Source organism: Papaver somniferum, unplaced genomic scaffold (genome assembly GCF_003573695.1).
Source record: "Papaver somniferum cultivar HN1 unplaced genomic scaffold, ASM357369v1 unplaced-scaffold_133, whole genome shotgun sequence".
Classification (NCBI taxonomy): Eukaryota; Viridiplantae; Streptophyta; class Magnoliopsida; order Ranunculales; family Papaveraceae; genus Papaver; species Papaver somniferum.
In genome coordinates this window covers 12,838,683-12,910,771 of record NW_020622492.1, presented here as the reverse complement: position 1 = coordinate 12,910,771, position 72,089 = coordinate 12,838,683, and positions in this window count along the sequence as shown.

The following is a 72,089-nucleotide window of genomic DNA, read 5'->3' as shown; positions in this document are numbered from 1 at the left end:
TTGGTCACGAAGCTCATATCAAATCCTAGGGAATACACTATTCAACATGTTTTAAAGGCCCATAATAGAAAAATTAGGTCGGAGATGATGTGTAGTAGATAGAATAATTCAGAGATGCACAACCGTATAGGTTTAGCACAGCACGGGGAAACAACAATCTCAACTGACCAACACAAATGTCACATGATCATGCTTATGGGAATCAACAGCTGGTTCTCGGAATTGTGTACACAAATTCAAAATGCAATCCTGCTTAGACAAGTAGCAATGCGCAGATCATGCAAGGACTTATTTGAACGGGTATCTAGATTATGCAAGCCTACACTGTTGTCAAGAGTTGAAAGATTGACTGTTGAATAGTAAAGATATGATTTCAACAAGCAAAAATTTCAAGCAGATACCACAGAATCATGCTTATGGATACCGGGGTCTGATAATTATTAATGAGCACTTAAAGCATGGTATACCATTCATACATTCATCAAAAACAACAAAGGTTGAGAGACAATACCACCGGTATAAAACCGAGTTTAGGCACTACAACAAAATGTCTTGTTACTCTTTCCCTTCTTTTCCATGGTTTGTTTCTCAGCTTCACAAGTACCTGTTTCTTCAAAAGAGATTGTCAGGATCTTGGATTGTACAGGTGAGGCAAGGATACAAAAATATTAATACTGAAAATTTCAATATGTAGTGCAGGGATGCTTGGACTGGTAACAGTGTTGTGGATTTGTTTCTGAAGATGCTTGTCCTGCAGATGCAGTATCGCAGGTACCTGGTCCATAATGAAGAATTTTAGTACTCTGAAATGTAAATACACATGTAGGATGAACTGTTGGTACAGGATGTGCTTGAAATGTTTTGTTGCAGGGCGACAAAAAGGGGGAATGCACAATGAAACCAACAAGCATTACATTGATGGACAGGGATGGGGTGTAAGAATGCTTGCACTTGTACCAGGTGTTGACAAACTGTAAACTCTTAGCTAGCAGTACCACACTTGGTGCTAAAATTGTACCTACAGATGATTGACCTATATCCACAGATCATATTAGAAAATAGTGCAATATCAGGTATGATGCAGCTGAAATGGAAACAAGTCAGCTCTGCAGGATTGGTTAGCACAACCAAAGGTCAGAAAACTCAAGGTGGATGTCACAAGTCAGTAAGCACTAGTTCACCAGACAGTCATGGTATATCAGCCACACATTCAGTAAATATATAAAGGTTAGAGAATGATACTGACGGAAAAAACCGGATTTAGGAATGACAACCACGTGTTGCTGCTCCTCTTTCTGCTTTTCCTTAGCTTGTGTTTCAGTTTCGTAGGCACCTCCAGCACGACACGGGATAAGGCCAACAAACTGGTTATGTAGCTCATTTTCTTCATTTCCTTGTTTTGCTGAGAGGTGTCCAGGTACCTGTGAGCTCGAAGGAGGGTTTTAGTTCTAAAAAATGTGCATGTGAAGCAAAGAATTTCAGAGCTAATAGTTAACAGCTATAATTGCAGGACAAAAGATGGGAACTGTACTGATGGATTGATTGAGAACTAAACCGTGTTCAGCTGAAAGCTTTGATCACAACAGAATGGAGAATAAATACGGCAAGCTTCGAATGGAAAACGGAAATTGATGAATGCAAGATGCAGGATGCTTACGGTATATTACAGGGTGATAATGCAAAGTAAACTAACTAACAAAAAGACTAAGAGACGGCAGATTGAGTTATAGGATATTACAAGCTATAAATAAAATTGACTGAAATTAGACCCAGTCTACAGAAACAGTTAAAAAGAATGATGTTGCGACTATGACAGAGATACTGATGCAACTAAGTGAATAACGATGGAATGGTTAGAACTACAAACTACAACAAATGCTAACACCAAGATGCAGATTAAAACTACAGAATACAACAGACTCAAAATGGTTTTGACTTCCAGATTCCAAATAGCTACAAGATGTGATTAATTACAGATGAGATTGAGTACCTAAGTTATACTAATGACTGAAATCTAAACAAGTATGTACACATAACTTGACTATAGCGATAACTAAATGAAACTGAACATGGAATGGTTGAAATTTTAAGAACTACGGCTACTACTACTGAGCTAAGATGCTACTAAATTAAAGCTACATATTTTCTAATAGGTTGTGCTACAACAGTTTACAACAGCTAAAGTTACAGCATGTAAAAAAGATTGAAAGCTTGAGATGAAAAGAGGTACACTAAGTTATACTAATGATGCAGGATATATAACATATGGTTTAACTATTAAGTTACACTATAACACCACAGAAAAATACAACAGAAGACAGATAGACTACACTAACAACATGAAAACAGGAAAATCTAAACACATATATACAAGGTTATACTAAAAATCAGTAAAGTAGGCAACAAATACCACTACACCGCTACCGAGTCCCCGGCAGCGACGCCAAAAACTTGGTAGGACTAAAAACCTACAATATTATTAAACCGCAAGTGCACAATACAAACAATGTAAACAGGGCAAATACGGGTCGAACCCACAGAGACTTGGTGGGTGTAGAGTTGAAGCTAAAGTATTACCAAAACTGATTCAAATTGAAAGTAACCAAAATGGGTGTTTGTTGTGTCGATACGACAAGATGTTTGATAAAGATTAAAGTATTAATGCAGAATGTAAGTAAAAGGTGCAATAAGCTAATTGTAAACAATTAGACAAGAGAACTTGGGCAGTTGAATCCACCACATACCCTACACTTGAGAATTCAGCCAATGAAACTATTCTTGTTCCTTATAAGGGATAGCGGTGAAGATTCAAGTCTGCCGCATATCCAAGGTAATCTCAGATGGATAATTTAATCACAACTAAGGTATCAGTCCCTAGAATTAGTTGTCTTATTACAGCACAACTAATCACAGATTAACAATAATCAATTAAGCATGAGTTGATGCAACAACAAATAAGTACTCTAACAACCTAGGATGCATGACATATAAGGTGAAAGTTATGTATTGTAGCACAAAAATTAAATATATCCTCAATCAATTCAGCACACAAGAACAATAACAGTAGCATAAATCAACCAGCAGTAGATTAAGGGTTTCATCTCAACCCTAATAAGAGAGGCTTAAAACATAATAAGAACTGAAATTAAAACCTAAATATCACTACTACTTTCTTGCACCGGCTATTCCGGGATTTTCTTCCCCTTTTTACATCACAACCCCCTCCTCTATTTATACAATAGTTCTCCCAATTTTCAATCCCATTTTCAATAAAGTACAATCATAAATTTAGGGATTTGATATGTTAAACTCACCACTGACCAGCCACCCCAATGTCTTCATTTGTCTGCTGATGTACATGATGTTTTAGAGATTTCAGATCTTTAATTCCACAAACCCACCGCCTGACTATGTCCTCATGTCTTCAACATCAAATCAGTCTTCATGCCGTGCTTCTAACAATAGGGTAGATGTGAAATGGTCAAGACCTATGAAGATATTGATTTGATATGAACTGGTACTGGGTTGATAGACATGAGAATGAAATAGGGATAGAGGGGGATGGGGATGACAGAGCTAGGGTTGCTTGGTTCTCAGATGGCAGACAGGGTATTGTCGGCGAGTAAGAGAGAAGATATAGTTGTTTCTGATCCAGACTTGAAGTGAAAATGAAAGACGGGTTTAGGGTCCATTTGGGTGTTATACACGGAAACCAGGCTTAGGTGCATAAGAGTCTTGGTTTGCTTTACCCTTTATGACAAGCAATATGAGTTTGAACTTTGACCCACCATCACGGCTTGACTGATTTCTTTCCTTTGTTGTTCCACCGGCTCCTCTCTAATCACTTTCTTTGCATCAACTCACTGCTCTCTTGTTCATGATTTACCCAACCTCCTACATCACGATACAAAATTATATTATTCCGACAAAATTACCCGTTAATAGACAATTGTGCAAAATACAAGAAAATAGAACAATGAAGCACTAGGAATGTGATAAATGACTATAAAATAGTCTAGAAATATGCATTATTAGGCGCCGATCACACCCCAAAACCTGAACTTTGCTCGTCCACGAGTAAACAAAAGCAAAGAAAAGTTCTAGGACAAAATATAAGCTCAGATTCCATGAAAGTGATACCTGCATTCAGTTTTAGATCACAACAATTGGATATGTCAATCTAGCTTTCAAAGGCACAATTCTAGCACTGAAACAACTAAGGACATGTGATAAGATTGTAAAGTGTATCTCCCTGGGACATGCATAGAGAATGATTTACTCTAGGAAGTTATGACTGCCAATCACTAAGAGATAGTTTTTAGGATAAGAACTGAATTCAAAGCCAAGCTAGCCGTCCAGCTTTACGAGAATTGTGAATGTTCACCTAAGAGTTGGTGATATTTTATTCTACCCGCGTTGTACATCGATGGCTACACCCTCCTTGCATATTACAATACCATTTACAACACATAACAACAAAGAACATTTACTGTAATATTTACATTGACTACTCTCATTTTGAGGCAAGAGAGACACTTTGACATTAACAATTGAAACATAACAAAATGTTTTCATCTATTTTTATTTATTTTCATAATCTTTTCTTTTCTGATTTTTTATTTCCTTTTTCTGAAAGTTTACATCTTTTTTTTCCTTTTTTTTTTTTATAATAAATACTTCAGGAGAACAAGAACAATACAATAATAAGATAACACTGTTGACTTGTGAACAAAAAGAAAAATTACATGACACTTGGCAAGAGGTACCCTTTTCGATGTACCCGGTCAAATTCAATGGTTGCTTTTCTTAATATATCCTCCAACTTCTATCCCATCCAACCAAAGAACAAGCTAGTCAAGTCTCATTCAGTATTCTAGATGATTGGCACCCTACTTAACCTATGAAACACCGACGCTATACACGCTTGGTTGATCATGCATGTGTAAATTTCTAAATCACATGTGAATTGTGTTAGAAGCAGGGGTGCCTCATCATCTAGACTAAGAACCCTTACATATCATACATGCACAGGTATCATAATTCAAGGTAAATGAGCTCATTTTTTTCATTTTTTTTTTCATTTTTTTTTTATATTACAGAGTTTAGTTTAAAAATATAGCACAGTGACAGTCACATGATATTTACTCTTCACCCCCAAACCTAAACTAAACATTGTCCTCAATGGTTCCAAAGATAAATAGAATTATAACAACATACCATGAGTAACATGCTGAGTTGGAGAAAAGGAAAGAGATTACCAGATTTCAATGACCGTTCCAAGAGAGAACTCTTTTATTCAAGGATAGAATCCAATATTTTTCAGCTGAGATCACGTTGGATTAGCACAATATATACGGAAGGAACAAAAGATTCGACTGAAACATTACCTACTGGATTATATACAAGAAAACTTCACCATACACATACAACCTAAAGAGTTGAGGATCAACCCAAAATAAGACATGCAAAGACATCAACAGCCTAACACATACATAACATGAGAGTGCAAGTAAGGCTGCAGATTTAGACGAGCTACCCCAAAACTAGAACTTTTGAACAGAAGTGTTTTTGAACACAAGATCTTGCAATTTTAGAGGTGTTGCGTGCAAAAGATCTAATTCAAAGTGGACTTGTTCAGGGATGGGAAGTGTCACATATTCCAACTGTGGCTCCTTAAAGATATTATATTTAGCCGCAAAATAGTCCAAGAGGACTTGGGAGGCACACAGTTCCAATCCTAGATTGGGAACTCTCAGAAAAGTTGGTTTTACAGTTTTGTTAGAAACCAAATCTAGATTGTGAGGAAGAGTCTCAGTTATTGACTTAGGCAGGAAATTCGGCAAATCCATGTTGCTCACAAGGATGAAATCAAAGGTACTATTATTACCAGTCACATCAACATCCCCTAAGTCATCTACAAGTGTTGTAGCATGCTTATATTCATTGAACAATTCCACAAACCCCATTTCAGAATCATGATTATCTAAAGTCTCCATCTCATGCATAAGAAAATCAGAAGACACAACATATTTTGACCTAAGCAGGGATTTAGACACATCAAAGGTACTTTCATGCATAATAACATTAGTGTCAACAGACAATTCAACTTTCCCTAAGTCAGACACAAGTTGTGTATCATGCTCATGTTCATTGAACAAATTAACAAGATCAAAATCAGATTCATGATTATCCAAAGCACCCAAATTAAAATCAGAAGAAGCAGCATATGTGACTTAGGAAGGGAACTAGACATATCAAAGTTATTTTCATGCATATGATTGTTGATGTCAGCAGAAAATTCGACCTTCGCTAAGTCAGATACAAGTTGTGTTTTATGCTTTCCTTCACAGAACAATTTCACTAGCCCCAAATCAGCACCAAAATCATCCAGATTGCGATGAATATCAACATTAGAAGAATCATTATCAATATAGGTCTTTACACTATGGTCTAGCATTTCAGAGTCACACGACTCCAAAATTGAATCTTCAAGAAGAACTCGCTCTTCTAACATCGTATCACCATCAGAGTAACATGCATACTCTTCCCTATTAACATATTTTGGGTCCTCGGTCCACTCGTTTACCTCTAGATTAGGTTTATGTTCAATATCAGTTACATGAGTAGGACAAGACACACTGTTCTCAAAATTTAATTCATTATCAGTATCACTGTAACAGGGATATATATTGCAAGTCTACGAGTAGGGATGATTCTTTTGCATTCGATAGAAGCCAGCAGTATGATGTGTTCTAGACTGCCTAAAGTCATGCAAAACAGAGCAGTTTTCAACAGGATGGCCTAAGCTATCACACAAGGTACAAGCATGGATTTCAGTTGGGGTGCATGAGTTAGAGACAACAACATTTTCATTTACGCTTCTTCCTAGAGTTTCGACTCTCTTAATCATACATTTAATGTTTGTATCAGAGTCAAAATCAGACTCTAACTCATAGAGGTTACCTGTATCACGTGACACTGTCCTAGCTTCTCCTATAGATTCCCACTGATGGGTTTTCTCTGCAAGTTCAGCTAGAAATGACCATGCATCGTCCATAATTTTATCAATGAACTCACCATTACACATAGACTCAACCAAGACTCGAGAATTAAAGTATAATCCTTCATAAAGAATTGCGACCAGTCTCCACTTCTCAAAGCCATGGTGAGGACACTCAAACAACAAATCATTAAACCGTTCAAAATAATGAAAAAAAAGTCTCTCCATGTAACTGGACAAAATAATTAATACTTTGACGAATGTTGATGGTCCTATGATATGGAAAGAACTTTCTGAAAAATATTGTTGTGAGTTGGTCCCCAAGTGGTGATTGACTGTGGTCTCAGATTGTAAAACCATGATTTAGCCCTTTCTTTTAAAGAAAACGTAAACAAACGCAACTTTAGAGATTCCTCGGACATATTTTCAAATTGCATTACCTGACAAATTTATTCAAACTCCCTTACGTGATGATATGGGTTTTCAGATTCAACCCGTCGATATATTGGAAGCATTTGTATCATATTTGCACTCAATTCAAATGGTCCGTCAGTCAGGGGTAACACAATGCATGAGAACTGACTTGTTCTTGTCGGATACATGTACTCATGGAGAGACATGGGAGGAAAATTCATAGCTTCACCCATTGTTTCAAGTTGGACAGGTGAGTCAACAACAGGAAAGGGGATTTCAGATAGGCAGTGATGATGAGGCCTAGCTAGACAATCAATTTGGTCACAAAGCTCATATCAAAGCCTAGGGCAAGGCCCATAATCGAAAAATTAGGTCGGAGATGATGCGTAGTAGACAGAATGATTCAGAGATGCACAACCGTATAGGTTTAGAACAACACAGGGTAACAAAAATCTCAGCTGACCAACACAAATGTCACAGGATCATGCTTATGGGAATCAACAGCTGGTTCTCGGAATTGTGCACACAAATTCAAAATGCTATACTGCTTAGACAAGTAGCAATTCGCAGATCATGCAATGACTTATTTGAACGGGTATCTAGATTATGCAAGCCTACAGAGTTGTCAAGAGTTCAAAGATTGACTATTGAATAGTAAAGATATAATTTCAACAATTAAAAAGTTCAAGCAGATACCACAGAATCATGCTTATGGATACCGGGGTCTGATAATTATTAATGAGCACTTAAAGCATGGTATACCATTCATACATTCATCAAAAACAACAAGGGTTGAGAGACAATACCGTCGATATAAAACCGGGTTTAGGCACTACAACAAAATGTCCTGCTACTCTTTTCCTTCTTTTCCTTGGTTTGTTTCTCAGCTTGACAAGTACGTGTTTCTAAGTTAATATTGAGGCCTTAGGAGAGTCACTGGAATCAGTTGGCATGGAAACTTTTAGATAAATTAGGGTTTGCGCATCGCAACTCTATTTAGCACGTGCGTCCTGACTGCGGCATAGCGTCGTGGCCAAAGTTAGGACTTGGCAACGTGGCCAACGATAGGATTTGGCGTCGTGGCCAAAGTTAGGGATTGGCGGCGTGGCCAAGGCTAGGATTTGGCTCCCTGGCCAAAGTTAGGGCTTGGCGGCGTGGTCAAGGCTAGGAGTTGGCGTCGTGGCCAAAGTTAGGGCTTGGAGGCGTGGCCAAGGCTAGGATTTGGCGTCGTGGCCAAAGTTAGGGCTTGGCGGCGTGGCCAAGGATAGAATTTGGCATCGTGGCCAAAGTTAGGGCTTGGCGGCGTGGCCAAGGCTAGGACTTGGCATCGTGGCCAAAGTTAAGGCTTAGCGGCATGGCCAAGGCTAGGATTTGGTGTCGTGGCCAAAGTTAGGGCTTGGAGGCGTGTCCAAGGCTACGATTTGGCGTCGTGGCCAAAGTTAGGGCTTGACAGCGTGGCCAAGGCTAAATTGTCTCGTGGCATGTTGTGGACTATGACCAAAATTAGGGTTTCGGCACTGAAGCAAAAGTCTTGTTTTGATCATGAAATCCTAATTGAAGTCTGTTATGGCATTGGCCACGAACAGAAAGTGGATTAGCACGTATCGGCGTCATTTGTGGAACATTGGCATGTTACTGCGGCAGAGTGGCATATTGTCATGTTACTGCGGCAAGGTGGCATGTTGGCATGCCAATGTTGTTGTGGCAGAGCGTGTTTGGGTTGCCAGTTAGTATGGTGGCGCGGCAGGGCGCGTTTGGCCTTTAATGTATAGTGGAGAGTTTAGAGCGACTTGATTGGTCAAGAAAAGGGGCCGGCCAAACATAAGGCACAACTACACCTCTAGTGCTCGTGGCGCATTTTAAAGTGACCTGATTGGTCAGTAGGAAGGAGAGGGGACGGCCAATCATGGGCGTGGCCACACTTCTGGTGTGAGTGTGGCGGCTTTGGAGCAACCTGATTGGTCGATGGGAAGTGGGGCCGGCAAGTAAGGGCCCAGCCACAACTTATGTACGCGTGGCTAGTTTGAGGCGACCTGATTGGTCAAGGGAAATAAGTACGGTTTAGGATGGGGCGTGGCCAATGGCAAGTGGCGCCAGTTGGCCCAAGGCATGGCCACGCCTCACTTTGATGTTGCGGCTCCCTGTTTTCTGATTCTGGGCAAGATTTTGCACCTAGCGGATTAATTACCTAGTTTGCCTATGCTTAGTTTCGACAAGCAAGGTCTGGTATATTGCCGCAGGGCGCAAAAGCAATTGATTGAATTCCATTTGTTGACACGGAGTTCTTTAAGTTCATTGACAGAGAGCAACATGCTTTCTGATTGAATACTTTATGCAAAGACCTTATCCTTGATATTTGGAAATTCGTGCTACTTTGCTGTGAGTGAACACAAATTGTCATGTCATATCAATATTAAGGGTTCAACCGAGGAACATAGCATAGAAAGCATTCAAAGAAACTTATATTAAGTGAATATAGGCAAGGCGCCGAAATTTACAGAACATCTGGGATGGTTGCTACATGCACCAGTCTAGATAAATTTCATGTAAGTATATTGAACGGATCAATAAGTATTCCAATGGAGAAGTTGACACTCATGGATCTGTTTCCTTACAGAGTGACGTCACATCATATGTAAGGTTTTACAGTTTTAACCCTAAGCTAAAAACCACCATCAACATTAAGTCCCCTGCTTAGCTCAGAACAGTGGCATCGTTGCGGGGTAAGCATGAGATAGTGACAGACAAGGATAAAATTGAAACGGAAAGTCATGAAGAGATTGTCAGGAAGATTTGGCTAACCTTTGTCAGGAGGCCTGAAGAATCTGTGACCCTTGCATTAATGGCTTTGCATAAATTCGGCTTGGCCATGGGGTGTTGGCATCAGCGCTGCAACTTTTTCTACTGATAGACAGAGGTGGCATTGTAACTTGGTCCGTGGAAAGGTGAATGGCGCCGTCTAGTTAGGTTACTGAAGTGCAGATATGGCGCTGCTTTGAACGGATAAGATGGCGCTGCTTTGGCTGGCTAGGTCAATGGCGCCGGAAGGGTGGATGGCGTTGCTTTGGCTGGCTGTGGAGCGGAAAAGATGGCGCTGGCTGGTTAGGTCACGGAACATGCGGATATGGCACTTGGCTTCAGTCCGTGGAATGGTGGAAACTGGCTTCAGTCCGCGGAATGGTGGAAACTGGCTTCAGTCCACGGAATGGTGGAAATTGGCTTCAGTCCCCGGAATGGTGAAAATGGCACTTAGAAGGCTTGCTAGCTGGATCAAGGAATGCTGGAGCGTTGGCGCTAACTTAACCACAGAGTGCTGGAGCCATGGAGAGTTTTTTTGACCACGGAGTGCTGAAGCCATGGAGAGTTGGGTTGACCACGGAGTGCTGGAGGCATGGAGCGTTGCAGGTTGAGTGACTGGTGTTCCTCGTTGTGGCGCACTGCTGGTTCGGTCATGGAGCGAAGGTATTGGCACACTACTTGTTCGGCTATGGAGCATGAGTGTGCTGCGCCCAGTCATCTATTCCCGTTCATGGAGCAATAAAGAATCCTTATTCTATTCAAACTCTAGAAACTGCGTTCGTATGAAAAGGGGTATTGACCCTCTTCTATCTTTTGTTGTTCATCCGGCTCCGTGCTTTGATCTGCAGTATCTGGATCCTCTTCGTTATTTATTAGCGGTGGTAGAACGAGCATTAATGGCAACAAATCAACCTCCAATACTTATAATCAGTAGCAAGGAGATCCAGGAGAACTCAAAGTAGGTGCTCTCGCATGTATCCACCCAACAGTACCATCGATCTTCTCCAGAATGTGTAATAAGGTTATGACTCCAGAAGAATGAGTATCTGACCTCTCCAATGGATTTCAAATTTACCAAACCCCATTGCACTCTTGGGATGGATGGATGAAATAATGTCAGGTCTAATCTTGGAGATTGTGGTTTTGCGTTGTTGGTTCATCCTTGACTTTAGGCTATTTGGTACCTAGACTTTCTGATTGCGATGATGATATGTTGTGGATGCTTGTATGGTCGAAATCTTCCGGAGCCATTGGGTGAAATAGATGAGTTAAGAGACGCTCTGTTGTCGATGTGTTGCTATCAAGACTTCAAGAACTTCGTTCCAAACAACATCCTTTGAACCATCGTTTGAATCTTGGGCTATTGCATGGAATGGGATGTGGTGAGCAGTCCCCAGTTATACTTCTGTTAGATCCGATGGCGTGGCCGGGTATGTGAATGTATCTCTGTGGCGTGCTTTCGAAGTCTTTGATGCACGTGTACGGATTCATGTTGAGAAATTCTTGCGGCTCGTAAAACATCGACAGTGATGATGTTGAAATCGGGAATAACCTGGTTGAGGGAAGTGAAGGCATCCCATTCTGGTAGTCCCCATGTGTAATTATCCTGAGCCTATTTTCTCGTGGAAGCTGTGCTTCTGCTGCATTCACTGGTAAGGTGGTGACTGCATTTAAGCTTCTAAACATGAAGGAGGCTTCAGTCCCCAAGTGTAGCCTACTTTAATTGCATTGACTTGAATCCACTCCTACGGTATTTGGTACAATCTTATCATACTCTCCTGGATGTGATTTTGGGATGCTTGGAATATCACATGGACGAAATATTCTGGATAACGAAGAGGTAGAAGTGAGAGAGTTATGTCGTTAATCGTGGCTCGCTCTGTCTCTTCAAGAAAAATGTTTCCGCCGCGTCTCTGGAGTTGACTCATGAATGCTTGATTGTTGTTGGGGATGGACCGTGATGAGCAGTCCCCAGTCACACTTCTCTTTGGTTACTGAAGTTGTTTTCTCTGAGTAGGCTTGGGATCCATCGCGGCCTCGTAAAGTGCTGCAGGCGCCTTCTAGACAGAGAGGTGATGATATTCTTACGCTACACCTTTGAAGGGTTGATGACCTTGTCGTGGCTATGACTTTTTGGTTGACCGTGTCTTCTGAGCTTTGACAGTGAAGGGATCCCGTGTAGAGCCTCGGTCCCCAAGTGTGGTTTACATGTTTCTAACTTGTATGGTCGGTGAATTGACCACGATAAAGACATCATCTTGCATCCGTACTAGTGACTCTATTACTTCTTCCACGTGAAACTTTGTAGTGGTTGTTGCTATGGTAAATCTCTGGCTGGTATCGACAAACGAGCAGCAGCAGTTCTTGGCAGCAGATGTGATCAAAAGAGATTACATCCTCGTAGGAACCAAAATAGGTTGGCTGGAATTGCATGGGCGTCCATGGAAGCAAATGGATCGACTGGATGCGTAAGCGAGTAAATTATCCACGACCACGAGGTTTGGAAAGATGGATCAAAAGTGGCCACAACCGCGATCCTTGGCTGGGTGTTATTACGATCCTTTACAGGGAGGAGTTTGGTGGCTAAGGGCACGAACCTTGGAAGGAAGGAGTGGCGGCTACGGCATGATACTTGGCAGGAAGGAGGCATTGAAACGACTTCGGCTCTTGGAGAGGACGTTGAAGCTTATGGAGCAAAACGCTAAAGCTTCGGCTTCGGATCCTGGAGCAGCTTATGGAGAGAATACTGAAGCGGAGAGACTGCTGGAGCGAACATTAAAACGGAGCCGCTGCTGGAATATGGGAAGACGTCACAAATAGTGTTGGTCGGCAAGTCGTGTTTTTCTCCTCATGGGAAAGAATACGCTTCTTCTATTTGATTTTCCCTTGCAACCCTCAGAGCCTTGATGGTTACAATGTTGAAGTCGGAGGCAGCGTCAATCAGCGTGCGACATCCTTCAAGTAAGAAGTGGTTATGAGTTACCAGTTCCATCTATCAATCGTTCTTTCCAGGAGAGGTTGGGGTTTGAGAACGGCTTCCCTGGCTGGAAACAACTGCTTTCCTGATGCAGTGCGGTTGAGGGCTACAAATATGTCTTGACGCTGCGCCTTGGAGAAATACAGAATCTCACATAAATGTTTCATCATAGACTGCATGGTTTTGTGGGCGAAGTCCCTAGAAATCATGCAGCTCCTGACGGGAAGAGGGTCTCTGTGAACTCAGGAGGGTTGCTGATTTTCTCTGCCTCGATTTTGGAGAAGTCGTTCCTGATCTTCACATGTGATGAAATTGGATTGTTGATTCCTTTATATTGTGATGAAGCAAAAGTCTTGTTTTGATCATGAAATCCTAATTGGAGTTCGTTATGGCATTGGCCACGAACAGAAAGTAGAATAGCACGTCGCGGCGTCATTTGTGGCACATTGGCATGTTACTGCGATAGAGTGGCATGTTATCATGTTACTGCGGCAAGGTGGCATGTTGTCATGTTACTGCGGCAGGGTGGCATGTTGGCATGCCAATGTTATTGTGGCAGAGCGCGTTTGGGTTGCCAGTTAGTATGGTAGAACGGCAGGGCGCGTTTGGCCTTTAATGTATAGTGGCGAGTTTAGAGCGACTTGATTGGTCAAGAAAAGGATCCGGCCAAACATAAGGCGCGGCTACACTTCTAGTGCTCGTGGCGCATTTTAAAGTGACCTGATTGGTCAGTAGGAAGGAGAGGGGCCGGCCAAGCATGGGCGTGGCCACACTTATGGTGTGAGTGTGGCGTGTTTAGAGCAACCTGATTGGTCGATGGAAAGTGGGGCCGGCAAGTAAGGGCCCCGCCACAACTTATGTGCGCGTGGCTAGTTTGAGGAGAACTGATGGGTCGAGGGAAATAGGGCCGGTTTAGGATGGGGAATGGCCAATGGAAAGTGGCGCCAGTTTGCCTAAAGCATGGCCACGCCTCCCTTTGGTGCTGCGGTTTCCTGTTTTATGATTCTGGGCAAGATTTTGCACCTACTAATACATGGCGGATTAATTACCTAGTTTTCCTAGGCTTACTTTCGACAAGCAAGGTCTGGTATACTACAAAAGGCGCAAAAGCAATTGATTGAATTCCATTTGTTGACACAGAGTTCTTTAAGTTCATTTCCAGAGAGAAGCATGCTTTCTGATTGAATACTTTATGCAAAGACCTTATCCTTGATATTTGAAAATTCATGCTACTCTGCTGCGAGTGAACACAAATTGTCATGCCATATCAACATTAAGGGTTCAGCCGAGGAACATAGAATAAAAAGCATTCAAAGAAACTTATATTAAGTGAACATAGGCAAGGCGGAGAAATTTACAAAGCATCTGGGATGGTTGCTACATGCGCCAGTCTGGATAAATTTCATGTAAGTATATTGAACGGCTCAATAAGTATGCCAGTGGAGAGGTTGACACTCATGGCTCTGTTTTCTTACAGAGTGACGTCACATCAGATGCAAGGTTTTACAGTTTTAACCCTAAGCTAAAAACCACCATAAACAACCATGTTGGTTCACAAATAGTTAACCGAGGTTAGCCATATGATTACTCTCATATCAACCTTATTCATCTTAGCCATAACTAGTTCAAATGACTCAAATGAAACTAGTTAAAGAGATGTTCATTTGCTATATTCTCATAGAATTATACAAGAACACAATTGAAGCAAAATTGGTTTGATTCACTCGAATCAATCATGAACGTTATAGCCACGGCTTGCAAAGATTGCATCTCCTTATTATATAAATGTTTATGTTCATGTTCATAACCGATTTTAGAATTTTAACCTTCAAGTATGCAAACGGGTACTCATACTTGAAAACCCGGACTAAGATTGGGTTTCGCCAGTACGCAAACGGGTACGCGAACTTTCAATCCTAGTAGAAATTCTCGGACATGAATCCGTACGCCAGTACGCAAACGTGGATGCATACTGAGGTAACCGGACATGGATTACATATCACTACACCAAATCAGGAATTTTGTCACAGGCTATAAGTGTTACTTATTAAATTTGTAATGGTTATAGCCGTAGCAAATAGGCCGTTATTGATAATTGTGATGGCATTTTAACGGTTTTATCTGTGACAATAGCCAGATACATCACACATAAAAAACGTTACAATTATTACTAGCCACAGTTGACCTAATTTTATGATTGTGACGCGTGTCATATTTATCACATTTAACGGTTTTAACTGTTACTCCTTATTTATAACAATTCAGAATGTGACACGTGTCTGAAAGAGCCACACATGCAACAACGCTATAACTTTTACTGAATCCTTGCAACGACTGCTTCGTCGACACTTGTCTTTTTTGTCACTAGAAAAGTAACATATATCAACGTTGCCATAGTTTTATAACAATACTCATAGGACACATGTCATCTTCTTGTCATGGATTTTGTAACGATTAAACTGTTACTCTCATTTGTAACAACAGTAAGATGATGACGTCTTGCTTTTTACTTCACAATTCTTGTCACAGTTTTCTCCGTGACAATTCTTTCAGTTACAATAAAAAGAAATGGGTAGCCCAGATCATTTTCATGGACCTGGGATTCCAGTTTACAGGCCTGTAATACTACTAAATTATAGGCTGAGAAAAAGAACCTCCCCTATCACCGACGACTCCTGGTCTCAAGGGCTGACGGATCTGCTGTTAGGAAAAACAGACAAAAAAATGCTTCAGAATAAGGACAACTATACTGAAAAAGACATGGTTTGGAAGTTTATAAGAGAACATTGACCAAGTTGAAACTAAAGAAACATATATATATATATATATATATATATATATAAAGACACTGGTTATACAGCAGTATTTAAAGACAGCTTAGAACCACAGCCACGTAAGTAGTGAAGAATAACCAGGCCGACAGATTTTGGTATTGGACATACAAATCAACAGGAAAAAACTAAAGCAACAAAAGTCGTCGTTGTCTTTTAATAAATGGACCTACATCAACATGTCATGGAGACGCACAAAGAAGCCCTTATATACTTGCATGACCCAAACAAGTCTACAAGGATATTTAGTTTCGGCACTTACTGTACAATAGAGAACCAAACATAGGGTTTACACAGAGGATGTGGACTCTTTTCACACATTTTCATCAACCACAAACATACATGCGCATGTCCAAAAAATTGTCAATGCCGTGTATTAAATTATTATCACTCATTATATGTAGCATTCATAAGTCTAGTAGTATACACACAAATAGGATGTGGGCTCAAAGTTCTTCCAACATTTTACCTCCTTTGTATACCATTTTTATAAACCATAAACATGCATTTTAAATAAACTGTCTGTGCTACGTATTAGGTTAATATCATTCAGTACGACATGCAGTATTTAGCGATAGTTATAGAAGATATGGGATTTACAAGTATCTTAAATGCAAGTAGGTCAATCACTTGTGAGTGGTCGAGACAAGTGTTTCCACACCAACCTTAAATCCCATCCTAAGGTGATCGACATACTCTCAATTTGAAGCTCATATGGATTATCGGCCATAGGAATTGCCTCAAGTAAACCTACTGTTTAATAAAGAAAATACTTTTACAGATTGTAGGATAGGCGGTAGATGAAATGCTTACACTACTGGATTATGCAAGTAAAATTTTATCACATTTTCCAGAACTGGCATGACTTCAGAAAACTAACCTTCAAAAAAGTATTTGCAAGGTCATCAACGTCCGACAAAGATCCTAGACTTTCACCCTGCAAATGCAAACTAAATGTCAAATTTTAACAAGGAAATACACTCCTCTATAGAAAATAGTTATGTAAATAATAGGTAGACCAGCATGCTGTCACATTTGATCATCTTGCAAATTGACAGAGTTCATTAGCTACAAAACTTACACTTCTTGCAACTTATACAAATATGACAGCTGAAAAAAAAAAATTACTAGGTCACATAAATGTAAAACTTAGATTGAGGATTAGACATTGCAGTTTTTTGTCTAAAATTGCTAAATGACAAATGAAGTCTATGGCCATAGCTTCTAGTTAAGTCACTATCTTGAACATCATTATCAAACCATACCAGTTCAGCCATTGTATTTCTGGCAAGCAGGATTACTATTGTTCAAAGATTATAAGCATATTGTGTAACTTTTTGAGCCGTTAAAAGAAGATTAGCAAAACAGAAGAGATTAAAAGTGAATAATGCACAATACCTCATATCCTCCATTGTTTAGGTTTAGTGGAAATGGATTGCTTGACATCTACAAGACGATTAAAATCGAATCAGATTCGGTTGGTACATTTGAAATTTACATACATCAGCTTTGAGATGATTAAAAATTAAGTAATTTTATTTCCACCAAAACCATGGGAATATGGGAAACATTCATAATATTCTTGACCTGAAAATACAGATAGGTATGTGAATCTAATCATAACAAACAATATCTAAGAGCTAGCAAGTGATAAGATTTTCTTTAGTTATTTCGCCTACAAATAATACCCAGCACAACGCCTTCTATTCGGAAATGCAGCCACTAACACAAACTAGTTGTAACTCAGTGCCAGCGAGGCGCTGTCTATCGGTTTATTACAGCGGTCAAAGATATTTAGACAAAATTGTTGAACTCAACCTACACATACGTCTCATGAAAATATATGGTTCAGCAAGAATTAACATGCCAATCTCCAAGGACATTATAACCATTACTAGGAACAGTTCAAAACCAACTGTCTCAGGTAAAAATTTCTGGGGACGGTGTTTAGAATTAGACCGTCCCTAAAAGCCATCTGTTTTGTAGTGACAGAGAGTCCCATAAAAGATAGAGACAATAAAGAACACACCTTTTTCCCTCCTAGTGTTAGCATGAAGAACAGATAGTCCATGTTTACTAACCCCTAAAGACAAGCTTAAATTTACATATGCAGTAACAAATGTACCTGGCATTAGGCATGACAAAAGACTTGAAAAAAAAAACAAAAAGGATAACATGTTCCAGAATGTTGAGCACCATACCTTAATGTTGAGAACTACCTTAATGACGAAATGATATCTACATAAATCTGCACTGTAACAAAAAAGAAGAAAAGGAGAAGCAATGTATCATAAATGTGAGATTAATTAATTAGCTACATAGCTAATCAATTTACCTAGAATATCATTGGCATTAAGTATCTTTATAGTTCTTAGATTTATTGTACAAATGAGAAATAGAACTGATACATTGCATAGATATGAATACAAGTTAATTACACCACTAACAATCCCTATACATTTTATGCATGTTTATTAATTGCACATCAATTAGTAATTAGAGATGGTCCCTTCTTGAATCATTGCAATTGCCTATATAAACAAGTGTTAAACAAGCCAAAACTCATCATCCCACAACAAATTATGTCCATCTTTTTTTTTGTCTAACCTAAACTAAATAACCATGGGTTCCTCGTAACTATTTCTATCTGTCTTATATCTGATCATCATAGCATTTTCCTCGACCAACATTGCAGTAAGCGCAATCTTATTTTGGGCCAGTCATATAAGCACTGAAAACTACAATCCAAATATCAGTCAAATACGAATCCAAATTCAAAAAATTTACCTTCTCAAAACCTTGTAGTCCACCATACTAAGGATCTGGTACTTCTTTCTCATTATGCTTCTTGTGGTATGAGCACATTAACTTAACCTTCAACACCAACAACATGAACGAATACACATTTTTCTAGTCAGTGACATTCAAGCCTAAAACTAAAAATTGAATTCAGATACAAAATTTATAGGAGTTCCAAATATAACCTTCTTATGAGCATCATCGGGAAGAGTCTCTTTAAATTTCCACCTCTCAATTGCACCCATTATATCATCTAGTAATTGAAATCATCAAGACATAACCAGATAAGACAAAAGCTAAAATTAACTACTAATTTATAATAATCTACTCAGTAATAGTCATCTCTACTATTAATTTACCTTTGTTTTGCATATCCATTGCAAGGATAAGATCAAAATCTCTGAAATCAGATGGTCTAATTGAAAACACAAATATTATCCAGCCCTACCATTAAGAGCAAGTCTTATGGTGGAATCCATCCATCTTCCACGCCACCTCAGCACTTGAAATTGTGGATGGAAGCGCAAGTGTAATGGTGGAATAGTAGAAACGCTATTCTTAATGGAGCTAGAAAAACGCAATTAAGAATGGAGTTTTTTTTCAGCCGTTAGATTTCAACAACTCATTTTAAATCTACCGATAAAAAAAAACGTAATTAAGAATGGAGCTTTTTTTCAGCCGTTCTCATTTTAAATCTACGGATAAAAAAAACGCAATTCTTAATTGCGTTTTTTTAGCTCCATTCTTAATTGCGTTTAGCGCTATTCTTATTGGCGTTTAGATGGATTTCACGGACCCTTCCACCAAACCATGGAACCTTGCTTGGATTTTCTGTGGAAAACCCCAACTTGGAAGCCACTAGACTTGACATTCCATGAATTTTTCACACTTGGAATAGGTTGGATTCCACCATAAGACTTGCTCTAATGAAGAAAGTAAATAATGGAATACAAATTTTTAACCCTTTTATACTCTTTCAGGCTTCTTCTCTAACACCTCATGGGCAGTTTTGTTGGTATTTTGTTCAAGATTGTCTCTTGTTTCCACACCTCGATTGCCTTAACCACCAAAGCCAAACTGCAGAAGAAAAATTAGACCAATTAGACCAATAATTAACCATCTACAATCAACAGAAAAACCAAATTTTCAATTGGAAACTAAAACCTATAAAGAAAAACCGAGGCAAACTAAAGATTAATCCCTAGATTCATATGTTGCGTTTACAGCCGCCATGACTTGAATCACCCAAAACAATAGCAAAGATAAAAAGAATCTCCAATACTCCAAAACTTCAAATGAATCTCGAAATATACTTGAAAATAACATAGATAAAAAAAATCAATACAAAGACGAGTATTGATTGCTGAGAATGCAGAGAGAGATTTTTGGTTTCATACCCATCCACAAAAAACCAAACGTCGTAGATGCACAAAATGGATCTGAAACCCCAGCAACTTCTTTGAGTCTCAAAACCATCATCAACAACAGATTTAGGTTTTTTTTACAGAGATCTAACCGATCTACTAGTTTTTGCACAGAGATAGTGAAAGAGAAAATCGTTTTTGCACCGATCTACTGGTTGAGAGAGAGGGGTAGGCGGGGGCGGAGTAGGAGAAAGAAATAGAGATTAGGTTTTGAAGGATTTCTCTCACTTCTCCGGCTATATAGGACCCTTCTGTTATGGTGCATCTGAGATGGATGATTATGGTATACCACACGAATGAGATGGATGATTATGGTATACCACACGAATTTGATTGGTTCCTAGAGATTCAAGAAGTAATCGCTAACCACGTGTCCAAACCAAGAATCATTAAACGGTTGTTCTTGTTTTACAAATGTGTGTCATTTTATAACTTAGTGAAACCATGTGACTTCATTTCTTAGGGGTCCAAAAGTTTCGAATGAAAAATCTAATAGATTTACGTTTATTCCGACGCGTATACCACACTAAATTAAAAAAAGTATATATGAACGAGAATGAAAATGAATCACAATAATGAGAAATTCCGAATGAAAAATCTAATAGATTTACGTTTATTCGGAAGTTGACTTTCGCTTAGATACAAATCCGAAAAATGTATACGAATATGAACTGTAAAATGAGAAATGAATCTCAGAGAATCGAAAGTTGACCAGATTAATAGAGTTAGACCTGAGTTTCTCATTCAGAAGAACATAAGATGGATTTTTTCAGATTTGAATATCCCATGTTCGAAGATTACTAGAGTTAGACCTGAGTTTGTCATTTGGATGAACTAGAGATGAAATTTATCAGATTTGAACATACCGGGTTCGAAGATTACTAGAGTTAGACCTGAGTTTCTCATTCGGATGAACTAGAGATGAAATTTATCAGATTTGAACATCCCATGTTCGAAGATTACTAGAGTCCGGTCTGAGTTTCTCATTCGGATGAACTGAAGATGAAATTTATCAGATTTGAACATACCAGGTTTCGAAGATTACTAGGGTTAGACCTGAGTTTCTCATTCGGATGAACATAAGATGAAATTTATCAGATTTGAACATCCCACATTCGAAGATTACTAGTGTTAGACCTGAGTTAGACGAAATATATCAGAATTGAACATCACAGGTTCAAATATTACTAGAGTTAGACCTAAGTTTCTCGTACGAATGAACTACAGACGAAATATATCAGAATTGAACATCACATGTTTAAAGATTACTAGAGTTAGACTTAAGTTTCTCATTCGGATGAACTGAAGACGAAATATATCAGAATTAAACATCACAAGTTCAAAGATTACTAGAGTTAGACCTAAGTTTCTCGTTCGGATGAACTGAAGACGGAATATATTAGAATTGAACATCACATGTTTAAAGATTACTAGAGTTAGACTTAAGTTTCTCGTTCGGATGAAATGAAGACGAAATATATCAGAATTGAAAATCGCATGTCCGAAGATTACTAGAGTTGGACTTAAGTTTCTCGTTCGGTTGAACTGAAGACGAAATATATCAGAATCGAACATCACATGCTCAAAGATTACTAGAGTTAGACCTAAGTTTCACATTCAGATGAACTGGAGACAACATATATCCGAATCGAACATCAGAGGTTCAAAGATTACTAGAGTTAGACCTAAGTTTCTCGTTCGGATGAACTGAAGACGAAATATATCATAATTGAACATCACAGGTTCAAGATTACTAGAGTTAGACCTAAGTTTCTCGTTCGGATGAACTGAAGACAAAATATATCAGAATCGAACATCACAAGTTCAAAGATTACTAGAGTTAGACCTAAGTTTCTCGTTCGGATGAACTGAAGACGAAATATATCAGAATCGAACATCAGAGGTTCAAAGATTACTGGAGTTAGACCTGAGTTTCTCGTTCAGATGAACTGGAGACAAAATATATCAGAATTGAACATCACAGGTTCAAAGATTACTAGAGTTATACTTGGGTTTCTCATTCGGGTGAACTGAAGAAGAAATATATCAGATTCGAAAGCATCCCAGGTTAAGATTACTAAAGTTATACCTGAGTTTCTAATTAAGGTGAACTGGAGAAGAAATATATCAGATTCGAAAACTTCACAGGTTCAAAGATTCCTAGAGTTAGACCTGAGTTTCTCATTCAGATGAACTGAAGACGAAATATATCAGAATTGATCAATACAAGTTCACAAACTACTAGAGTTAGACTTGAGTTTTTCGTTCGGATGAACTGAAGACGAAATATATCAGAATTGATCAACACAGGTTCAGATACTACTAGAGTTAGACTTGAGATTCTCGTTCGGATGAACCGAAGACGAAATATATCAGATTCGAACATCAGAGGTTCAAAGATTGCTAGAGTTAGATCTGAGTTTCTCGTTCGGATAAACTGCAGACGAAATATATCAGATTCGTTAGTGCAATAAATATCATGGAGATAGTGCAAACGACCATACACCCTTGTCGGAAATAAGTGAAATAAATATTACAGATTGTGAAAATGACCATATTACCCTTACCAGGAATTAGTGCAATAAATATCATGGGGATAACGAAAATGACCATACTACCCTTATCGAAAATAAGTGAAATAAATATCACAGATTGTGAAAATGACCATATTACCCTTACAAGAAATAAGTGCAAAAAATATCACACAGACTGTGAAAATGACCACATCACCCGTACTAGGAATTAATGCAATAAATATCATGGAGACAGTTAAAATGACCATACTTCCCTTATCGGAAATAAGTAAAGTAAATATTACAGATTGTGAAAATTACCATATTACCCTTACTAGAAATAAGTCAATAAATATCACAGAGACGGTGAAAATGACCAAACTACCCTTATCAAAAATAATTAAAGTAAATATTACATACTGTGAAAATGACTATTACCCTTACTGGAAGTAACTGCAATAAATATTATGGGGACTGTCAAAATGACCAAACTACCCTTATTGGAAATAAGTGCAGTAAATATCACACAGACGGCGAAAATGACAATACTACCCTTATTGGAAATTAGTGAAATAATATTATGCAGACTGTGAAAATGACCAGACTACCCTTATTAAAAATAAGTAAAGTAAATATTATATACTGTGAAAATGACTATTTTACCCTTGCTGGAAATAAGTGCAATAAATATTATGGAGACTGTCAAAATGACCAGACTATCCTTATCGGAAATAAGTAAAGTGAATATTACAGACAATGAAAATGACCATATTACCCTTACTGGAAATAAGTGCAATAAATTTTATGGAGATTGTGAAAATGACCAGACCATCCTTATCGGATACGAGTAAAGTAAATATTACAATCTGCTAAAATGACCATTTTACCCTTAGGGGAAATAAGTGCAATAAATGTTATGGAGACTGTCAAAATAACCAAACTACCCTTATTGGAAATAAGTGCAATAAATATCACACAGACGGTGAAATGACCATAGTACCCTTTCTGGAAATTAGTGAAATAAATATTACGGAGGCTATGAAAATGACCTGACTACCCTTATCAAAAATAACTAAAGTAAATATTACAGACTGTGAAAATGACTATTTTAACTTTACGGGAAATAAGCGCAATAAATATTATGGAGACTTTCAAAATGACCAGACTATCCTTATCGGAAATAAGTAAAGGGAATATTACAGACAGTGAAAATGACCATACTACCCTTACTGAAAATAAGTGCAATAAATAATATGGAGACCGTGAAAATGACCAGACCACCCTTTTCGGATATGAGTAAAGTAAATATTATAGTATGTGAAAATGACCATTTTACCCTTAGGGGAAATAAGTGCAATAAATGTTGTGAAGACTGTGAAAATGACCAGACTACACTTATTGAAAATAAGTAAAGTAAATATCATTGACAGTGAAATGACCAAATTACCCTTACTAGAAATTAGTGCAATAAATACATGGTGACAAAGAAAAAGACTAGAATACCCTTATCGGAAATAAGTTAAGTAAACATTATAGATTGTGAAAATGACCATTTTACCCTTATCACAGTCTCCATTACATTTATTAACCTTATTTCCAGTAAGTGTAAAATGGTCATTTTCACAGACTATAATATTTACTTGACATATTTTTGTAAGGGCAGTTTGGTCATTTTATAGTCTCCATGATGTTTATTGCATTAATTTCTAGTAAGGGTGATATGGTCATTTTCACAGTCTGTAATATTTACTTAACTCATATCCGAAAAGGGTGGTCTGGTCATTTTCATAGTCTCCATGATATTTCTTGCACTTATATCTTGTAAGGGTAATATAGTCATTTTCATAGTCTCCATGATATTTATTGCACTTATTTCTAGTAAGGGTGACATGGTCATTTTCACAGTAAGGGTAATATTGTTGTTTTCAAAATTATAATATTTCCTTTACTTATTTCAGATAAGGGTAGTTTGGTCATTTTCACAGTCTCCATAATATTTATTGCACTTATTTCTAATAAGGGTAAAATGGTCATTTTCACAGTCTGTAATATTTTCTTTACTTATTTCTTATAAGGGTTGTATGGTTATTTTTACAATCTGTAATATTTACTTTACTTATTTCCGATAAGGGTAGTCTGGTTATTTTCACAGTTTCCATAATATTTATTGCACTAATTTCCATTAAGGGTAATATGGTCATTTCCACAGTTTGTAATATTTACTTCACTTATTTCTGATAAGGGCAATTTGGTCATTTTCACAGTCTGCATAATATTTTGTTGAACTTTTTTCCATTAAGGGTAATATGGTCATTTTAACAGTATGTAATATTTACTTTACTTATTTCCGATAAGGGTAGTCTGGTCATAATCACAATCTTCAGAATTTTTATTGCACTTATTCCGATAAGGGTAGTCTGGTAATTTCACTGTCTTCGGAAGAAGCAGATATGTCAAAGTCAAATTTTTATAAAGTCATGTTTTGTTGACTTGGTCTTGATCCTGTTTTCTAATATTAAGAAAATTAAAAAAAAAAATGTATTTTGATTTATAGAAATGAAATATAATCGTTAGATTGTACAAATGTGGGAAAATTAGTGACAAGTAAAATTCAAAGTGTTATAATTCTGGAGTTGTTTTAGATGTGTTGAAATATTTGGGTGGAATCATCACTTTGAATTATAATTGTGATTGTCTGAAAAATTGTCAACAAATATTATTGTGACTAATAAAAGAATTTAATATTCCTAATTATTATCACGAATACGAAATTTAGTAACAGTTATAACTGTTGCAGGATTTATCACAGGTGTATCTGTGACTGGAAAATAAACTGTGACAGGTTGCACTGTTACAAAATCCTGGTTTTGGTGTAGTGTATGTGCAAGAGTGCACAAAATGACATATCCAATAATTGTTAAGTGTTCTAAACTCTTATTTCATTGAAACTTTCTTAGAGGATGACAATAGTCGTTTTCACATACTATTAGCATCAAAGCGATTTTCAAATTATTGAAATAATCATCATAAAACATTCCAAGACAACACCAAATGATTGTATCACACAAACCATGTAAGATGTTAGTCAGCAATTTTCACATGATATAAGATGAACTTGGTCGAAGCGACAGCTTGCCAACACATATTTCGAGAAATGTGTAAGCCAGATAAACTCAGCTCGAAATCTCAAATGTGTATATAGAAAACTATATCGTAATACGACTTATGTCTCAATATAGGATATAGATTAGAAATAAACTTTCCAAGTGATAGATGAGTTTAAGTCTCCACATACCTTTTGTCGATGAAGTTCCACAAGATCCCCTTAGTAGTTCTTCGTCTTCAAATGATGAATACCGTGAAGTCTAAGCTCAACTACACAATCTATGTCCTACTCCGAGACATCTATAAATAGGCTAGAAATCAAGACTTATAGTTTTGATCACTAACATTGACAAACATGCTTGAGATAGCAACGCATGCGAGTTCGACCGAGCAGTGCTCTAACAGTGTGCACCTTGTCCAAAAAGTCGATAAGCCTTATGCCGGGCTTTAGGCGCCTATTTGAGTATTCTAGCACCTCCATATGTACTGGAGAATGCGGCACTGGGAGTAGGAGCATAATCAATGAAATGCTCTCATAAGCATGCTTGGAGGAATGCGATGTGAACATACGATTCTATCTTCAAATACCCGTCGAAGACATACATATTTGATGCTAAAGAATCAAGGTGAGAGTACAGAGAACCAAGGAATATGCTACTTATAGGCAAGAAGACGCCTTGTGCCAACTTGATGGCGATAAAATCCAACTTCGGTCTTATTATCTTTGTACCAGAACCGTCATCTAAGTATCTCTAGACAACCAAAGACACAAAAATGTAGCAATACTGAGCGTGTCATTTATTACTTGACCGGTTTTGGTATCATATGCCACCAATGAGATGCCCACCTGGCATAGAAGCACTTCCCGGGGTAATCCTTTATATTATACTTCGCTATCTTCTCGACCAGGGCCATGTGCCATACATCTTCTTCATCAGAACAATCAAAGTCAAAGTCTCCCACAATTGGAAGGTTCAACAAAGCAGCTATGCTCTCCAAAGTGATAGTCATCTCACCCCGCCTACATATAGCCGTGTGAGTAGGAGTACACCATCGAGAAACGAAAGTGATCAAACCTGTTACATCCTTTCTGATGTGGAGTTTTGCAGACGCCTTAACAGCTTCAGCGACTTGCGCCTTATCCAGATTAGCCCTGATGTGGTTATTACTAAACATATATCTCATCTATGTATCCCAAGAGCGCAGTAGAGTTTGGAAAATCCTGAAGTCCACTGGAGAGGATGGATATTCATTCTTCTGGAGGTATAACCTTATTATACGTTCAGGGGAAATTGATTGTACAACTGCTACATATTCCGAGTCAGTAAGAAGAGTCATCACATGACTGGGATGAGTCCTGGTAGTTGTATAAGATACTTCGAAGAAATCATCGTCTATATTCGACATATATTTGGATTCAGAACCATGGATTTATCTCATTAGCCATTATTATCGAAACTGCATAATACAACTATGGAGGGGCATGGAGATGGACAAGATAAGCAGTACTCGCTCGTCAAAATTGTGAACAACGGATTTACAAAGTTTTTTTTTTAAAAAAAAAAAGAAAAAAAAAAGAGGATAGTTGCCATGGGTATTACACCCACGGCCATGACCAAGCCAAACTAGGGTTTTACACCCGTTAAAAAAATGAGGGGGCTTAACCGACCAATCAAATCGCTCGTAGCCTACATGCTTCGCTCCCAATAGCCGTACAAAAAAGTCTAGTCGAGATGCTTATGTTTAATTCAAATTAAATATTGTCCGCCCAAGTCGGTCGCAAAACGATCACGACCATTCAACTTGTCCGGTCAAATTAGCAATCCTAGCTCATCTTATACTTGGCCAATTAAGTGTCATAGTGATTACCTGTCACTCACCTATTGTCTTGGATAATCAGATCTCTCGTAGCCTACATGCTCCGCTCCCAATGGTCGGCTAAATTAGGATAGTTGAGCTCTTTAATTCTGTTAAGGGTTAGATCCTGACCACCCAAGTCAGTCGCAAAGTGATCACGACCATCTAACTTGGACGGTCAGTTTAACCAGCTTAACTCCTCCCATGCTTGACCGACATGTTACATGGCGACCACCTCCCGCCCTTCTATTTTTTCAGCCAATCAGATTGCTCGCAGCCTACATGCTCCGCTCCTAATAGCTTGCCAAAGTAGGCTAGTCGAGTTTCTTCAAAAACCTTAGGTATATGTCGTCCATGAAAGTCGCGGATTGATCTCAATCGCTCGACTTGGTTAGCCGATTTGACATGTCTAAATTTAATCCTGGTTGACCAATGAGGTGTTGTGACAGCTACCTATCGTCCCTCTCCTCAGTGAACCAATCACGTCGTCCATAGATCACATGATCAGCAACCAATGGTCTACCAAAGAGGGATGGTCATGCGCCTTAAAATTATATAGAAAACATTTGCAACTGACCGCGTACGTCACATGTGCCAAATGTTTTAAACATTAATTTTAAAGGATTTGCGGTAGATCCGGACCGCCTATTATAAACGATATGTCACACGTATCAGTTTATCTAAACCCTAATAACATGATGATCATGTATACCGGTGTTGATGGTGGTTTCTAGCTTAGGATTAAAATCGTAAAATCTTACATCTGACATGACGTCACTTCAATCACTAGCATATTTATTGAACCATTCAACATACCTACGTAAGAATTACCAGGGTACCTTTTTTTTATACATGTGTCATGTTCCACGGCAGAACCCTTAGTATTGACCGACATCATCTTCATACATATCAAACCCTAATTCTCATGCTACCGCGCCAAGGCATGCCAACCATGCCAGCCATATCTCCGCGCCAAGGCATGCCAACCATGCCAGCCGCATCACTGTGCCAATGGAAAACCATGCCAGCCACATCTCCGCGCCAAGGCATGCCAACCATGCCAGCCGCACCACTGTGCCAATGGCAAACCATGCCATCCACATCTCCGCGCCAAGGCATACCAACCATGCCAGCCGCACCACTGTGCCAATGGCAAACCATGCCAGCCACATCTCTGCGCCAAGGCATGCCAACCATGCTATCCGAACCATGCGCCAATGACATGCCAAACCCTTGGCCCCATCATGCCAAGCCAACCATACCTTTCCTTGGCCCCAACCATGCTAGCCGCACCATGCGCCAATGGCATACCAAACCCTTGACCCCACCATGCCGAGCCAACCGCACCTTGCCACGCCATACCATGCCGGTCTTCCCCATGCGGCTACCAAAACGAAGACGTGTGACGATCAACGGCCACCCTTCCATCCTGGATGCAAATCCTAGCCGTCCAAGATCGCCAAACAACGCATGGTAACCTTTTTCCCAAAACCCTAGTTTTGGCCACGCCAAACCGCGCCAAGGCATGATGCCACATGTGCCAATGGCATGCCAACCACCTTGTTGCGCCACACCATGACGGCCTTCTCCATGCGGCTACCAAAACGAAGGCGTGCGACGATCAACGGCCAGCCTTCCATCCTAGATGCAAATCCTAGCCGTCTAAGGTCGCCAAATAACGCATGGTAACCTTTGGCCCAAAACCCTAGTTTTGGCCACGCCAAACCGCACCAAGGCATGCCATGCCACATGTGCAAATGGCATGCCAACCACCTTGCCGCGCCACACCATGCCGGCCTTCCCACTGCGGCTACCAAAACGAAGGCGTGCGACGATCAACGACCACCCTTCCATCCTGGATGCAAATCCTAGCCGTCCAAGGTCGCCAAACAACGCATGGTAACCTTTGGCCCAAAACCCTATTTTTGGCCACGCCAAGGCATGCCATGCCACATGTGCCAATGGCATGCCAACCACCTTGCCGCGCCATACCATGCTGGCCTTCCCCATGTCGCTACTAAAACGAAGGCGTGCGACGATCAACGACCACTTTTTCATCTAAGATGCAGCTTAGCCGTCCAAGGTTACCAGCTAACGCATGGCAACCTTTGGCCCTAGTTTGGTTGCGCCTAAACAAAGCCAAAACCCTAACTTTTGGCCGCGCCTAAACTGGGCCACATTAAAGCCATACTGATCATACTTTCATGCCACTGGCTACCAAACGAAAGGCTGCAATAATCAACGGCTACCTTCCTCTTAAGATGCAAAATCTTGATCGTTGAAGGTCACCACCGAGCCGGCAAGTCTCCCAAGATCAACTTTCCAGACAACAACAACATGCTACATGTTTTCCACGAAAACACTCGAGACATCAACACATGTCACAAACTGGGGGATGCTCATTGGGGATGCGGCGTACACTACACTCGTTATAATAAAGTGTCATAAGGATGAGGCGGTTAGTAAATACAGGAAGCAATGGTGAAACGCTTTATTTTATGGAACATCAATTCCAAGCGTTACCGGTTACCACCTCCTCCCATTTACTCACATGTTTTTCATTTCTTAATGAGACTAGAGTACGTTTCACTTCGACTTGTATAAATAGGCATTACCTATTTCCACCGAACAACAAGTTCAGGTCAGGAGGATACAACACTCAGTAAACATTTTCTATCTTTCCATATGTTAGCTTCCCACTTTCTGATACAAGTCGTGAAACAACTACTCTTCCAGAATCAACTATTCTAGTCTCAACACTTTCTTCGCTTCCTTCCCCAAAACCAACCCTTCTCATTCACTTTGTGAACGAAGCAAGTCTGGAACGGCCATTTCTTGGTTTAGGCCGGATTTGTACAGATTGATCTCTCGAATCTAACTTACTGCCTTGTAGTACATTGTTTAGGGTTTAAATTCGTTTCTCACCCACACACCCGAAATTACCAAAATCAGCAGAAATCGTTTTCACCCTCAAATAATTGGTGACCACAGTGGGAGATTGGTCTTTCGGTTACAATGTCAATTTTCAATCCTCGATCTCATACTTCGACCCAGACGTCAGGACGGTAGAGGCAAATGATCCGCTCAGGGATCGACGACTCAGCTACCAGACGTCCCGATACAATCCGCTAAGGGAATGACGACTCAGTTACCAGACGACCCGATTACCAGTCATGACACGGCAAGGGGCGACTGGGTACATCCCAGAGGTTAAAAGCAAGCGATCCGCCCAGGGATTGACCACTCGATTATCAAGTGACTCAGGGACGACTGGGGACTTTCCACAATTGCGGTGCTTCTCACAAAACTCGGACGTTCACCTGACTCATTTTTCGTTAGCAGATTCAAAAAACCGAGTAAGTCTTGCCTAGACAAAATACATGGTTTACTATTTCAAGTTTTCACGGGAATGATAAAACCGATAGCCATCTTATGTTTTATACCATGTCATCTACCGATACACAACGTTCATGGTTCCATATCTTCCCTGGGATGTTTGTGCAATCATAACCAAAATTGGCATCATCCTAAAACAGTTCATCCCGAATAATAATCCAAAACCCTCATAGGTAACACTTGTCTATCAACCCAAAAATCCAGAAAATCAAAACCATAAAGCCAGGTGTTTCATTCGCCTTTAAAAAAACGAAATAGAAGAATTTCAGAAGACAAAAGTGCATTCAAATGAATCCATTCAATGGTGTTTTTCTCTTCTCGAAGAAGGCGTCCTTCGTCATTTGGAGGACCGCATGTTTCAGCTCCAACTCTTTGGACAGCCTTTCGACCTCCGCTTCTTGTTGTTTGGCCACGTCCGTAGAAGGACCTTTGGTCACCTTCCCTGCAACTTTTGGATCTCATAGAAACCCTAACACCCAGTTCCTCGTGGAACCAGTCACCTACCCTTACGTACCTAATTTGCATAATAATGATTACCAGTCACTATTCATGAGGTATCTGACGCTACTACAATGATATTCGAAGAGAAGAACCATATTTATACAAATTCATGGAAGGCATACCTATGAATAGGATTTGCCCCAAAACAAGAAAACAAATTGAAAGAGAAATGTTGGAGTACATAGCTGGAATACGCTTGACCACTTTATTGCTACCGCACTACCGCTAACACCAGGACGTGAGAACAAAGATACGAGATAAAAAGGAGAGCCAACCACTTTCATATGCATAACACTTTTGGAATTTGAATAAGGAAATGATTTCCTATTTGATCTACGTATGGAAAGAGGCAACTGGGCCCGCAAGAAAAAGTCCGCGCCATGCCAAGCCAACGTCGTGCCAAGCCAACAGTCCGCGCCATGCCCAGCCAACAGTCCGCACCATACCAAAATCCAAGCCAGCGCCCACGCCAAGCCAGCACCCATTCCAAGCCGATCCAGCGCTAACAGCTTGCATCTTTCCAGCGCCAGCAGCTTGCATCTTTCCAGCGCCAGCAGCTTGCATCCTTCCAACGCTAACAACTTGCATATTTCCAGCGCCAGCAGCTTGCATCCTTTCCATCTAACAGCTTGCATCTTTACATCAGCTTGCATCTTTCCAGCGCTAACATCTTATATCTTCCTAGCGCCAGTAGCTCGCATCCTTCCAGCGTCGCTTTTTGAACGCCCAGTAGAAGGGAATCAGCAATCTAATTTCATCACACGTAAAGATCGGGAACGACTTCTCCAAAATAGAAGCAAAGAAAATCAGCAACCCCCCTGAGTTCACAAAGACTCTCTTCCTATAAGGAGCTGCATGATTTCCGGGGACTTCGCCTACAAAATCGTGCAGTCTATGATGAAACACTTATGTGAGATTCTGTAGGGTCAAGACATATTCGCAGCCCTCAACCGCACTGCATCAGGGAAGCATCTGTTTCCATCCAGAGAAGTCGTTCCAAAACCCCAACCTCTCCTGGAAAGCACGATTGATAGATGAAACTGGGGACTCCTAACCATTGTTCGCCTGAAGGGTGTCCAGTTTTACAGCACACTGATTAACGTAGCCGCTCCCTTAAACGTTCGCTCCAACAACCGCTTCACTTCAACGTCCTCCAGCAGCGGCTCCGCTTCAACGTTCGCTCCGACAGCCGCTCCGCTTCAGCGTTCTCTCCATAAGCTGCTCCAGAATCCGAAGCCGAAGCTTCAGCGTTTGGATCCTTAAGTTTCAACATCCTTTCCAAGAGCCGAAGCTGCTTCAACGCCGTTTCTTCCTGCAAAGGGTCGTACCACCACGCTCCCCATATCAAGGATCATGATCACATCCAACCAACCTTCGTAGTCATGACCGCCTTTTGATCCATCTCGCCAAAACTCGTGAACATGGATAGTTTGCTCGCTTACGCATCCATCCAATCCTTTTACTTCCATGGATGCCCATACAATTCCAGCCAACCTACTTTGTTACCACGACAATGTAGTCTCTTCTGATTATATCTTCTACCAAGAATTGTTGTCGCTCATTTGTTGATACCAGCCAGAGATTCACCACAGCAGTAATCACTACAAAAGTAACCTGTACTCCTCCATATTTTAAGTTCCACGTGGAAGAAGTAAAAAAATCACCAGTACGAACGCACAATGGTGATGTCTTTATCATGGTCAACCTACTGACCATACAAGATGGAAACATGTAAACCATACTTGGGGACTGAGGATATACACGGAATCCCTTCACTGTCAAAGCTCAGAAGACACGTTCAACCAAAAGGTCATGGCCACAACAAGGTCATCTACTCTTCAAGGGTGCAGCGCCAAGAAAATCATCACCTATCTGTCCAGATGACGCCTTCAACACTTTACAAGGCCGTGGAGGATCCCAAGCCTGCTCAGAGGAAAACAACTTCAGAAACTGAAGAAAAATGCGACTGGGGACTGCTCATCGCAGTCCATCCCGACGACCATCAAAGACTCATGAGATAAATCCAAAGACGCTGCTGAAACATTTTCTTGAAGAAAAAGAGGGAGACATGATAAACAACATAACTCTCTCATTCCTACCACTTCATTATCCAGGATATTTCATCATGTGATATTCTGATCATCCCAACGTCACATACAGAAGAGTACGATAAGCTTATATCAAATCCCGTGGACGTGGATTCAAGGCGATGCAATGAAAGTAGGCTACACATGGGAACTACCAACATGGGACGCTTTCACTCCCCTCAACCAGGTCATTTCTGATTTCAACATCATCACTGTCGAATTTTTATGAGCCGCAGGAATTTCTCAACATGAAGCCGTACATGTGCACCGAAGACTCCAAATGCACGCCACAAAGATACATTCACATATTCGGCCAAGACATCGGATCTAACAGAAGCATAACTGGGGACTGCTCACCACATCCCATTCCACACGATAGTCCAAGATTCGGAAGATGATTCGAAGGATTCCACTTGGAACCAAGTCCTTGAAGACTTGATAGTAGCACATCGCCAACGAAACGTCTCCCAACTCATCTGTTTCATTCAGTGTCTCCGGAAGATTTCGACCAACACAAGCATCCATAACATATTGTCATCGCAATCAGAGGGTCCAGGCACTGAACAACCTAAAATCAAGGATGGACCGAAAACGCAACCACATCCATCCGTTCCAAGAATGCAATGGAGTTTGATAAATTTTGGAATCCACTGGAGAGACACTGCAGACGAAAGCACGGATCCGGACGAGCAACAGAAAACAGAAGAAGGTCAATATCTCTTTTCATGCGGATGGAGTTTCTAGAGTTTGAACAAAATAAAGATTCCTTCTTGCTCCATGAAACGGATGACTGGGCGCGACTATGCCACCTCGGGCCCGCAACACCCCTCCTGAGTTCTTCCTAAATTTTACTGTCGAGCTTTTTTCACCTCTTGAACGAGCTCAAAACCTAAATATTCCAGCGTAGGTGATAGGAAATTCTTTTCTGTTCAGAATGGAGGGGTGGACCGTCAAAATCCGAGTTCGTACGAGAGTTCTACAACGATTCTAGTAAGGGGCGCTAATTAGGGTTGCAGCATGCTAAAATCTGAAGCAAGTTGTTACCTTCCCGAAGCCAGTCGTCATTTTCTTAGGGAACTGAAGCAAGTTGTTATGTTCCTGAAGCCAGTCGTCACCTTCCCAGGGAACTGAAACAAGTTGTTACTTTCCCGAAGCTTGTCGTCACCTTCCCAGGAAACTGAAGCAAGTTGTTATCTTCCCGAAGCCAGTCTTCACCTTCCCGGGGAACTGAAGCAAGTTGTTATCTTCCCAAAGCAATTCAACATGTTCCCACGGAACTAAAGAAAGCCGTCATCATTCCACGGGCCCGCAATTCTTCCTGAATTTTACTGTCGAGCTTTTTTCACCTCCCGAACGAGCTCAAAACCTAAATATTCTCGCGAGGGGAAATAGGAAATTATTTTCCGTTCATAATGGAGGAGTGGACCGTTAAAATCCGAGTTCGTACGATAATTCTACATCGATTTTAGTAAAGGGCGCTAATTAAGGTTTCGGCATGCCAAACCCTAATTCAGACAAAGTTGCCATCATCCCATGAAACTGAAGCCGGTTATCATCCTTCCACGGAACTGAAGCCAGTCGTCATCCTTCCAAGGAACTCAAGCTAGCTCCACTCCAAGCCGAGCAACACAAGAAGCTCCATTTTAAGACGACCAATGCTGACGGCTCCCATTCCAAGCCGACCAACGCCTGCGACTCCCATTCCAAGCCGACCAACTCCTGCGGCTCCCATTACAAGCCGACCAACGCCTGCGGCTCCCATTCCAAGCCGACCAATGCATGCGGCTCCCATTCCAAGCCGACCAACGCCGGCGGCTCCGCTCAAGCCGCACCAACACCGACAACTCGCTAATCCAGCACCCCCACGTTCCCTATCCCAGCCAAGATGACGCGTGACCAAGCCAAGGCGACAGTCTGCATCTCAACTAGCAACCTCCTCTACCATTTCAAGGTCTAGCCAGCAACACCACGAGTAGAATTTATGGAAGGCCGCCAACACAAGAATCACGAATTCTCCTTACCTCTCGAAAAAGGTTAGTCGGGTCTTCCTGACCATCTTTTCATGACTTGCCATTTCGATTTTGTCCTGGCCTGTCACCATCTTATGCTTACCTCGCGACAATGCTCATGTTCCGAGCTAAGCAGGGGACTTAATGTTGATGGTGGTTTTTAGCTTAAGGTTAAAATCGTAAAACCTTACATCTGAAATGACGTCACTACAACTACTACCGCATTTATTGAATCATTCAACATACCTACGTAAGAATTACCAGGGTACCTTTTTTTTATACATGTGTCATGTTCCACGGCAGAACCCTTAGTATTGACCGACATCATCTTCGTACATACCAAACCCTAATTCTCATGCTATCGCGCCAAGGCATGCCAAACATGCCAGCCGCACAACTGGGCCAATGGAAAACCATGCCATCCACATCTCCATGCCAGCCACATCTCCGCGCCAAGGCATACCAACCATGCCATCCGTACCACTGTGCCAATGGCAAACCATGTCAGCCACATCTCCGCGCCAAGGCATGACAACCATGCTAGCCGCACCATGCGCCAATGGCATGCCAAACCCTTGGCCCCACCATGCCAAGCCAACCGCACCTTTCCTTGTCCCCAACCATGCTAGCCGCACCATGCGCCAATGACATGCCAAACCCTTGGCCCCACCATGCCAAGCTAACCGCACCTTACCGCGTCATACCATGCCATCCTTCCCCATGAGGCTACCAAAACGAAGGCGTGCGACGATCAACAGCCACCCTTCCATCCTGGATGCAAATCCTAGCCGTACAAGGTCTCCAAACAACGCATGGTAACCTTTGGCCCAAAACCCTAGTTTTGGCCACGCCAAATCGCGCCAAGGCATTCTATGCCAATGTGCCAATGGCATGCCAACCACCTTGCCGGGCCACACCATGCGGCTACCAAAACGAACGCGTGTGACGATCAATGGTCACCCTTCCATCTTGGATGCAAATCCTAGCCGTCCAAGGTCTCCAAACAACACATGATAACCTTTGGCCCAAAACCCTAGTTTTTGCCACGCCAAACCGCGCCAAGGCATGCCATGCCACATGTGCCAATGGCATGCCAACCACCTTGCCGCGCCACACCATTCCGGCCTTCCCCATGCGTCTACCAAAACGAAGGCGCGCGATGATCAACGGCCACCCTTCCATCCTGGATGCAAATCCTAGCCGTCCAAGGTCTCCAAACAACGCATGGTAACCTTTGTCCCAAAACCCTAGTTTTGGCCACGCCAAAACGCGCCAAGGCATGCCATGCCACATGTGCCAATGTCATGCCAACCACATTGTCGCGTCACACCATGCCGGCCTTCCCCATGTGGCTACCAAAACGAAGGCGTGCGATGACCAACAACCACCCTTCCATCCTGGATGCAAATCCTAGCCGTCCAAGGTCGCCAAACAACGCATGGTAACATTTGTCCCAAAACCCTAGTTTTATCCACGCCAAACCGCGCCAAGGCATGCCATGCCACATGTGCCAATGGCATACCAACCACCTTTCCGCACCATACCATGCCGACCTTTCCCATGCGACTACCAAAACGAAGGCGTGCGACGATCAACGACCACCCTTCCATCCTAGATGCAAATCCTAGCCGTCCAAGGTCGCCAAAAAACGCATCTTTGGCCCAAAACCCTAGTTTTGGCCACGCCAAACCGCGCCAAGGCATGCCATGCCACATTTGTCAATGGCATGCCAACCACCTTGCCGCGCCATACCATGTCGTCCTTCCCTATGCGGCTACCAAAACGAAGGCCTGTAACAATCAACGGCCACTTTTTCATCTAAGATGCAGATCTTAGCCGTCCAAGGTTACCAGCTAACGCATGGAAACCTTTAACCCTAGTTTGGTCGCGCCTAAACAATGCCAAAACCCTAACTTTTGGCCGCGCCTAAACTGGGCCACATTAAATCCATACTGATCATACTTTCATGCCACTGGCTACCAAACGAAAGGTTGCAATAATCAACGGCTGCCTTCCTCTTAAGATGCAAAATCTTGACCGTTGAAGGTCACCACCGAGCTGGCAAGTCTTCCAAGCTCAACTTTCCAGACAACAATAACATGCTACATGTTTTCCATGAAAACACTCGAGACATCAACACGTGTCACAAACTGGGGGATGCTCATTGGGTATTGGTTTGGCGGTTTGCAGCGTACGGCGTACACTACGCTCGTTATAAGAAAGTTTCATAAGGATGAGGCGGTTAGTAAATACAGGGAGTGATGGTGAAACGCTTTATTTTATGGAACATCAATTCCAAGCGTTACCGGTTACCACCTCCTCCCATTTACTCACCCGTTTTCCATTTCTTAATGAGACCAGAGTATGTTTCACTTCGACTTGTATTAATAGGCATTACCTATTTACACCGAACAACAAGTTCAGGTCAGGAGGATACAACACTCAGAAAACATTTGATAGCTTTCCATCTGTTAGCCTTCCACTTTCTGATACAAGTCGTGAACAATCACTCTTCCAGAATCAACTATTCTGGTCTCGACACTTTCTTCGCTTCCCTTCCCAAAACCAACCCTTCTCCTTCACTTTGTGACCGAAGCAAGTCTGGAACGGCCATTTCTTGGTTTAGGCCGGATTTGTACAGATTTATCTCTCGAATTTAAAGTACTCCCTTGCAGTACATTGTTTAGGGTTTAAATTCGTTTCTCACCCACACACCCGAAATTACCAAAATCAGCAGAAACCGTTTTCACCCTCAAACAATCGGTTTTGTTTAAAAAAAACTTAATAACATTTAATCAAGAGCACCACGCCTTTGATTGCTTCGTCTGAGAGACTTGACTTGCCCCCACCTATATGTAACATAACTCGCATATAATTGGTCGAGACCTGCATGTCTTACATGCACGTTCAACACCATGTATTTAGTTGATTAAATAATCGTCTTCTTATCTAACTCCCATAATTATTCTTCAGTCAAGGAGAGGTGTTGGAATAATCACATTCCACAACACAACCTGTTGACCAAGTCAAGTCGATCTAGTCTGCAGGTCAGGTTAGTCGAGCAAGTCAACTTTTTTTCATAATTTTCACTCGAGACATCAACAATATCAAAAATGGGGGATGTTCATCATGGTATTGGTCTGGCGGCCTACATCGTGCAGTGTACAACACACCCGTTATAAGGAGTAGTGGATGCAGATCTGGCCGATCCTCTCTTGAAAATAGGGACACGGTTCTCATCATTTTCACACTATCTCCACAACCTCCACTTTATATGAGATCAGGGTGTTCGATAATGACTTGCTATAAAATAGATTTTCAATCTATTGAAGGGGCAATCAACACAAGTATCCAGTAAACACAGAGAACATACAACTTACATCTTACAAGCAAGTTCTGCCTTCTGATACATAGTCGTGAACAACCACACCTTATAGAGTTCATCATTATTATCTCAACAACTTCTCTGCTTCCCTCTCTAAGATAAACCCTTCTCCTTCCTTTGTGACCGAAGCAAGACTAGAACGACCATTTCTTGGTTTAGGACAGAATTGTACATATTGATCTCTCGAATCTAGAATACTCATGTGTAGTACATTTGTTTAGGGTTTAGACTCGTTTCTTATTCACCTACCCACTTTTACTTTTTTTCTCTAGAATCAGTTTTACCCTACTACGGTAGTATTACATCATACAAAAGGGGATTAACAAATATGTTCAGATTGAACATATATATAGCTTTCCTTTAGAGGGAGTATAGCTTTTGTTATTTAAATACATCAAGAGCGGAATTTATTTTTGAATATGTGAAAGTTATTATGCCGTTGAAACTTGGAATCAAGCGTATGAAGAATGAGTTAAGAGACCATTATATAATATAATATCTTTATCTTAGAACTCATGTATTCTTCATATGTAATAGAGTTTTTGTCACTAAAATTAACAAAGGGAGAGATTGTTAGAGAATTTCTCGATCGAACCGCCAAGTGTTGGTATGTCAAGGTTAGTTGTCATATTTTAGTATCAAAACTCATAAGTCTGTTAATTACATTACTAATGTCAACTTCGTTAGTTTAGACTAGGAAGTCTAGAAATGTTGAGACATACAAATATTACTTTGAAGACCTGAAGAATCCGAAGACGTATTGACATCTACTAAGATATCATCCTTCCACTTGAGGTTAGTAATATATGACTTGACATGTTTCCATTTCTATATCGTAGCTTTCAAGTCATTCAAATTGAAAACATAACATCGAAGTTATATACACGAAACTCTAGTATTAGAGACATGATCATCTTATTATGATTAAAGTGTTAGGGAAGAATATACAAGTTGTTTTTGCAATATTAGTATATTATATTACGAAGCATAATTTTTATCTTTTGAACTTCGTAATTGCGACATCAACATAATCTTTGTAACTTGTTACTAGATTGTTTAGTGAACCTAGGTTTGATTTCATGCCTGAAAAACTATGTTTGATTACATTTAAGAAAGTAGACTATTCAATTTGTTTCATAATTGAAAGAAATCAATAGGAATGATGGTCCGGTTTTCATTGAAGATGTAAGGTTGGGCCGATCCTTACCTATATAGGGAATCAAGGTAGAACCGATCCTTACTTATGTTGGGAGTCAAGGTAGAACCGAACCCTACCTAATTGGGAGTCAAGGTAGAACCGATCCCTACCTACATCGGGAGTCATGGTAGAACCGATCCTCATATGAAAATCCGATTTATATTATCACGTGTGCTTTAGGGTTGTGTGATTTTGGAAATTGGGTTTGCAAAATAAGAAAGTTCAAGATATCGACATAATGAGTAATATGAACATGTGCACAAATCTTATATTTTATTTTTCAAAGATATTCCTTGATACTTAAGGTAAGATCCCAAACCGAAACGTTTGAGAATCTTTTTGAGATTTTCAAATGTATATGTTTTGTTTTTCCAGCAAGCAAAACATATCTCTGGAAAGATATACTAGTTAAGTGCTAGCAAATATTGAGTTGTTCATAAGGGATTTGGTTATACGGTTGGATATTGGTTGAAATTAGACAAAACCTAATTTAGCTACTTATTTCATATCTTGAGAATATTTTAGGTTATGGAAATTCCTTACTGTCCAATTTACCTTGGTTTGTAAATAGTGAAGTTTGTTCTTATTATAAACTTATCCAGAGGCGGGCACTTCATTTTCTAGTCATTGTTGTATCCGATTAATAGTATTGCTTGTTATACTATATTGAAGAGGAAAGTAACCTAATTAGGTGAAATATCTTTCGTCTTCTATTTTAAAGACTTCTTTGGGATCAAGAAACGTACAAATAGTATTGTTGATGGGAAACTAGAATTGCATTGTTATTTTAGTTTTCAATTATTGATTTAATTGACTAACGGTTGTTAAACCTTAATTTCACCTAGTTTGATTATTCTTGAGAGTCTTATCTTATGACATAAGGTCACTCGAACTAGATCAAGGGATTAGCGATATTTCAAATCTGGATTTAGATCTGATGTTGACTTGTGATCATCCATCGTTAACAGACCCCATTCTATATGTGATCGGTAATAAGTTGGAATCAAGTTCGTTATTGTACAGGTACTGAAGAATACATTAAAGATTTGAAGACAAGAAGATTTCTTATTGGTTTCGTATCTTTATGATTTTGCTTCATGTACAAACTTGATCGTCTGGGATCCGACTAAGCTTGTTTATCTTTGATAGACTATATTGATTAGTCGTAATAGATCAGCATCACTATTGTTCTCTTTGAGATCTGTTAGTTTGGTTACAAGTCCGGATCTGATTATTTCGGTAATCTAGATCTTGATTGATCTAACCGGACAAAATATTTTATGAGTTTAAACGACAGAACCTTTGTTGCAATCAACATAAATCTCCGATTAACTTCTTGATATTGAAGAGCGGTTACCAAACATATTAGCCGTTTACTGTTTGTAAGACGATCCCACAGAGTTGATTGCTTGAAGTTTTCACAGCGGCTGAAGCAACAATATTGGACTTTATCTTAGGATTCGCGTGCGTTGGACAGATTGGTTATAGGCATAGGGATACTGAGGAAACTAGGTAACTGGAGTTAGTTTACTTGGTCTCTCAACTATATGAAGCTAGTAATGGTCTTTGTGTAACAGCTTAATATGAGAGTGTTCAAAATTGGACTAGGTCCCGGGGTTTTTCTGCATTTGCGGTTTCCCCATTAACAAACTTGTCATGTGCTTTTACTTTACTTTCTGCATTATAATTTGTTTAAGTTATAATCCCAAATACTTGGGTTGTTCCCTATAGTTAGGTTCGGTTTCAAATATACCAAGTGCATAACTTGTGGTTTGTTATCTTCTTGACAGTCTCTGTTTATATTAGATCACGCAAGGTATCGGACTTATAGGTTGATTTCGAAAATATTGTGGTGTACTTGGTACCCTCGTCATTTCAGATCCTCCTAATTCTGATACAACTATATTAATACTGGTTATTGATTTTTTAGATCGTCCAAGAACTCTTTACACAATCAGGTTCACGGATCTTTGGTCTATCATGTTGATTTTGGAAGAGTGATGAGGTGTCAAACTCACAAAAAATATATTCCTTACTCTTCTTACACTAACAAGTAGCACAAGGATAAGCAAGTTCTTTCCTAAGGGAGAGTTGAGCTAAAGTTGTCGATTTAATCTCTGAAAATATGAATAATACAAAAACTATGAAACAAATATTAATGCAAACAATGAGGATGAGAATGATTAGGGGGTTTTTCTCCACTAGTGAACATGAATCTTCTTCAAAATACGTTTACTAACAATCCTAGACAAGTTATAAGTTCAACAAGTCCATTAAATTCCAAAGTCACTTCGTAGAATAAGTTCTCTACTCGTGTCTAGTCAATCAAGCTACTTTGAATAAGCTCTATAGTGTAACTTAACTAACCTGTATGTTCTATGAGTCGGATTGATCCTAACATGCTCATAAGTTCGACATGTTAACTTAGGGTTGTCAAATACACATCAAAATCCACAAAATCCCATTGCAACGTTGATGTTTTGCTACTTGTGATTAAATTACCATAACAAATACGGATTACGGTTCTAAAATCTAGCGTTAGTATTGCATACAAGTTATCTAATTGGCCACTTAAGTTCTCTGCAGACAATTCATGGTCATAAAACGGTAGAAGAAAAGCAATAAAACGATATTTGAGGATTAAAAATCAAGTCACATAGCTTCTGAAATATCCCTAATCAAACAAGTATTTAGCTACACATAATGGAGTTCATGTTCTTAATAATCAATTCAAAAGATTCGGGATATGTGCAAGATAAATCGAAAACAAAACCCATTACGTGGTTGGTGGTATGAATGCGAGCAAGAATCTCCCTGAGATGGACTGTTGGCAAACTGCAGCTATATTGGTGGCGTTGCAAACTGATGGTGGAAAGTGGATGGTGAAATTCTGGTCTGCGAAGTTGTTGCTGTGTGCTTCAGGCCCAGTTCCAGGTACTTGTAATGCTGTAAACTGGTGCAAGTGATTGATGGAAGATGTAGTAGTCGTGAAATCAGGCCTGGGAGTGCTCCAATGATGGTTATATTACTGCTATGATTGTCTGGTAAATTGTGACTGCAAGCAGAGATGCAAGATGATGCTATGAAGTGTTGTTGAGGGGATATGCAGGTGATAGTGGTGTGATGGAGATGTCTGTATGCAGGTGGGATGCGAACTGTTGATGGTGGATGAAAGCAAGTGAGATGGTGATGCAAATGGTATGAGTGGAACTGGTGGTGGTGATGAATGAATGCAGTATGCAGCTAGAGATGAATATGATGGTTCTGTGAAGTTTGGAGAGGAGCGGAAGCTCCTCCCTGTTGGTGGTTATGACAGTCGCAGAGGAGGTATGGATCATTAGCTTTTAGGTCTTCTTTTTATGTCTTCCAGGACCTGCAATTTTGAACCGTATGACAACCCAACTTTATTTATTTCATACAAACACTAAATCACCGCTTAATCTCTTCCATTCATCACTACAATCTAACGGCAGAAACATCTTCGGATGGCAGCAAAACTCCATATACTTCACTGATTTCTCGGCCAAGAAAACTAAATCCAAGGTTTCGTTTCTTTCTCGACTTCTAAATCCAGTCTTACCCTTTGTCAATTGCGGCCACACCTCAGCTGAATTTGCGCTTGACTGCAACCTGGCCTCCTCCCTGGAAACAAAGCCAGCAAACCCATAGATAATACTGCACATATGGTTGTCAATGGATGCTAACGTAACGAATATAGGCTCTGTCGCTGCCGTTGCCATTAAAAGTTAGCGGATATCCGTTATCCGTTAATATCTGGCGGAAATAGGAAATTCAAAAACGTTACCGTTACGTTGGACTTACCGGATAACAGATATTTTTCCGTTACCATCCGGTATGTCACGGGACAAACACAAAACAGGCTAAAAACACAGAACAAATATACGGAACAACTTTTAAATCCAAGAAAACAGGTTCTAAATCCATGCCACACCAAAAGACATACAAATATTCATGCCACACAAGAAAACAAGTTCAGAATCTTCAGATGTTCTAGCAAAAGAAAAAACCATGTTTTTTGCAAAAAAAAAAAGACATCTCCATCTCCATTTGCTATAACAACTGCAAATACATTCCTCCTCCATCTCCAGATTCTCCACTGCCAAGTGCCAATTGCATCTGCAAATGCATTCCACCTTACTCCTTAGTCCTGAACTTCTGCATTTTGAAAGGAAAATCAAAAGTGTTAGACATTTTAAGCTGGCAATGTCATTGTCAGTGCAATAAGCCAATAAATTGCAAATATAACATTAATATGTAAGGAAACTTACCAGTAACACAACTATCACTATTACTGAGATTGAGAGCCAATCACCCAAACAAAGCAATTCTTCAACAAGTTCTGGAGCTAATGAACTCCTGTGAGATGTGAGAACCCTGCCACTAATATTAAACATAGATTCTGAAGCTACACTTGTCACTGGAACTTCCAAAACATCTCTTGCAATCCTTGAGAGATTTGGGTATTTTGGAGCATGATTCTTCCACCAACTTAAGATATCAAACCTCATTTCTTCAGTAGTTGTTCCTTTAGGAAGAACTGGTTCTGCTAAGTAAGTCTCCGGTTCTGACTTCTGAACCTCAAAGACATTGTTTTCCATAATAAAATCATCATAACCAAATTCATATAATGATGTTGTAGCTGCAGAGATCTTCATTCCAGCTGAACTCATTCCACTATCATAATAATCTGGAACTGTGGTGTTTGTTTCATAAGCACAATAAAGAGCATTGAGTGCAAGCTCAAATTTGTTATAGTGACTTTGATAGTGATTAACACCATATACTCTCTTCATAACAAACTCCACCCATCTAGCCTTATACCTAGGATCTAAAACAACTCCAATTCCCATCAAAGTGTTACTTTCTTTCCAGTAGCTATCAAATTTCATCCTCATATTCTTGGTCATGTCTATGATGTACTCATGCTCACTTGATTCCCAGATCTTAATGCATCTATTAACTTCTTGCACCCCATTATAATACAAATTTGATGTGGGATACGTAATCCCAGCAAATTTGGTTGAAATGACATCAAACAATTCCAAACATTCACATATATGTATTCCTTGTTGCCACTCCTGAGAAGATGGTAGTATCTTGAAGTCATTATCCAAATCAGCTAGCCTAACAAAACCTTGTCTCAAAAAAATTGCTTCCTTTAGCATCTTAAAGGTGGAGTTCCACCTGGTATCCACATCTAAACCCACAGACCTTGAAGCAGGAAGCTTAACTTGGGCAATTGCACATTCAAATCTCTTTTTTCTATCCTTCCTTAACTTGACATATTTTACACTCTCTAACTGCATCTATAAATGGAGCAGCTACTCTCATTCCCCACCCAACAATCAAGTGCAGTACATGATTACTACACCTCATTTGGAACATATTCTCATTAAGAACTAAACAATCTTTGCTATCAAGCCATTTCTTCATATTTTTCATCATAACATTGTTGGAGCTAGCATTGTCAGCAGCTACAACAAAAAGCTTATTGTCTATGTTCCAATCTAGACACACTGATTTCACTACAGATGCTAGAACTTCTCCAGAGTGTGGTGATGGCACTAAGTATATGCTAGTGTTTTCTTAATCAGCTTCCACTCATCATCAATGTAATGCAAAGTCACACAGCAATAACCATCTTTTGTATGCTTACATGGTATCTGTTGTTAAACTACATTTAGATGTAATATTGTCAAATTGTTCTTGTATTTCAGTTTGAACTCAGTTGTTATTCTCATGATGTCTTCCCTAACTGCATTCCTAGTGTAAAGCTTAGCTATCATTTTGGCAACTAGTATCAAAGTAGCAACAACATCATCCTTTCAATTAGCTAACCTGGTTTGAGCATTACCTGTTTTGACTGTAGTAATCTTTCTTTGTCCTTTCTTATTCTCAGGCTTTTCTTTGCAGATAGAAACATGGTAATGCAAGCGGATGGTTCCTTGGTTATTGGGTGCAGGTATCTTCTTGTGACAGTGTTTGCATTCATCCATTAGTATCCCAACCTCCTTCCCTTTTACAACCTTCTTTCCAATCTTCCTGTCAAAATCATTCCATACATCAAACCTTACTGAGCGTAGTTTTTTCTTCTCTTTGGCTATAACTGGATTTTCATCTACTTCTACATCTTCTTCTCTAGGACGAATTGCAATTGCAGGTGTAACAGAAACATGTGTTGCATTAATTCCAGAACCTTAAACTTGGTTTGATGCAGCAGCAGCAGGTAAATGTGATGCAACTGAAAATGAGAGATTCTGTGAAGAACCAACATGGTTTGATGCTCCTGTTTCGCTTTGGGACATGATTAATTTCACAAATCTGAAATTGTGAACCCTAATTTCAGAAACCCTAAATTGAAAATTGAGTTTTGAAGATTGAAATTAAACTCAAAGGAAATTGAAGAACAAAACCCTAGTTTCTAATCAGTAATCACACACGATTTATATAGAGAAGACGATGATTTCTAAGGCTGAGAAGACGATGATTGATTCAGCCCTATTTTTCTCTCTTTTTCTCTCTGTTGTGTCGATAAAACTGAGGTGAAGAATGAGATTCATTCGACGAATACACCCTAGGTATAAGAATTTACACGTGCAGTACGCACGTTATCGGATAATGGAACTAAAACTAACGGAATTACACGGTTCCACTACCGTTACGTTAAGAAGGGATTATCCGTTAGCTTATCGGTATCGGATATCCGTTTACCGCAATGTCGGATGGTAGTAGTAACGGCTAACGGATTATCAGTATCGGATTTCGGATAATCGGTATCCATTGATAGGCCTAACTGCACATACTAGTGGCATTCTTTCTGCCTGAACTTGACCATTAGACCAGACCCTAGCCCAACTTTGTATCTCAATTAATGTCAAACATATATTCTAGTCACTGCCAAATATCCTTCTTGCACAGACGTCGATCCATGGCTAGTATCTGCAAACAATCAAGCACAACTGCACTTTTATTTCTCTGCCTCGACTGTCAATGAACCTCCTATCTGCCATGTAACTCCCAAGTTCTTAATTGTCTTCTTACAGCTGCCAAATACGCCCCCAAGACTCTCCCAGATTTGAGCACAAGAACTCCGTCAAACTTGGAGCAGTAGACTGGTCACGACAAAACTTTTTGAAGTATTACTCACTCAAGTCTTTAAACAAACAGCTGATGTGTATGTTGCACTCGGTTGAGAGCTAATATTGCTGTTGATTTCTATGTCATTCTATACCTCCTTCCCTGCGAATTCATTTAATTGTAAAACAAATCCATCATTTATAATCTCGTAACTGCACTTGAGCACACAATATCTCTTCTTTGTCTCCACCAACCATCACCAATTTTCAATGGAAGTAGCACACTTCTTTACTGACTCTCGGATTAGAACATCATTCACAATTCAATTAGAATCTGACCCATCCTTCCCCTTCATCTGTAGACTCTGAAATCACTTCAATATACTCCTTCTTTCACTGCTCAAATCAACGACAGTAGCTCGTCTTCTTTCTCTTATTTCTCGGCCAAAACATACCCAAATTCTCGAACTACTGATTCGTATTCGGTTCGATAGCGCGTTTTAGTTATTGGCATGTACTCACATGAACCATGTATACGCCGACACAGTGGCGGAACCAGCCATTCATGTAGAGGGGGGCTAAAAAAAAATTCTATAAATATATTGAAGTTTAGTGGGCTAAATACTAACTAATGGTGGACTAAATTATAAATATATGATAAAACTAAGAGTGCAAATGTGATTAGTTTGATTTTAGGGGGGCAAGAGCCAGGGTTAGTCAACCCTTGGCTCCGCCCCTGCGCCGACATCATCCCCTGGTTTCAAGAAGAAGCTATGGCAGTGGACTGTAAACGGGACCTGATGATGCAAAGAAGTGGTGGTAGCCAACTTCTGTTTCCAAGTTGAAAGGAAGTGTATTTGGTGGCCTTTAACAAAAAGTGATGTCCGCCTGTAGTACCGATTTCAGCTCAACTGGATGGCTGACCCCAGCAAACGACACTGGTGCTCCAGAATTCTTTGTTTTATCATGTAATATGTAGCTTTGTGTTATTCTCAGACGCTGAGACTTTGAATCCGTCAATTCCAATGTCGCCAAACAATGAATTAAGCTCGTATTTCCTTCTTTCACATCGCATGACTCCAAAGTACCTATAAAATATAAAAGAAGCGTAATACTCCAAAATACAAGAGAAAATAGCTAAGAAAAGCATACGAAATTGATATTCAAATTATGTATTTTAAGCTCCTATCAAATTCCCCCACACTTAATCTTTGCTAGTCCTCGAGCAAACAAAGCAAAACTAAAATACAACAACTCTGTTTCTCGAGGATACGGTTACTTTTAGCGAACGTAACAAGCCTTTAAACCTCTAGGTGTCCCTAGTGGACGAGTTTTATTCTCTTGAAGGTTTACAAGAGGTGTACCTACAAAACCCTTTTACTTCAAATTCCAACTACCTGTATAGTATCTATGAACGAATCCAAAATGATTAAAGGATGAGGTACCTTGATGCAAATCCAATTCATATATAAGTAAACAAAGCTCTACTCAAAAAGTTGAACAAACCACGATACTCGCAATCTAACTAACCACAATCACACATGAATAGATTAAGAAGATGGATATAGAGATAGATGGTTGCGATGTTGACTAAAGTGAACGGCGTTTACCATATCTATCTGAAGGTCACCGCCGAGATGAACCTATGAATCCTAATGGATTGAGATACTGGTATGAAATCTAATATCAACTCAACTGGCATATACAAGGGAACCAGTGGTCGATAATCCTAATTCTAGATTAACTCGGCTGGCAAATATAGGGGAACCAGTGGTCGATTTATTAATCAAACAATGATAAAAAAATAACTTTCTTTTTTCTTTTTCTCTTTTTTTTCACTTGTTTATTTTTTTTTCGAATTGACAACATGATCAGTGCATGCTCCTTGTCAGCAGAATACATGGTAATTCCCATGAATCCTGCGTTCCACGCTTGTTTAGGCGACGAAGACAGGGAGAACAAACACATATTGCTATCCAAGTGTCATTTTTTCTTTTCTTCATATTTTATTTTTTTATACACTCCGGTTGGTCTAATTGGTCTGGTCTTTTTTTTTACTAACTCAATCACTCTATTTCATCCTAGCAGTAATAACAATTTGATGTTAGTGACCCACCAAATCACTTAGAGAAACAAAAAGTTTGCAAAAATAAAAACAGAAAGTGATATGGTGACGATTCCGAGATATGGTAACAACTATCATGTTACCTGAGTTATGTCCTTTTAGTTAATGGGTTCCTCAACTCCTGCAACCAAGATGGTTCCATCCACTTATATTGTCCAGTGTCATCCTGAAGGCACAAGTTTCTAGATTTCGAAGTTTATCATGCAATTTTCTTAAAAAAAATTAATTTTTATTAACTAAAGCATCAGACTCTACAAATTATATACAAATTACATAAACTGATGCTCCAATTCATAGCTATTTTTGAACAATGGAGGATAAACACTAAACAAGCTATTAAGTTAGATTTTAACCCCAACTCAGTTGAAATATACCTCATTGTCGAGAAAAAAATCCATTTACTTAGAAAGGCTAGTGTTTATTCTAAATTGTTCAAAAATCTCTAAAAGTTGGAGTTTTGTATACGTCAATCTTTTTATTATGGAACCCTACCCCCACACTTAAATCAAACATTGTCCTTAATGTTTCAAACCATTGCAAAAAGAATAAGAGGAATACTTGAAAAATACAATGAAGTAAGAATTGGAATTGTTTACCTGATTGACGCATACGAGAAACATTCAAAATAGACTCCCCATATATTAACAATCTAAAAATTTGAGGATCCACGCACAAAACAATCTGCATATATTGCAAAAGCTTCACAAGAATGTTAGCAAGTGATGATAAAAGTGAAACTATCATCTCAAAAGAGTCACCCCTACACTTAGTCTTTTCTATACTCGGAAGTGTATACAAAAGATAAGTGGAAGGAACTTCTATCGACTCCTCTTGGCAAACCTGCATGGTGTTAGACTCAAACACATATGGTGGATACTTAGAAGCAAGAAATTCGGATAATATTTTTGAAGCACACAATTCCAACCCCAAATGAGGTATCTTCCTAAAAGTCGGGTTAACAACCTTATGAGAAATTACTTCAAGTTTGGGAGGATCATCATTACATAGAGATCCATGTAAATTATTAGACAAACCTTGCGAAACCTCATGCATTACGGGATCCTCGGTACTGCTGGATAATTCCGTTCCCATATCACAAGTATCATTATTTTCGTTTAAACTCTTGTAATTGAACCATTCTTCATCAGTTTCTTCTATATCTATAACTTGCAGATCTTCATCATCAGAATCGAAATCTGCTCCAAGTAAGTCATCGTAATTGTTTGGACCATATATATTTGGAATGGGCTTAATAGGGTCATCATCTCATTAGCCTTAAACAGAAATCTTCGTTCATGGGTTAAAGCTTAAGCCCATTAAAAGTTAAGAACCAAATATGTTAGCCTTTATTAAAGGTGACTACATTCATCGTATCTTGAAAGGGGGATGAATTTGTTCAACCCAAGAAGTTAGAATTAATCTAGATATATATTTGGTCCAAGTATATTATTAACTTGGTCACCCTGAAATGAAGGAATGGATAAAGGTTAATTATTGGGACAAATACATTTCTAAATGTCTACATACATAATTCTGATTTAAATAATGATGAACCTGGACGGTATTTGGTCCAGGTGCGTCATCAAAATGAATGCAGAAAGGTAATTGACTGGATGCATACCCTCTATTACCTATAAATAGAGGAGGGATTTCAACAATAAAGGTACACAATTCTTATCCTTTTCTCTCCACTAAAACCTATTTAGAGCTCCTTACTCATTGAGGCATCGGAGTGTCTTTGCAAGTACCCCCCTCCTTTTCTATATTCATTAAGAGTATTAGAAATCCAAGAGCATTGAAGAGTTGAGTAGGATCTTTCCTATCATCAAGTACGCATCACGAGAAAAAGCTTTGGATCATCCATCAGGTATTAATCTTACGCCATCCAACGGTTAAGATTATATCATTTCTGTACAAATCTCGAGGAGCGTTGTAGGAACATTTTTGCTACAACAGTAATCCTTACAGCCTTCTTCACAAGTTTACTTCTCATTCAAAGTATTCACAATCTCCGAATTAGGGGTGTTATTCACAAAGAAGTCATAATCATCATCGCACTCATACACAACATGAGTCTTACCATTAATAACTTAAGTGTTTCTAAACTCAACTTCTTCCTTTTGAATAGGATAATGATCATTATAATCATGAGTTAAGCTAGTAGCATCGTCATTATCAATATTTAAGTATTCATGTCCTTCGGAATCATCATACTCTATATTGGCATCCATGAGAATGTCAGTGAAAAGATGAGGGTACCCAAATATACCTCAATCTAAAACTTTTCCTACCTATAAGTCCTTTCTCCGAAAGTGATTGTCTATGGACTGAGTCGAGACAATGCAACTAATCGGTTCACACTTCTTGTGATCGTCTATGGATACGAGATCGAGACAATACAACAACGAAGTATGTTTACTTGATAAAAAGGTTCGGACTTAACCAAACACAATAGGATTCACTTATCAAGTAAATAGGAATTAACGCTTGTGTGATTTACTTTAATTATAATAAAACAATTATAATGCGGAAAATATAAGTAAATGACACAGCAAGATTTTGTTAACGAGGAAAACCGCAAATGCAGAAAAACACCGGGACCTTGTCCATAATTGAATACTCTCAGGATTAAGCCTCTACACAAAATTAAACCTAACTTCGTATAGTTGAGACCAAGAAACTAAACCTATAGTTCACCTAGTTCCGTATGTATTCCCACACCTCCAACTTATAAATAAGTCACGTACTTGGAACAATTCCTTTGGTTCGTATTCCAAACAGTAAAGGAACAACAAATCTGTTTGGTATCAACTCTCTTCAATCAAGTGATATGAATCGGACAAAAGCTCTTTTGTTTATCTTAACATAGACTCCTTCGTCAGGTCCTTAGATCTATCTTATGTTCAATTACCGAAGTAATCGTTAAGATTTTGCGATCAACACTCTTAATCCAAAGAATTATGTTAATGCTGATCTACTCAGTTAATCAATCCAATTCTATCACAAGGATAAAACCGATTATTAATTGAATCCTCTTTTTACCGAAACAAGTACTGTGCACACCAAGGATTATGAACCCGCAAATCAGAAATCTTCAATATCTTCTTAGATCTTCAATAAACACCTGCACACAATCACTTGAATCTCTTGTGATCAATCACGTATCGAATGGAGTCTGCTTACAATGGATTATTACAAGGTCGTCTTTTGAACTAACAACAGTCTAAAGATCCCTGTCGAAACTCTAAACTAGTTTGAGTGAATCTTATATCAGAAGATAAGATCCTCAATCATAAACAAACTAGGTGCAATCAAAGTTCAACAACCGTTAGTCAATCAAATCAATTAAAACAAAAGATAAACCGCAATTATCTAGTTTCCCACCAACGGTACTAATAGATCTTCTCAATCCAAAAGAAGACTTTAAACTGAGCGGCCGTAAGAGATTTTGTCTAATTAGGTTACTCTCCTCTCCGAATAGGAGGCTTCACCAGTAGCAGCACAACAAGAGGTAGTTTGCTGTTACGAAGGATTAGTTTGCTAGAAATGCAAACTTCAAGTATTTATAGACTGGGAAGTTTGGACACCAAGGAATTTCCAAAACCGAAAATATTCTCAAGATATTCATTAAAGCACAAATTCGGTTTCCGTAATTCCTGGAAATGCTCTGTCCAAAAATAATGATCGAAATTTCTCAGAAAATCTTTAATTAGTAATGCACATTACTAATCCTTATTTTCCTAAAAATGAAATTAATAACCTTAATTAAAAGATTATTAACTTATTTATGTTTCGATCCTGGGATTCTCTTCCCTTAGCTATTAAGGAATAACTTTGAACAATTAAATAATAAACATTTACAGCACGTGTTCAAAGTATGTCGACATCCTAACTTTGTAAGTTCTCTTTCATCCTTACAACCATGAAACCGATTTGCCACACTTTTAAACAAGTTTAGAAATGGTTCATCTGACTTTCAAGAACTATGCGATTGATCAAATAACATTCAATCACAAATCATGGGTTTAACGGTTCTACCTCCATGTGAGTATTGTGCATAGTCACACTAGCTTTACAAAATTCGGTTGACTAGGTACTAGGATCGGTTCCCCACATATATATGGTATCTAACTTGAATGTGTTGCACATGTCCATAGGATCAGTTCCCCTTTGCCTAAAAACGTGTTGCACATGTCCATAGGATCGGTTCCCCTTTCTGCTATAAACCTGTTGCACCTCATACAAGGATCGGTTACCCTTTGTGATGTACTGCACCTCTTACTAGGATCGGTTCCCCTTTTCCCAGTTTTGGTCATACATAAAATCACAAACCCGATCATACCATCTCAGGTGATTACTTAAGATCGGTTTCACTAATAAAAGTCATACCAATACATAAGTCAGGCCTTTGTGAATAGTTTTACCAACAACACAACAAGTCATGAACGGTTCTACTAAATCACACATATTGGATGTTCAAAAGATATGCAATGAATAACAATCCCAATAACGCCTGGCAATTTCCTTTTCGATTCACAAACAAGTTTATGAACTTACTTCCTTAGAACACATGTAAAACATTGTTCCCTAGGATGAAATCCTCACCTCATACCCATACATAATCACAATAGCATTCAAATGATTATGGTGATGTCTTATCTACAAAGTTTTATGGTTAAGCAATAAACCTCGTATTGTATTCCTTAATACTATGTTTATCGAGAGTTCAAATATGCTTCGAAGTTTTGTTTTCAATATACACGACTTGAAAGATACGTTAGGGAATGAAACAGTTCAAGTCAAATATCACTAACCTCAAGTGGAAGGATGATTGTTGTCGTTGTAGCTCCTTGCTTCTTCACATCTTCAAGTCTTCGCAATACTTGTAATGTCTCATATCCTAATACTTTCAATCTAACCTATACGAAGTTGACTCTAGTACATAATCAAGCGACTCTTAACATGAGTTTTGATTCACTAAAATATGACAACCAAACTTGACATACTAACGCTTGGTGGGTTTAACCGAGCTATGATCTAACAATATCCCCCTTTGTCAATTTTAGTGACAAAACTCTTACATCATATCTATAAACAAATTACAAGAATTCATTACACATATGCTTGATTCCCGAATTCAACAGCATAGTAATGTGCATACATTCAATCCTCAAAAATGTCGTTGTTGACATTATAATAACAAAGTTAATACCCCCCCAAGGAAGATAGGTAGATATTCAATCCGCACGTCTTTGTTATACCACTTCATATCATATGCTACTCCCCCTTAATTAGTTTGTGCTTTCACTCTTTCGTTTAGATTAAACGTTAAAGCACCAATGTTCTTTTCCTTAGCAATACCAATCAATATAAAATCAATGCCAGTATCACTTGTTTAGTCCATATATTTCTCCCCCTTTTTGTCACAAAATGACAAAGAAACAAAAAAATAAAGGACAACACGAAAAGAATCTTACAAATCTCAAAATAGACTTGCAACCTGTAGAGTTAGGTATGAGGGTTCCACACACCATGTTCTGATAACCAATATCGAAACCGAAACTAGAATTAGTTTTATTTTGATATGTTACCAAGGAAACAATTGTCCGAAAGAAAAAATTCCATTTTAGTTTAGCAAACCAAAAATCAACTAAGCATCTTAGTTCCTTTGCTAAACCGATTGTGCAAAAACAATCGCTTATTCGATAAGACCAGAATAAAGATAACTCTATTTTTCTCATCAGGTTCTAATTATCCATAAACTTAGACCTTTCAATTTTAAACAAGACAAGTACTAGGTTAGTTAACTAGCATTTCTTGTTAAGGCATTCGATTAGACTTGAATAACAGAAACCTCATTTCGATAAGTCTAACTAAGATCATAATTAACTTAGTTTCTCTTATCCAGAATCGAATTGGACTAAACAACTCATCCCGTAAACCTTTTATTTTGTTAATCCATAAATAATCTCAATAAATCAAATTGCATAATTATTCACCTCAACCGGAATTAATTGAAACAACATATACATTATAGCACCACAATTGCACCGAAATTTTGTAAGCCTAAACAATTGATACAACACAATAAAACAAGATAGAAATAGTTTTTCTTAACCGGAACCAATTGAATCACACATACATCCCTACACATATAATGGAATAAACATCAATTGTACCGAAATTTTGTTAAGCAAAAGCAATAAATATGTATGAAATAAACTCAGGCTTTTCTTAAACAGGAAAACAATTAACTAACAAGATTGTTACCTAAAATTTCGCATCCACTTCTCCAGTAAGTTTGCATCTTCGTCCAGGGAGAATTGATATCGAAATATCATCATGTTGTCATCCTTATGCAAAAACAAAAGAATAACAAGAACCAACCTTTACCAGAGAAAGGTTCAAAATCGGTTTTAACAATTGCAAGCAAAAGTTGAAAAACCGTCGAAACACGTATGCTTTTATGCTAAACCAAAACCGATTCAACATATTGTGACTTTTTCACATATTGTTTCTACCAGAACGCCTCATGATTCTTTGATAAAGCCTACCAACATGGGCTAGAACTTAATCCTACTAAATCAAAAAGTCACCCAAACCGCAAGGGTTCACAACATATAAGATCGAATATTAAGGTAGTAAAACCGAAATCAAACATCCCATAAACATACATAGCAATAATATAAAAGCATTCAAGCACAGGCTATGTAAACCGAAAACTATCACAAGAAAACTTATAAATCAAATAACTTTGTTCATAATAGTTTTATTCATAATAGACCAATACAATTATTGAAAATCAAAAATTGATGTCTATTTTACTACAACGCAGTCCTTCATGTCAGGGCAAAATGAAGGCGGATTACTACTCTTCAACTTTTGGATCTCTTCAAGTAGAAAACCTTGTTGCTTGACCAGAATTTCTTGCAGATGAGTAATTTTCGTGAAGGATTCTGCAAGAATATGTAATTCTGTCTTTGGTATGTCAATGCTTCAATACACTGATCTTTCTTCAGAGTATTCTATCTTTCCTTCTTGCTAAGCCAATCTCCATTTTTGATTTTACTCTTAATGTCAAGAGACGATCTAGGCTTATTCTTCAAGTGATCTTTCTGATCTAGCATCTTTTCCAGAGAAGCCATTTGATCCAGACCCATAGTTCGGACAAGGAATGACCAAATTAAGAGAAAGATCTTTTTGTAATTTTCGTAGTACCGAAAATATAATACTCCTAAAAATACGAATATATCAAATATCTTTAAATACTAGATATTATTTCCATAATCTACACAAAAGTGCCTAGATTTTTCTTCTTCCTCACTCAAAAATTTGGCACACGTAGTGAGGAAAGAATTTTAATACCGATCAGGTGGCATTAGTATGAGATTTTATCTCATTATGGAATTTTGAACAACCAGAGTGTTCTTGATCTAGTATAGTATGAAAAGATCTCCTTCTGTTACCCTGAACTAATGAAGTATATTGACATTGACTGGAATTGCATACACAACTCTTGGCAATTTTGTTTTCGAGACAGTTGTTGCATCTTGTCTTATTTTTCCCTTTACCATTAGGTGATTTAATAACATCGGAAGACATGTTCATTCTTAAAATGGTTAAATCACTAATGGAGGAGGAAGGGATAAGATTAACAAATAATGCAATATTAGTTGTTTCCTCTTCTTCGAAATCATATGAATCAGAGGTCTCATCTAGAGTTACAGTTAGAACCTTGCTTCAAGTGTATTTCTTAAGATTGGGACAATCTTTAGCAATATGACCAAACCCTTTACACTTGAAGCATTGCGGCTGATAATCATCATCTTCTCCATGATCCTTTTTGACAGGAACTCGATCATGTGGACGAGAAGATCGATGAGTATCCTTAACGAATCTCTTATTTCTTTTCTTTAAGAGATCTTGTAACTGTCTAATAATCAATGATAATGATTGTTCAATTTCATCATCAGAATTTTCAGCAATTTGTTCAATCGAATCACCCGTCTGTCTAATCCTCTCTATTGGAGCTTTTGGAATTGTTGCAGCTTTAAAAGCGATTCCTTTACCTTGAATAGAATGTGATTCATGATCAAAAATCTTTAACTTACCAACGAGTGTGCTTCATGAGAGAGTTGAAAGATCGTTTACTTCTATGATTGCATGTTCTTAGAATCGTATCTAGATGGCAACGATCTGAGAATCTTGCATACTATATCCTTTTCAGAAATAGTCTTTCTTAAAGAGAAAAAAGCATTTATTATCTCAGAGAGATTAACATGAAACTCTTCAAAAGTGTCGTTGTCATCCATTCTGAGGTTTTCCCAATCAGAAGTGAGAGTTTGAAGTCTAGATTCTTTCTCTGATAAATTTCCTTCGAATACGATCTGAAGATTATCCCAAGCTTCTTTCGAAGTTTGACATGTTGATACATGATGTTGCAGATCACAGCTTACAGCATGTATTATAACATTCAAACCATCTGAATTTTGCTTTGCAGGCGCCTTTTCTTCGTTCGAAAAATCTACCAAGCGTTTAAACTCAGTTTCCGAATTTTCTATCTTTGGACGAGTATAACTATCGATAACTAATATCCATGTATTAAAGTCTCGTGATTGAAGAAAAGATCTTATAGAAGATTTCCAACATAGATAGTTTGTTCCGTCAAATCTTGGCGGTACGTTAATTGAAGTCGATTCATGTGAACTCGAGTTCATTCTTATAGGTTTCATCGCACCAAACACAGATTGTTAGATCTTTTCGTGTTTGTCTGCTCTGATACCAATTGAAAAGACGAGGGTACCCAAATATACCTCAATCTAAAACTTTTCCTACCTATAAGTAATTTCTCCGAAAGTGATTGTCTATGGACTGAGTCGAGACAATGCAACTAATCGGTTCACACTTCGTGTGATCGTCTATGGATACGAGATCGAGACAATACAACAACGAAGTATGTTTACTTGATAAAAAGGTTAGGACTTAACCAAACACAATAGCATTCACTTATCAAGTAAATAGGAATTAACGTTTGTGTGATTTACTTTAATTATAATAAAACAATTATAATGCGGAAAATAAAGTAAATGACACAACAAGATTTTGTTAACGAGGAAAACCGCAAATGAAAAAAAACCACGGGACCTTGTCCAGAATTGAATACTCTCAGGATTAAGCCGCTACACAAAATTAAACCTAACTTCGTATAGTTGAGACCAAGCAACTAAACCTATAGTTCACCTAGTTCCGTATGTATTTCCACGCCTCCAACTTATAAATAAGTCACGTACTTGGAACAATTCCTTTGGTTCGTATTCCAAACAGTAAAAGAACAACAAATCTGTTTGGTATCAACTCTCTTCAACCAAGTGATATGAGTCGGACAAACGCTCTTATGTTTATCTTAACATAAACTCCTTCGTCCGGTCCTTAGATCTATCTTATGTTCAATTACCGAAATAATCGTTAAGATTTTGCGATGAACACTGTTAATCCAAAGAATTGTGTTGATGCCGATCTACTTAATTAATCAATCCAATTCTTGATTATTAATTGGATCCTCTTTTTACCGAAACAAGTATTGTGCACACCAAAGATTATGAACCCACAAATCAGAAATCTTCAATATCTTCTTCGTCTTCAAATCTTCTTAGATCTTCAATAAACACCTGCACACAATCACTTCAATCTCCTGTGATCAATCACGCACAGAACGGAGTCTGTTAACAATGGATTATCACAAGATCGTCTTTAGAACTAACAACAGTCTAAAGATCCATGTCGATACTCTGAACTAGTTTGAGTGAATCTTATATCGGAAGAGAATATCCTCAAGCATAAACAAACTAGGCCAAATCAAAGTTCAACCACCGTTAGTCAATCAAATCAATGAAAACAAAAGATAAACCGAAATTATCTAGTTTCCCACCAACCGTATTAATAGATCTTCTCAATCCCAAAGAAGAATTTAAACTGAGCATCGTAAGAAATTTCGCCTAATTAGGTTACTCTCCTCTCCGAATAGGCGGCTTCACCAGTAGCAGCACAACAAGAGGTAGTTTGCTGTTACGAAGGATTAGTTTGCTAGAAATGCGAACTTCAAGTATTTATAGACTGGGAAGTTTGGACACCAAGGAATTTCCAAAACCGAAAATATTCTCAAGATATTCATTAAAGCACAAATTCGGTTTCCATAATTCCTGGAAATGCTCTGTCCAAAAATAATGATTGAAATCTCTCAGAAAATCTTTAATTAGTAAATGCACATTACTAATTCTTATTTTCCTAAAAATAAAATTAATAACCTTAATTAAAACATTCTTAACTTATTTATGTTTCGAAACTGGGATTCTCTTCCCTTCTCTATTAAGGAATAACTTTGAACAATTAAATAATAAACATTTACAACACGTGTTCAAAGTATGTCGACATCTGAAACCGACTTACAACCTTGAAACCGACTTGCCACACTTCCAAACAATCATAGAATTGGTTCATCTGACTTTCAAGAACTATGCGATTGATCAAATAACATTCAATCACAAATCATGGGTTTAACGGTTCTACCAAAACAAGTTTCGGTTCTACCTCCATGTGAGTACTGTTCATAGTCACACTAGCATTCCAAAATTCGGTTGACTAGGTACTAGGATCGATTCCCCACATATATATGGTATCTAACTTGAATGTGTTGCACATGTCCATAGGATCGGTTCTCCTTTTCCTAAAAACATGTTGCACATGTCCATAGGATTGGTTCCCCTTTCTGCTATAAACCCGCTGCAACTCATACAAGGATCGATTCCCCTTTGTGATGTACTGCACCTCTTACTAGGATCGGTTCCCCTTTTTCCAGTTTTGGTCAGACATAAAATAACAAACCCGATCATACCATCTCAGGTAATTACTTAAGATTGGTTTCACTAATAAAAATCATTCCAATACATAAGTCAGACCTTTGTGAATAGTTTTACCAATAACACAACAAGTCATGAACGGTTCTACTAAATCACATATATTGGATGTTCAAAAGATATACAATGAATAACAATCCAAATAACATCTGGCGATTTCCTTTTCGATTCACAAACAAGTTTATGAACTTACTTCCTTAGAACACATGTAAAACATTGTTCCCTAGGATGAAATCTTCACCTCATACCCGTACATAATCACAATAGCATTCAAATGATTATGGCGATGTCTTATCTACAAAGTTTAATGGTTAAGCAATAAACCTCGTATTGTATTCCTTAATAATATGTCTATCAAATATGCTTCGCAGTTTTGTTTTCAATATGCACGACTTGAAAGATACGTTAGGGAATGAAACAGTTCAAGTCAAATATCATTGACCTCAAGTGGAAGGATGATTGTTGTCGTTGTAGCTCCTTGCTTCTTCACAACTTCAAGTCTTCCTAACACTAACACTTTCAAGCTAACCTATACGAAGTTGACTCTAGTACATAATCAAGCGACTCTTAACATGAGTTTTGATTCACTAAAATATATCACCCAAACTTAACATATCAATGCTTGGTGGGTTTAACCGAGCTATGCTCTAACAGTTAGAATGAGTCTGAATCTCTTCCTTGGTCCTCTCTTCATGAATTTGATTCATGCCATTTCTGATGTTGTCTATATTCCGTTGAAGTTCTTGAAGTGATTCATTGTAACTCAAATGAAATTCATAAAAAAAATTTGTAGTTTGAAGCATTTGTTGCATCACAGGAATAACAGATTCAACAAAACTATCAAATTTCTGATTTGAAGATTGCTCCGCCAAACTTGTTTCATAGTTTCCAGCCCAAGCCTCATCCCTTTGAATGGGTGAATGATCATAAATACGATCTGGAGTTGGGCTAGACTCATTTAAATAAGGTCTGGTTGGTTGTCTACCAAGTTGTTCCACTGCTTTTAGCTCATAAAGAATGTGATCGAGCATCTGCACATGTCTAGAATTAAACTGATTAAAAGTACAACTATCCTCTCATCCTTGTGATCGTTCATAATATCCAAAAGATTGGTTTTGATTACATCCCAAGTATAGTTGGAAGTCATAAGAATGAGAATTAAATTGATCACCATAGTATGCATGGTTTTGTGAACCATATGCACTCCAAAAGGATTCATCTTGAAAACTTATGTACACAATTCGTTTAGAGACTTACCTCTTGTTCCCAATTGTGCACATACAAAAAGAATGATCGTTGGTACCTCAAAATAAGATTCTCGGTAAACAAATTAGTAAAATAGAAGCTTATAATGAAAAAAAATAGATGCAAAAACAGAAAATTAAATAACAACCCAAACTACCGACTGCTCCCCGGCAGCGGCGCCAATTTTGATGAGGTGTCAAACTCACAAAAAATATATTCCTTACTCTTCTTACACTAACAAGTATCACAAGGATAAGCAGGTTCGTTCCTAAGGAAGAGTTGAGCTAAAGTTGTCCATTTAATCTCTGAAAACATGAATAATACAAAAGCTACGAGAAAAAATATTAATGCAAACAATGAGGATGAGAATGATTAGGGGGTATTTCTCCACTGGTGAACATGAATCTTCTTCAAAATACGTTTACTAACAATCCTAGACAAGTTATAAGTTCAACAAGTCCATTAAACTCCAAAGTCACTTCATAGAATAAGTTTTCTACTCGTGTCTAGTCAATAAAGCAACTTTGAACAAGCTCTCTAGTGTAACTTAACTAACCGGTATCTTCTATGAGTCGGATTGATCCTAACCACATGCTCGTAAGTTCGACATGTTAACTTAGGGTTGTCAAATACACATCAAAATCCGTAAAATCCCATTGCAACATTAATGTTTTGCTACTTGTGATTATATTACCATAACAATTACGGATTAGGGATCTAAAATCTAGCATTAGTATTGCACACAAGTTATCAAATTGGCCACTTAAATTCCCTGCAGACAATTCATGGTCATAAGAACGGTAGAAGACAAGCAATAAAACGATATTTGAGGATTAAAAATCAAGTCACATAGCTTCTGAAATATCCCTAATCAAATAAGTATTTAGCTACACATAATGGAGTTCATGTTCTCAATAATCAATTCAAAAGATTCGGGATATGTGCAAGATAAATCGAGAACAAAACCCAATCCGTGGCTGGTGGTATGAATGCGAGCAAGAATCTCCTGAGCTGGACTGTTGGCAAACTGCAGCTAGTGGCGTTGCGAACTGATGGTGGAAAGTGGATGTGAAATTGTGGTATGCGAAGTTGCTGCTGTGTGCTTCAGGTCCAGGTTCAGGTACTTGTATTGCTGCAAACTGGTGCAAGTGATTGATAGAAGCTGTAGTAGTCGTGAACTCAGGCCTGGCAGTGCTACGATGGTGGTTGTATTGCTGCTATAATGGTCTGGTAAACTGTGACTGCAAGCAGAGATGCAAGATGATGCTATAAAGTGCTGTTGAGGGGATATGCAGGTGGAGATGAATATGATGGTGCTATGAAGTTGGCAGAGGAGAGGAAGCTCCTCCCTGTTGGTGGTTATGACAGTCGCAGATGAGGCATGGATCATCTCTGTAGCTTTTAGGTCTTCTTTTTATATCTTCCAGGACCTGGAATTTCGAACCGGATGACAACCCAACTTTCCTTATTTCCTACAAACACTAAATCACCGCTTAATTTCTACCACTCATTACTACATTCTAACCGCAGAAACATCATCTGATGGCAACAAAACTCCACATACTTCACTGATTTCTCGGCCAAGAAAACTAAATCCAAGGTTCCGTTTCTGTCTCGACTTCTAAATCCAGTCTTACCCTTTGTCAACTGCGGCAGCACCTAAGCTGAATTTGCGCTTGACTGCAACTTGGCCTCCTCCCTGAAAACAAAGCCAGCAAACCCATGGCTAATACTACACATACTGGTGGCATTCTTGCTGCCTGAACTTGACCATTAGACCAGACCCTAGCCCAACTCTGTGTCTCAATGCTGCCTGAACTTAACCATTAGACCAGACCCTAGCCCAACTCTGTGTCTCAATTAATGTCAAACATATCTTCTAGTCGATACCAAATATCCTTCTTGCACAGACGTCGAACCATGGCTAGTAGCTGCAAACAATCAAGTACAACTGCACTTTTCTTTCTCTGCCTCGACTGCCAATGAACCTCCTATCCGCCATGCAACTCCCAAGTTCTTCATTGTCTTCTTACAGCTGTCAAATACGCCCCCAAGACTCTCCGAGATTTGAGCACAAGAACTCCGCCAAACTTGGAGCAGTAGACTGGTCACGACAAAACTTTTGTGAAGTATTACTCACTCAGGTCTTTAAGCAAACAGCTGATGTGTATATGTTGCACTCGGTTGAGAGCTAATGTTGCTGTTGATTTCCATGCCATTCTATACCTCCTTCCCTGCGAATTCATTCAATTGTAAAACAAACCCATCATTTATAATCTCGTAACTGCGCTTCAGCATACAATATCTCTTCTTTGTCTCCTCCAACCATCACCAATTTTCAATGGCAGTAGCACACTTCTTTACTGACTCTCGGATTAGAACATCATTCAAGATTCAATTAGAATCTGACCCATCCTTCCACTTCCTCTGTAGACTCTGAAATCACTTCAATATACTCCTTTTTTCACTGCTCAAATCAACGACAGTAGCTCTTCTTCTTTCTCTTATTTCGCAGCCAAAACAGACCCAAATTCTCGAACTACTGATTCTTATTCGGTTTCGATAACGCGTTTTAGTCCTTGGAAGGTACTGACATGAACCATGTAAACGCCGACATCAGCCCCTGGTTTCAAGAAGAATCTATGGCAGTGGACTGTAAACTGGACCTGATGATGCAAAGAAGTGGTCGTGGCCAACTTCTGTTTCTATGTTAAAAGGAAGTGTATTTGGTGGCCTTTAACAAAAAGTGATGTCTGCCTAGTACTGATTTCAGCTCAACTGGATGGCTGACCCCAGCAAACGGCACTGGTGCTCCAGAATCCTTTGTTTTCTTATGTAATAGCTTTGTGTTCTTCTCAGACTCTAAGACTTTGAATCCGTCAATTCCAATGGCAAACAATGAATTAAGCACGTATTTTGCCTTCTTTCACATCGCATGACTCCAAAGTACCTAAAAAATATAAAAGAAGCGTAATACCCGAAAATACAAGAGAAAATAGCTAAGAAAAGCATACGAAATTGATATTCAAATGATGTATTTTAAGTACCTATCAAATTCCCCCGAACTTAATCTTTGGTAGTCCTCGAGCAAACAAAGAAAAACTAAAATACAACAACTCCATTTCTTCGAGGATACGGTTACTTTTAGCGAAAATAACAAGCCTTTAAACCCCTAGGTGTCTCTAGTGGACGAGTTTTAGTCTCGTGAAGGTTTACAAGAGGTGTACCTACAAAACCTTTTTACTCCAAATTCCAACTACCTGTGTAGTATCTATGAACGAATCCAAAATGATTACAGGAGGAGGTACCTTGATGCAAATCAATTCATATATAAGTAAACAAAGCTCTACTCAGAAAGTTGAACAAACCACAATACTCGCAATCTAACTAACCACAATCACACATGAATAGATTAAGAAGATGGATATAGAGATAGATGGTTGCGATGTTGACTAAAGTGAATGGCGTTTCCCATATCTGTCTGAAGGTCACCGCCGAGATGAACCTATGAATCCTAATGGATTCAGATACTGGTATGAAATCTAATATCAACTCAACTGGCATATACAAGGGAACCAGTGGTCTATAATCCTAATTCTAGATCAACTCGGCTGGCAAATATAGGGGAACCAATGGTCGATTTATTAATCAAACAATGATAAAAAAATAACTTTCTTTTTTCTTTTTCTTTTTTTTTTTCACTTGTTTATTTTTTTTTCGAATTGACAACATGATCAGTGCATGCTCCTTGTCAGCAGAAGACATGGTAATTCCCATGAATCCTGCGTTCCACGCTTGTTTAGGCGACGGAGACAGAGAGAACAAACACATATTTCTATCCAAGTGTCATTTTTTCTTTTCTTCATATTTCATTTTTTTTATACACTCCGGTTGGTCTAATTGGTCTGGGTTTTTTTTTTTTACTAACTCAATCACTCTATTTCATCCTAGCAGTAATAACAATTTGATGTTAGTGACCCACCAAATCACTTAGAGAAACAAAAAGTTTGCAAAAATAAAAACAGAAAGTGATATGGTGACGATTCCGAGATATGGTAACAATTATCATGTTACCTGAGCTATGTCCTTTTAGTTAATGGGTTCCTCAACTCCTGCAACCAAGATGGTTCCATCCACTTATATTATCCAGTGTCATCCTGAAGGCACAAGTTTCTAGATTTCAGAGTTTATCATGCAAAAAAATTTTTTAATTTTTAATTTATTTTTAACTAAAGCATCAAACTCTACAAATTATATAAACTGATACTCCAACTCATAGATATTTCTGAACAATAGAGGATAAACACTAAACAAGCTATTTAGTTGGAATTTAACCCCAACTCAGTTGAAATATACCTCATTGTCGAAAAAAAAATCATCTACTTAGAAAGGCTAGTGTTTATTCTAAATTGTTCAAAAATCTCTAAAACTTGGATTTTTGTATATGTGAATCTTTTTCTTTTGGAACCTTACCCCCACACTTAAATCAAACATTGTCCTTAATGTTTCAAACCATTGCAAAAAGAATAAGAGGAATACTTGAAAAAGACAAGGAAGTAAGAATTGTCTGAGGGATATTTTGCGTTTCCTCCCCTCCCAAGATCGCTAATTAGCAATTCCTCCCCAAAAAGATCAAAATTAGTGTTTCCTCCCATCGTTAGTTTTTCCATCCAATTTCTTGTTAGCTGAGTCAGCACTGTTGTACACGTGGTAAAAACATACACGTGGCGCACATAGTTCCCGAAATACCCTTATCTTCTTCAGTCGATGAAACCAAAGACAATATCCCCCAAGTCGTTAAATCCATGGAAGATCATTCCCTTCTTCGTAAGAAAAAACTCCGGCAGATCCAATAAATTTCTCTAATAAAACCCGTTTTATTGTTTTCTTTACCAAAATTACATATTCCTAATGAAGGAGTCGTTTCCACCCCTTATTTAGAAACCCTAACCCTAATTTACAACAAAGGAAGGAGGATCAGAGAGCAAATTGGTTTCGGGGTTCATACTTTTCTCCCAACTCCGGCTAACATACATACTTCTCTCCATCTTCGCTATACCAGTTCTGCAAATGGATACTCAATTCAACAAACACCAACAAACCTCAATTTCCAAAATCAATTCTTTCCCAAATACCATAACATCAAATTTTATTCTGAACTATCTCAATCTTGGCAACATCACCAATTTTTGTCCATCAACGCATCAAGGCGTCAACAGTTCTATCTATTGCTTCGACTCAATTTCAGTACATATAAGAAACCAATTTCAGTCGACAAACGAATTCCGTCACCACCACCAGTTGTTCATTTTTTCTTTATTGAGTACTTTAAATGAAATCCAATTTCAATCACATCCAGATATCCTCAAATCCATGGTTGCTTTCAATCACCATTTAATCAAGAACGATTTTAGGCAGAACCCACTTGAGTGTATCCTCCATAATAGAAGTTAGTAATGGCTTCAAATAAGCTTAATGCGTGGTTTTTATGGAACAATAACAGGAGCTCTTGAAGATATTTCAAACAATGTTTGATTTGATCAAAGAGAGGCTTAATGGATTAATTAATTGATGGGTTTAGTTGGTTATTGAATGAATTAGAGCAAATAGAAACCCGATCTTTGAATTTGGATCTACCGATCGATTTTGACATTGGAGGATGATTTTATCGAACAACAATGGGTTCTCAAAGCAGGAGCATCTACCTACGAAGAAAATCAAATGAAAGAGAAATTCCAGAAGAATGAAGGAAATGTACAGTCTTAAAAAGTTCTGTGAAAAAGATGAGGGCATTTTGGGTAGTTCGTCATAAAATTTTATGTCTTTGACACGCCTACACAACTGCTGACTCAGCAAACCGAGTAAGGGATGGAAAAACTAACTGACGGGAGGAAACACTAATTTTGATCTTTTTGGGGAAGAAACGCTAATTAGGGATCTTGGGAGGGGAGGAAACGCAAAATAACCCATTGGAATTGTTCACCTGATTGACGCATACGAGAAACATTCAAAATAGACTCCCCATATATTAACAATCTAAAAATTTGAGGATCCACCCACAAAAAAATCTGCATATATTGCAAAAGCTTCACAAGAATGTTAGCAAGTGATGATAAAAGTGAAACTATCGTCTCAAAAGAGTCACCCCCATACTTAGTCTTTTCTACACTCGGAAGTGTATACAAAACATAAGTGGAAGGAACTTCTATCGACTCCTCTTGGAAAACCTACATGGTGTTAGACTCAAACACATATGGTGGATACTTAGAAGCAAGAAATTCATATAATATTTTTGAAGCACACAATTCCAGCTCCGAATGAGGTATCTTCCTAAAAGTCGGGTTAACAACCCTATGAGAAATTACTTCAAATTTGGGAGGATCATCATTGGATAGACATTCATGTAAAGGATTAGACAAACCTTGCGAAACCTCATGCATTACGGGATCCTCGGTACTGCTGGATAATTCCGTTCCCACATCACAAGTATCATTATTTTCGTTCAAACTCTTGTAATTCAACCATTCTTCATTAGTTTCTTCTATATCTATAACTTGCAAATCGTCATCATCAGAATCGAAATCTGCTCCAAGTAAGTCATCGTAATCCTTACGGTCTTCATCACAAGTTGACTTCTCATTCAAAGTATTCACAATCTCTGAATTAGGGGTGTTATTCACAAAGAAGTCATAATCATCATCGCTCTCACACACAACATAAGTCTTACCATTAATAACTTTAGTGTTTATAAACTCAACTTCTTCCTTTTGAATGGGAGAATGATCATTATAATCATGAGTTAAGCTAGTAGCACCGTTATTATCAACATTTAAGTATTCATCTTCTTTGGAATCATCATACTCTATATTGGCATCCATGGGAATGTTAGAATGAGTCTAAATCTCTCCCTTGATCCTCTTTTCATGAATTTGACTCATGTCATTTCTGATGTTGTCTATATTCTGTTGAAGTTCTTGGAGTGATTCATTGTAACTCAATTGAAATTCATAAAATTGTTTTGTTGTTTGAAGCATTTGTTGCATCACGGGAATAGCAGATTCAACAAAACTATCAAATTTCTGATTTGAAGATTGCTCTGTCAAACTTGTTTGATAGTTTCCATCCCAAGCCTCATCCCTTAGAATGGGTGAATGATCATAAATAAAATCCGGAGTTGGGCTAGACTCATTGAAATAAGGTCCGGTTGGTTTCTAACAAGTTGTTCCACTGCCTTTAGCTCATAAAGAATGTAATCGAGCATCTGCACATGTCTAGAGTTAAACTGATTAAAAGTACAACTATCCTCCCATCCTTGTGATCGTTCATCATATCCAAAAGATTGGTTTTGATTATATCCCAAGTATGGTTGGAAGACATAAGAATGAGCATTAAATTGATCCCCATAGTATGCATGGTTTTGTGAACCATATGCACTCCCACATGGATTCATATTGAAAACTTATGTACACAGTTTGTTTAGAGACTTACCTCTTGTTCCCAATTGTGCACATACAAAAAGAATGATCGTCGGTACCTGAAGATAAGATTTTTGCTAAACAAATTAGTAAAATAAAAGCTTATAATGAAAAAAATAGATGCAAAAACAAAAAATTAAATAACAACCCAAACTAACGACTGCTCCCCGGCAGCGGTGCCAATTTTGATGAGGTGTCAAACTCACAAAAAATATATTCCTTACTCTTCTTACACTAACAAGTAGCACAAGGATAAGCAGGTTCGTTCCTAAGGGAGAGTTTAGCTAAAGTTGTCGATTTAATCTCTGAAAATATGAATAATGCAAAAACTACGAAACAAATATTAATGCAAACAATGAGGATGAGAATGATTAGGGGTTTTTTCTCCGAACATGAATCTTCTTCTAAATACGTTTAGTAACAATCCTACACAAGTTAAAAGTTCAACAAGTCCATTAAACTCCAAAGTCACTTCATAGAATAAGTTCTCTACTCGTGTCTAGTCAATCAAGCCACTTTGAATAAGCTCTCTAGTGTAACTTAACTAACCGGTATGTTCTATGAGTCGGATTGATCCTAACCACATGCTCGTAAGTTCGACATGTTAACTTAGGGTTTAGTACACATCAAAATCCACAAAATCCCATTGCAACGTTGATGTTTTGCTACTTGTGATTATATTACCATAACAATTACGGATCACGGTTCTAAAATCTAGCATTAATATTGCATACAAGTTATCTAATTGGCCACTTAAATTCCCTGCAGACAATTCATGGTCATAAGAACGGTAGAAGACAAGCAATAAAACGATATTTTAGGATTAAAAATCAAGTCACATAGCTTCTGAAATATCCCTTATCAAACAAGTATTTAGCTACACATAATGGAGTTCATGTTCTCAATAATCAATTCAAAATATTCGGGATATGTGCAAGATAAATCGAAAGCAAAACCAAATCCGTGGCTGGTGGTATGAATGCGAGCAAGAATCTCCCTGAGCTGGACTGTTGGCAAACTGCAGCTATATTGGTGGCGTTGCGAACTGATGGTGGAAAGTGGATGGTGAAATTGTGGTCTGCGAAGTTGCTGCTGTGTGCTTCAGGTCCAGGTTCAGGTTATTGTGTTGCTGCAAACTGGTGCAAGTGATTGATGGAAGCTGTAGTAGTCGTGAACTCAGGCCTGGCAGTGCTCCGATGGTGGCTGTATTGCTGCTATGATGGTCTGGTAAACTGTGACTGCAAGCAGAGATGCAAGCTGATCCTATGAAGTGCTGTTGAGGGGATATGCTGGTGATAGTGGTGTGATTATGATGGCTGTATGCAGGTGGGATGCGAACTGTTGATGGTGGATGAATGCAAGTGAGATGGTGATGCAAATGGTGTGAATGAAACTGGTGGTGGTGATGAATGAATGCAGTATGCAGGTGGAGATGAATATGATGGTGCTGTGAAGTTTGGAGAGGAGCGGAAGCTCCTCCCTGGTTGTGGTTTTGACAGTCGCAGAGGAGGTATGGATTATCTCTGTAGCTTTTATGTCTTCTTTTTATATCTTCCAGGACCTGCAATTTCGAACCGGATGACAACCCAACTTTCCTTATTTCCTACAAACACAAAATCACCGCTTAATCTCTTCCATTCATTACCAATATCTAACGGCAGAAACATCTTCTGATGGCAGCAAAACTCCATATACTTCACTGATTTCTCGGCCAAGAAAACTGAATCCAAGGTTCCGTTTCTGTCTCGACTTCTAAATCCAGTCTTACCCTTTGTCAACTGCGGCAGCACCTCAGCTGAATTTGCGCTTGACTGCAACCTGGCCTCCTCCCTGAAAACAAAGCCAGAAACCCATGGCTAATACTGCACATACTGGTGGCATTGATGCCTGAACTTGACCATTAGACCAGACCCTATCCCAACTCTGTGTCTCAATTAATGTCAAACATATCTTCTAGTCGCTGCCAAATATCCTTCTTGCACAGACGTCGAACCATGGCTAGTAGCTGCAAACAATCAAGCACAACTGCACTTTTCTTTCTCTGCCTCGACTGCCAATGAACCTCTTATCTGCCATGTAACTCCCAAGTTCCTCATTATCTTCTTACAGCTGCCAAATACGCCCCCAAGACTCTCCCAGATTTTAGCACAAGAACCCCGTCAAACTTGGAGCAGTAGACTGGTCATGGCAAAACTTTTGTGAAGTATAACTCACTCAGGTCTTTAAACAAACAGCTGATGTGTATGTTGCACTCGGTTGAGAGCCAACGTTGCTGCTGATTTCTATGCCATTCTATACCTCCTTACCTGCGAATTCATTCAATTTTAAAACAAACCCATCATTTATAATCTCGTAACTGCATTTCAGCACACAATATATCTTCTTTGTCTCCTCCAACCATCACCAATTTTCAATGGCAGTAGCACACTTCTTTACTGACTATCGGATTAGAACATCATTCAAAATTCAATTAGAATCTGACCCATCCTTCCTCTTCCTCTGTAGACTCTGAAATCACTTCATTATACTCACTTTTTCACTGCTCAAATCAACGACGTAGCTCGTCTTCTTTCTCTTATTTCTCGGCCAAAACAGACCCAAATTCTCGAACTACTGATTCTTATTCGGTTTCGATAACGCGTTTTAGTCCTTGGCAGGTACTCACATGAACCATGTATACTCCGACATCAGCCCCTGGTTTCAAGAAGAAGCTATGGCAGTGGACTATAAACGGGACCTGATGATTCAAAGAAGTGGTCGTTGGAAACTTCTGTTTCCAAGTTAAAAGGAAGTGTGTTTGGTGGCCTTTAACAAAAAGTGATGTCTGCCTGTAGTACTGATTTCAGCTCAACTGGATGGCTGACCCCAGCAAACGGCACTGGTGCTCTAGAATTATGTGTTTTCCTATGTAATATAGCTTTGTGTTCTTCTCAGACTCC